General features: G+C 49.0%; 2 protein-coding genes across 4 annotated transcripts; one reads left to right on the top strand and one right to left on the bottom strand.

The window, feature by feature from the left end:
• Window positions 1–31107: 31107 nt before the first annotated feature.
• CMC1 (C-X9-C motif containing 1) lies at window positions 31108–37356 on the top strand. The gene is made up of 4 exons (XM_078881760.1): window positions 31108–31148; window positions 33115–33204; window positions 34443–34533; window positions 35096–37356. Exons 1-4 carry the CDS (start codon window positions 31130–31132, stop codon window positions 35250–35252), a joined length of 357 nt encoding a protein of 118 aa, XP_078737886.1. The 5' UTR covers window positions 31108–31129; the 3' UTR covers window positions 35253–37356.
• A 3895-nt stretch (window positions 37357–41251) lies between these two features.
• On the bottom strand, window positions 41252–67455 carry CASC3 (CASC3 exon junction complex subunit). Of its 3 annotated transcripts, none has more exons than XM_078881655.1 (13): window positions 67279–67455; window positions 63629–63656; window positions 61659–61714; window positions 60736–60924; window positions 57969–58117; window positions 57655–57825; window positions 56479–57416; window positions 56120–56181; window positions 55123–55252; window positions 52668–52772; window positions 49683–49894; window positions 46809–46928; window positions 41252–44975 (listed from the first exon to the last, which is right to left on the bottom strand). In XM_078881655.1, exons 1-13 carry the CDS (start codon window positions 67420–67422, stop codon window positions 44949–44951), a joined length of 2331 nt encoding a protein of 776 aa, XP_078737781.1. In that variant the 5' UTR covers window positions 67423–67455; the 3' UTR covers window positions 41252–44948. The 3 variants fall into 3 exon arrangements, with proteins under 3 accessions (XP_078737781.1, XP_078737779.1, XP_078737780.1); XM_078881653.1 differs by having other exon boundaries at window positions 41252–44983; window positions 67279–67454; XM_078881654.1 differs by having other exon boundaries at window positions 41252–44983; window positions 55135–55252; window positions 67279–67454.
• Window positions 67456–69455: the final 2000 nt, after the last annotated feature.

Below are 69455 nucleotides of genomic sequence, written 5' to 3'. Positions count from 1 at the left end.
GAAACCTAGCCCCATTCGAGATTCGAACCCAGGCGCCGTTCTTGTCATGAAGGGCCCCGTCGACCGCTCTGCCACTCGGCGTGTCGCTGTGCCCGCTTGTAACGCGATGTTAAAGCACTCCGTCTCCATCACCCAGCGCAATAATCGTCGCGGCCATTCACCCTTTCCCGTTCCGATGACGTAAGCGTACGCGCGTGGACGTTGTCAGAACGTAAACGGAAGAAAAAACCTCAAATGAAGTCACTTTGTCGGTACCGAGGCTCCCACAAGGCCATGCGGGAGGGTGTGTGACGCAGTTTGGCGCCAGCTATCGTAGAGTGGCGGCGGTCGTGTCGCTACGGTTCTCTGCGGCGAGTAACGTCTCTACAAAGCAACGGCGCTGCTACTTCTCCCCCCATAAATAAAATGAACGCCGAACCGGTTTGCGCGTTCCGAGATTCGGTAGTGAACGTGACACACGCACACACCCCTGCAACTTGCAGTGCGTCTCGTGTCAGGAAAGGGGTTAAGATCCCACGGGTATAAGCCACGACTCGCCCAACCCGCGCGCCCTTCCACCTTCCACGCCATCCAACTTCAAATTCGTCCCCACAATATCCCCGGGGCATGACGTGTGATGCGTTTGTCACCGAGTGCCGTTTCATTCGAGGCTCTCACAATTGCCACCTCTGTTGCGCGTGCCAGGGGGAGGGGGAATTGTGCCCCCCCCTCCCCGTGATATTGTGCCCCAGCAGCCTGAAGCTCGGGCCCCCTGTCCGTCACGCACTCGGTGTAATAAGGCAACGGCGAGCCGCCTGCTGCTGCTGCTACGTCCTTTAGCTGATCTTCAAACATCAACACGAGCCACCGGAACATCCATTAGCGGGAACGTAATGAATGCAGTCATGTGTTCAGCAGCAATTGTTTTTTTTCCCTCTCTCTCTAATGTTAATTAAATATCGTTTCTGAGAAAAATCCCAAGATCCTGAATCATGTGCATTCAATTAGTTTCATTATGGGGCAGTTTTTTTGTTGTTGTTGATAGGGTCACCGTATTTAATGATTGGCTGACGACACGTGGTTGATTATGATGACCAACGAACGTGAAACGGTGGAAGGAATCGGCAAAAAAATTCATCTCGGGATAAATATCGGCGATGTGACAGCGATGTGCGTGTGGCCAGTGTGCTGAAACAAAAACCCACAATATTGGAGCGACGCAACACTCATTACACGCAAAGTGCTCGCCACGAATGAACCTCGGTGCCTTGCACGATCTCGCCAAGGAGCATAAACCACCATCACGCAAACTCCGCTCATCCTCGCAGCCAATATTGGCTGACCGTCGAACAAAGACGGCCACCAAGTCGCGCGCGTCCAGATGCTCTTCTGCGTCTGTCTGGAACGCTCTTCCATCCGTTATTAGGAAGCCACCGGTGCAATGCAATTCTAAATCATCCACCTTGAACACGAATTTCTTTAGAAGTGCTTGCTGATGTGTTTAGTTTGTTGTCCATCTCCCGCACCCACGAGTAGCGCGGTGGGTCACGTACGGTGTGAAGGAAGTGTAGCCTTAACACACTGCTGGGGCAAGTGCTGTTAGCGAGCAGCACCTGTGAAGGCCGGTATGGCGCATTAAGGCGTGGGCGGCGAGCGCCACGCCCAGCCGCCTTTGTCTTCCCGGTGCTGATGTTTTACACACCACACCAGGTACTCAGACTTTATAGGCATACAAAGGAACATGTCATCGGTGCACGCAGAGACTCTCCCTTCCGATAGCACGAGCCACGTTTGGTTAGGTTTGGGGTTATATTTGTTGTGTGGGTGTAATGTCAATCACAGCTATGCAGAATCCTTACCTGGTCAAAAATAATAAACTTTGTATTTGACCAGGTAAGGCCCACTGAGCTATACAGCTTTTTTTTCAGAAGCGACCTGGCTACAAATGATAGCTCAACGAAGTGGCTCATCATCATGTGGGAATTTATAGCAGCCAAATATACTCCCAATGCGTGATGTCGATTCTAAATGTGGAGGGAAAAACTGGAGGACCCGGAGAAAAATCCACGCGACCATGGGGAGAATCAGAGTGGTCACGTAGGCAAATGCTGAAACACAGAAAAAGAGAATCAATTGTGGCATATTTGCCCACGTGACAACTCGATCCGTATGGCTCTCGTCGGGTGGTGGAGGGTTCTGCATATAACTTGACTGACTTGATAGTAAAACGATCTAAGCCAAAATAAAAACAACTTTGAATGAATCCGTGCACATTCACCTACTATGACATATCAGTCAGAAACATTCTCGCTGTGAAGTTTTCGTGACTGCAAGAATCCATATTTTTTACCGAAAGAACCAAGTCAGAAACATGTCCGTTCTTCTTATTTCGTACGGGCTGCTGATGTAGACGCAGAGCATCGACTACAGTTTCACATTCACGCGGTTAAGTACAGACAACCGCTTCATCAGCGTCGTATTTGTGGATCGTGGCATTGCGTCGTTACACGTCGTACGGTCCTGTGCTGGATGACCGCGGTCGCACCACGACTGGGGACTTGAACACGACCGTTGACGCACAACATTGAAGAGCGGCTCAACGTCTACAAAGACGAGGAAGCGTGCCATAGATGGACGCTGGGAATTATTGCTGAGAGACGGAGACAGAGAGGGGGCGACGCCGGTCAGAGGAACATCGGCAGGGCGAGAAAGAGAGAAGAGACACACAACCACGCTGACTGCTGAGGAGTGCGCGCGGGCTTTGAGCGGCCACGACACGGAGATGATGATAATGATGATGGGCCGACGGTCAGATGAGGAGGCAGCACACGCCAGGGGAGAGGGTCCACTGAGGGAGATGGAGCGATGTGATCGGCTCTCTCGCGTACGAGCGAGACGGATTGTGGTGTTGCCAACCCGTCTGGAACGCTCTTCCTTCCGATATGAGGAAGCCACTGGAGCTCCGCGCTTTGAAAGCAATCACCTTCATTGAACACTCGTTCCTTTAGTGTCTAGTGTATTGCCCTTGCCCCGCACCTCCGATGAGCACGGTTGGCTACGTACGGTGCGAAAGAAGTTCAACATAAACGCATTCCTGCGGAGGGAGCTGGTAGGAACGTTGGGTTGCTCGGTCAATGGCCAGGGTCAACGGCGGCGTGGTGTATTCCGCCAATATGGACGACTGTGAGGGCGGGCACAAGCCGGCGTGAGTAGGTTAAACGTTGAGTTTTATAAGGGCACCACGGGGTGACCAGCCCCTCCCCACCCTCCCCACCCAGCCCCTCCCCACCCTCCCCACCCAGCCCCTCCCCACCCAGCCCCACCCTCCCCACCCAGCCCTTCCCCACCCAGCCCCTCTCTCCCCACCCAGCCCCTCCCTGCACGACGGACACAATAATCCCCTGTGGGCTGGTGTAACCAGGAGGTTCCTATCAGTAAAACACACACTGGCGACCTTCATTCAGCAGTGTATAGGCAATGTCTGTTTGATGATGGTGATGATGATACGGATGGGATCACCGTTAAGTGTAGAATTGTAGCCATTGTTTGCAGAACAGATCAATGACGAGCAATGTGGAGCACACAATGAAAAAGATCCCCCGTACAGCCTTCACAGACTGCTGTGAAGGACGGCACGGTACACGAGGTGGGTAGCCAGCACCACGTCCGGCCGCCTTTGTCTCCTCAGTGTTGATGTTTACACATTGCACCAGATACTAATTTGCAGAGGTGTGGACTCGAGTCATGTGATTTGGACTCGAGTCAGACTCGAGTCATGAATTTGATGACTTGCGGCTCGACTTGGACTTGCATAACAATGACTTTGTCCCACCTCTGCTAATTTGAGGCTGAGGCAACCTAGGGGAGGCCTAAGACCGGTTCAGATCATCGCAACTGGTGTTGGCCGTGAGCGGGAATCGGACTCGGGTGACACACACACTTACGTGTACTGTTTGGTCGTAACTTCACGGTTATTGCGATCATCATCATCATCATCGCACAGAGGTCAATCGAAATCAATCAGTTCCTGTGATTAGATAGCATTTATGGGTAAATATATCTCTGTGTTGTCGTGTCCTCGTAAACACATTCATCTAAAGCAGCTCACGCCTCCCGTGACGTTTGTGTCGCCACCCCCACTCGGAGCCCCTCCCCTTCCCCCGCCCACTGTGAAAACAGACGCCGCTCCTCCATGCAGCAGAAGCAGCAGCGCTGAGGCCTTGACGCAGCCTCTTCCTCCCGATCCTTCTTATATTTTACATTTCATTTTTCTCCATTCATTCCACAGTGGTGAGATGTTAACTTCCTCGCCTGGTATATACGACGTTGTGGGTTTTGTTCCCGACCTTGACCCCTGTATATTTGGAGTTTGCATGTTCTCCCTGTGGCCGTGTGGGTTTTTATCCGATTCCTCTGGGGTTTCCTTCTACATTAGAGACACGTGTTTAGAGTATTTGGCTCCTGTTATACATTCCCATGTGATAAGCTACTTCGTTGAGCTATCATTTGTAGTAGCCAGGTCGCTTCTGAAAGAAAGCTAAATAGCTCAGTGGACCTTACCTGGTACAATAAAAATTGTTTATTTTTAGATTCTACTCCCTTGCCCCTGGATGCGAGCAATCGTCACGTTGGGTTTTATCAACCGTGGCCGTCTTTCATGCAAATTGTACCGCTCACAGTCGTTGAGGAAGCACAGAGACAATGCCGGGATCCAGCACTCCGGCGGTCAGCCGGCACCACCAACAGTTGCCCGAGCTCCGCAGTCCTCTACATGTTAAGATGTTTTCAGACAATAAACGAGTGTTTACGCACGCGCGCGTGCGAGAATATCGGAGCACTTGGAGAAACCCCCCCCCCCCATACGTGTGAGGGGGAAACACTTTATCCCACACAGAAGGGACAGGTGACACGACGTCGCCCGCACTTTGCTGCACCGCCTTCTGGTGTCGAGCCAGGGTACAGCACCTCCTCTGTCACCTCGACTCCCACGGTGAAGGGAGTCTCGCAACATCTGTGTGTGCGGTGATCCAGCAACCCCCTCGCTGTTGCCTCCACATCTCTGAACTTCAGGCAGCAGTCGCGTGCGGTGTAGCCACCAGCACCACCACCAGCACTCGGATAAGCTGTGTGAGTTACATTGAACGTGGTACCCCAATCGTGAACACCTGTACGGTATAGCAGACCCGTCACGGCCATGTCTCAGCGCGAGAAGAGCGCAACATTTATATTTAATTGACAGTGTCGCCACGTTTGACGCGATTCGAAGGTCGATTCGGTCTACTGAGACTCGCTAAAAATGATCAATATTGAGCGTTGAGTTGGGTCCCCTTGAATCGAGGAGGGGACCGTCCCGACCAAGTAGCGGTAAAGGCACGAGCACAAATCTTTCCGCCTTTGGAAGACGAAGCCAGACAATCGTCGTCAGGGCTGGGTGCTGCTGCTGCTACACGGCAACAGACTGCATGGCCCACCGCGAAGCTTCTTCGCGCCTCAGCCAGACGCTCATGTAAAACCAAGGCCGTAATTATAATAAATATGGGGGGGGGACATCCCCCCCAATGTTGACTCCATGGCTACGGCCTTGATGTAAACCCTTCTGTCTACCGACCGCTTCCATATCACGAGAACCGATTTTGACGCAAACCACCATCACCCCGCACGAATTTCTAACCGGGGTTTGCGAATCGCGGGGTGGGGGGGATGAAATCAATATGTTCAATTTCCTAATACACACTATGCAGTGGATATGTCTGTATTTACAAATATACGCACGCATCCATGCAATACCATTAATAGTGTAAACACACCCATGCGACTACATATCCACCAGCACTGTACACAGAATCCCCTCGGCGTGATGATCTATATATACAGGCTGTTGGCGCAAGTGCTGTTAGCGAGCACCTATTAAAGGGTCGTCCATAAATGACGTCACGCGATTTTGGACGCTTTTTGACCCCCTCCCCCTTCGTCACACGACGTCACAAAAAGTCAGACCCCCCCTCAAATATGACGTCACAAAGCTCTGCCCCCCCCCAAATATAAAACATGCTTCAAATCTCTTTAAACTATTGTCATTGTAGTGCGTATTTAATGTGACACTCTGATGTTGTAGGAGAAAACATTTATTAAAACGTCTATTTAATTAATCAGAACGTGATGTCTATATTTATTTAAAGTTGCGCATTTTGATGTGACGTCACATTTCTCAAACCCCCCCCCCCCTCGTCACACATCGTCACAAATGTCTGACCCCCCCCCCTAGGTGCGTGACGTCATTTATGGACGGCCCCTAAGGCCGGAACGGCGCACGGACGGAGTGCTGTGGCCAGAAACACAGCCGGCCGTCTTTGTATCTCTCTACTCCAGTGCCGCTATCCTCACGTAGTCACAGGGAAGTCGCCCTCAGGCGGAGGCTCGGAACAGGTCTAATATCATCTTCTCTGCGTCTTTCGGTAAAGTCACGTTAGATAGGTTAAAATTAATAAAAACAAAATGAACAAGAAACAACGACGTTTCGATCGCAACACACGCGATCGTCATCTATCTGCATGACTGTGAATTCCTGCAGTCACGCAAGCTTCAAGTGAAGGTTTAATATTCCGAGTGTCACCGGCGCTCCGCCGTGGTTGGCTATCGAATTCGGAACCACCCGGTGTGGAGTGCCACTTGAACAAACCAGTGTACATCTACCCCCCCCCTCCCCACTTATATTTGTAGAGAAGAAAAAAAACACCTTTGTGACAAGGACAAAGATCGCCCCTTTTAGCCTTTTAACAGACTGTTGGGGCAAGTGCTGTGAGCGAGCAGCCCCCATGAAGGCCGGCACGGCGCATTTAGGGCGGCATTTGCCTCACCAATGCTGATGTCCAACACGCCGCGCCAGATATACTGTGCTCACTTAGGGCTGAGTCGACCTAGGACTGGTTCAGATATGCGTCACTGACGCTGTTGGCCGTGAGCGGGAATCGAACTCTGGGGTCGCCGGGGTTCGTAGCGCACGGCACGGCACGGCACAGCACGGCACGGCACGCATGGTACGGCACGGTACACACGGCACAGCACGGCACGGCACGCACGATACGCACGATACACACGGCACGGTACGGCACGGTACGCACGGCACGCACGGTACGGCACGGCACGGTACACACAGCACGGCACGGTACGCACGGCACGGTACGCATGGCACGCACGGCACGCACGGTACGGCACAGCACGGTATAGTACGGCACGGTACGGCACGGTATGCACGGCACGGCACGCACGCACACCGGGCCACGTGCGCGATCACCAGTGGATATACACTCCCCAAAGACAAAGACCCCCCGTATAGCCTGTCCCAGACTGTTGGGGCAAGTGCTGTTAGCGAGTAGCGCCCTATGAAGGTCGTCACGGCACACGAGGCGGTGAGTGGTCAGCACCACGCCCGGCCGCCTTTGTCTCCCCCGCGTAACGCACGCCACGCTGGGAGGGGGGGGGGGCACGCTGCGTGTGCGGATCGTGGCGGAGTGCAAGACAGGCGCACGCTCACGGTCTCCGGATCCGCGCTGGCAGGCGCGAGCTCCATGACCCCCACCACCACCACAGCGCGCGCGGCAGAGGCGAGAGCGCTCCGGGGCATCCGCCGCTCGCTGCTTCCAGCACTCCGCCCGCCCTCACGGTCTCCTCTCTGCAGCCCCTGCGAGAGGCAGGCGACAGAGGCAACCTTCCACTTCACTCACTCCGACCGACTCACTCCTCCCCGACATGCAGGCGAAACTCGTGCAACACGTGGTCAGTGTACAGAGACCACTCCCCTGTCATACACACGCGCACACACACACGCGCGCACACCTATGGCACATGTGTAAGTGGCAACGGGCTCACTCACCGAATCCCAGGGCAAGCTCGTGGAACACCGCGCTCCATGCAGGTGACACAAACAAACACCCTCCCCCCGCCTCCCCCTGTATCGTTCACAGGCTGTTTGTCGGTGGTTCGCGCGCTGCTGCGCTACGAATTTGGCGACCCGAGTTCGATTTTCCGCTCACGACCAATAACAGCGCTGACAAGTTGAGCCGGTCCTGGGTCTCCCCCCCACCCCATAAGGTCTACTCAGCCTTAAAATAAGGACCTGCTGCAGTGGGTTAAACATCAACATTTGGAGAGACAAAGGCGGTCCGGCGTGGTATAGTTGCGCTTTCCCGGCCTTCATAGATGGTCGCGAACAGCACTTGCCTCGACAACCTGTTACATGTCATCGGGGGATTTTTGTCTTTGCATCACATTCACACACATACGCGTGTGTGTCACATTCACACACATATGCGTGTGTGTCACATTCACACACACACACGCGTGTGTCACATTCACAGACACATACGCGTGTTTATATCACTCGCAGACACACACGCGTGTGTGTCACACACACAGCCGCGTGTATGTCACAGACACACGCGTGTCACATTCACAGACGCAGACGCGTCCGAATAGCTGGCACAGCACACGAGATGGGGTCGGTGGCTAGCACCACGCCCGGCCGCCTTTGTCTCCCTAGTGGCGATGTTTACACACTGCACTAGGTACTAATTTGGTGCTGAGTCGACCTAGGGGAGGCCCAGAACTGGTTTAGATATTCGTTGCTGAGATAGACACACGCAATGCCCTCCACCACTGCCACCACCACCGCCACCACCAACATCACCGCCACCACCACCACCGCTGCGGCCGCCACCATCACTGCCACCGCCACCACGACCATCGCTAACACCAACCACCACCACCGCCACTACTATCGCCACCACCACCATCACTGCCACCACCACCGCCACCACCACCATCACTGCTACCACCACCACTGCTGTCGCCGCCATCACCACCAAAGCCACCACCACCACCACAGCCATCACTGCCACCACCACCACCACGACCGCTAACACCACCATCACCACCGCTGTCGCCGCCATCACCACCACAGCCACCACCAACGCAGCCATCACTGCCACCACCACCACCGCCACCACCACCGCTAACACCACCATCACCGCTGCCACTGCCACCGCTCTGATTTCCGTTTTCCCCTTGACGCCCCCTATGGAACCCATCATTACAACCCGCACAACTGAAATCTGTTTCCCTGGATATCTTGACAGACCATCACTGGGCTGTCTTCATCCTAAAGGTCCTCTCAAACTATTTCTCCAATCGCCTATAGGACCCCTGAGTTCCACTAACTCTCTCTCATATCCTCAGCAGTGCCTCCGTATTCCTAATTCAACATTCCATTTGCAAAAAACTTCGATAAAAAAAAAATATTTTCGCGTTGCTGCTCCACGTTTTTGGAATCCCCTTGGCCGCTTCATCTACAGCAGCCCCCCCCCTTCAATCCCCCTCTTTACGTCCTAATGAGACCAAAGCACATACGGAGAGCTTCCTTGCGCCTGCAACTGCGTTATTCTTCTGGAGCCTCTTGCTCCCACGTGTTTGCGCCGTCTTACTCGATCCGCGTGTGTTGATGTTACTCTTACCGGAAACTCTTCCTCTCGTGTTGTATTAAACTGTTTTTTTTTATTTGCATGTGTTTCGTTTACTACCGTCAAAAACCTCGTTTGTGAGTTGTGATATATCTCTTAAGAAGCCAGCACTCGTTCTCTGCAATGTTGATGTGTCTGTTGCTGCTGCTGTGCTCAGTCATCATGGATCTCCCGTGTAAAATAGCCGGACAACGAAATAAACTCAAGCTCACCACCGCCACCACTACCGCCACCACTACCAGCGCTACCACCGCTATCACTGCCACCACAACCACCGCCACCACCAGCATGGCCACCACCGCCACCACTACCGCTCCACGTAATGGAAAATGGATCTGATTACGCGCGTGGGACCAGGAGGCGCTCTCCTCCTGCTGCTGCTCCTCCTCCTGCTCCCCCTGCTGCTCCCCGCCTCTCGTGGCGTTAAAACCCTGCGCTCCCACTGTACCGGATTAATACATCAATGACAAAACTCATCACACCCGTCAATGACGACGTGGCCTCAAACAAAACAAAAAACCCATATGCATCATAAACGACGTTCCGGGCAATGCCCTTCTCGTGCTATGAAGGATTGTTGAATATGTTGTGTTGATGGCTTTGGTATCCGTGCGTGTGCACCACCTGTGTTTTTATTAAACGTGCCCCGTTCTTTTTAAATCCTTTATATTAAGTTCGCTTGCTTGCTTGCGTGTTTGCGTGCTTGCTTGCTTGCTTACGACCGTGCAAATCTTTCGCTCGTTTTTTAACACACTTCCCGTGATCCAATCGAGCTGACATTTTCCACACAGACTCTATTTAGGGATTTTTTAATTTTTAATTTAAAATATTTAATTACCAAATGCTTAATGCTGGCAGACAATTATCTGACCCATAGGTGGCAGCCATCTCAAGCCAGAGGACGAGAGGACTCTAGCCGCCACGCATATAAAGGATTTAGAGTGAAAAACTTTGTTTTTACGTGTAAATTTTTTAGTTGAATATTGTTGAGCCGGGGTAAGGACTCAAGAGACCAGGGGTGAGTCTAGTTCCCTGGAGTGACCTGGGCCATTGAACTGCTGTCAGTAGGGAGGTGGTCATTGCTGCCGCTGCTGCTACTTATGCTGCTGTGTGTGTGATGGGAATTTAGTGATTTGCAGTGATACAGTATTCAATTTGGCAAATTTGGAACTGGCAATAATTAGTCAATTTGTTGGCATAAAAATAGCCTAACTTTTGCTGATGACGTCAGGGGATCTTTAACGTCCGCTATGAAGTAGATGGCGCGTAGTATTGTTATTATTGTTGTTATGGTATTACACAGCCGCAACAATAATAATAATAATCAGGTCGGCCACTGGCTTCGAACCGTGACACCTTCGCAACAAGCGACGAACGCGATACCACCCCATCTGCTTCACTGAAATGACCGTGTGCCGCCATCATCAGGTAGTGCCACTTACTCATTTCCAAAACACCTCTCTCACGGAGAGGTGAGGAGTGCAGGAAGAAGGTGGGGGTTATAATGTATGTAGAACTTCTTTCTCTTACATCACACGAGTCTACACCGTGAGTGGAACGCGGTCTGGCATTGTATTCTCTGCAGGGAATGGATTCTTTTCTCCGCTGCAAGTTTCCTTGCACTACTCACCCATTGACATATTTCGTTGCTTCCTCTTAGTATCTTTCACACGACGGTCAATGGCACAGTGTATAATAACAAATAGTATAACATTTATATGCTTAATACAATGTACAAAGTAATATATAGTATCGTAATTGTATAGTCAATATACAGCAGTGTGATATACATTAGGGTGGGTAGAATAATACATAGTGTAATATTACAATGTATAAGGTTTATAGCAATACAGTATGTAATTTAATGTTGGGTTTGTCTATGGCAGTATATAGTACGGTGTAGACTCGTGTGATGTAAGAGAATAAAGTTTAGATGGAAGCATATTATATATTTTTTACGACGTAGAATTGTGATGTATTACTTACTGTTAGTAACTCAGCTTATTGTAGAGTATATTTAGTATACTGATGATACTATGTAATGTATACTTTAGTTGTTTACGTGGTGGTTTTAGTTACTGCAGCTACATACTATTAACACTCCTTCCCTTTATTAATGCTACCCCTATCCCCTTCCTTTGAGGTTGCTAATCCTGCATAATGCACGGGCATAAGTAGTACTAATCACATACCTGCATTTCCCATATCCCTTCCCTTTGATGCTGCTAATCCTGCATAATGCACAGGCATGAGTAGTACTAATCACATACCTGCATTTCCCATATTTATGCTAAATGCCTCTTGATATGCATATTATTTTGTCAAGGCGCCCTTTTTCCCCCTTCCAACCCAGCTTATATATATGCTCCAAGTACGTGTGCTGTTTCATTCAGACGCTGTCGCCTCGACAGACCTGGTTTTCACCTGAGGACGGCTGCTTGCGTTGTGGCCGAAACATCGTGAGAATTGTTTTATTATGTTTAATGTTTTATTATTTTATCATTTCCCTTCTACGTGACTTTACCGAAAGAACCAAGAAGATGAATCCCTGCAGTCACGAAAGCTTTAAATCGAAAAATAAACTGTGTATTAGTAGTAATAGTAGCTAGATGATGAACAGTATAGTAGTACTAGTAGCTAGATGATAAACTATGTAGTAGTAGTGTAAGGACAGTACAGGATTATGAAGGGACAATACGGCTCCCTGTGACCATGGTTACTAATTAACATAACGGGAACAGACACGGTCACTTTAGGGTAATGTGGGATCTAAGTGGTTGCTTGAGGGGAAGCACAGGACCTAACGGTCGTAAATTGTAATAAGGGCAGAGACAGATGGGGCCAGGTGCGGTGAGAGAGGGTTTGGGAATAAGGGTGTGGCCGGCTCGTGAAGGGGATAAGAGCCGGCGCAAATCGGGGCGCTGGACTGCTGTTGTGGGGGGATTGCCATCGCCGTCGTCACCTTGGAGCGGGTCGTCTTCATCATCCTGGAGTGGGTACCTTGTAGTCTTGGAAGGCTAGAGTTATGTTGGCTCAGAATAGATCTATCTAAGTTACCCAAATGTATATAGTCACTAGTGGTTACTCATTAAGTTATCAGTGAGTCAGCGGGCTTAATTCATAATAAATATATATATATAACTGAACAAGATGGTGTCTCAGGGATACATTACAGTGGCGTCAGAAGTGGCTTGTATAATGCCGAAGAAAGGAAAGAGTAGAAACCCACCTGTAGCATCTTCAGAAGAGGAGAAGGAAAATGATTAAGGGATCCCTCCAGCAGCCCCGGGAGCCAGGGTCCCAGTGACGAAACCCGCCAGCGCAGAGAAAACGGCACCGGTGACAGAAGAATGGCAAGAACTGGTGGCGGAGGCGGATCGGCTTCGCTCGACCATCGCTGAGTTAGTGGCGACAATGGGAGCGGCAACTTTGAGGGCTGGCGCAGCTGGGGACGAGCTGCAAAGTCGCAGCAGGGATAGTGGAGCGGCCACCTGTGGTCGAGGTTCCCGCGCTGGGGACCATACGGTCGGGGACGGCCGCCATTTCGCGGGAGGCAACGCGACCGATGGCCACCATTTGGGGTCCTGCACGTGAAGCCCCAGAGGTGGTGTCAACGATGGCAGTGAGGCGTGGTGCCGCCGATCGACCATGAAGATTGCCTTTGATTAAATAATTTACGGCAGTGGTGGGGGATTGGAGTACCTTCACCTGCCGGTTTGGAGCAGCATACCGGTCCATCGGCTGGATGGAGGAGGAGACGTTGAGAGCTTTACCTACGGCTCTCGACGATGATGGCCTCGCAGCGTTCTGGGCCATCCCTGAGGAGAAGAGGGCTTCGCTTCGGGATGCCTACAGGGAGATGTCTGCAGTATATGACCCACCATCGGCCCTGCGTGGTGCCTGCAAGAGTACGAAACCTTGCGAAAATGGACTTGGGTGACTGCGTGGACTGGAAAGTCTTGGAGTGGGGACGAGTGGACCGGCCGACCATCAAAGATTGTCTTGGAGCCGTCGGAAGAAGAAACGGAGTCTACGGGGGAAATGACAGCAGCGGATTGTGGAGGGGACCGGCGGCGAGGAGGGACACCGGGACAGCACCGGGAATCGGCACCTTTGCCATGGGCGCCCAGGCTCGCCTGCTCCGCTGCGGCTAGCTTCAACACTTTGCACGGGGATGCCAAGATTCATGGGGACATCGTGGAGCCCCTTGCATCCACTGCCTCGTCGACAGCCACAGCCCGGTCCAGGCGAGTCGTGATGCACCAGACACCCGACCACTATAAACCACCTCACACATCAGGGTCATCGGGTGTCGTAAAGACCACACTGGGGCACGCAGTGGCGAAGCTGGCGTGCCGAATAGTAGGAGCGGCGGCTGGTTTATCAGGAATAGTCGGATTTTGTGTAAGGTGTGGAATTTTGTGTGTTAGGGGACACGGGTGCCTTGGCTACTTTAGATTTTGAAGTTGTATTTTGTTACAAGGCCCTTTAAAATAAGGGATTGTTGTGGTTCACTTATGGTGATTGCATGTGTAGCGGCGAACGGGGGAGTTGGGGTATCGTAGCCCATTTCAGATTGAGGGGAGATTGAGATATGGAGCCAGTTGGGGTTAAGATGCTGGATGTGGCCTATCTCTTGGGGCACGGGTTTCTGGGCAGGATGCCCCTGTAAATCGTTGCCGACCAGGGTTGTGGTCAGATGCCGTCCGGACCACGAATGTCATGTAAACTCCCCGTATCGGCGAGCAGAGTAATTCGGTTCAGGTTATGTTCAAGGAATCTCTAGAGATCCTGCCTGACACGCAGGTAGTGGTCCCGTTATGTTGCAACAGATGGTTTGACCTGGCAGGCCGGAAGCAGAGGTCCTCCTTGGCCCCTCTGGAGCGGTGGCCCGTGGGCTCACACTGCTCGGGGGTAGTGGTCCCGTTGCGTTGTTGCGGACGGTTTGACCTGGCGGGCTGGAGGCGGAGGTCCTCCTTGGCCTGTCTAGAGCGGGAGGGCCGTGGGCTCCCACTACTCGGGGCGCTAACACTGTTAAGGGGAAAACAGGAACCGTTCTTGTAAGTCCTAATGTTGTGTAGAACTAGCGGTGGTTCAGACGGGAACAGTGTTAGACCGTGTGATGTTAGCGGGGAGCGACGCATTCGGCTCCACCGCGGAGTTGGGTATGGGAGAGGTAAGGCATGCTGTGAAAGCTGACGAAGCATGGAAGGAAGATGTTGCGTGACATGAAACCTAAGTTGTCCAGGGCGCAATGGGTTAAGTGCAATCCCTGTTGAGTGAAGTATGGCCATGGGAGTACACCCCTATTGATGTCCGATGGGGTCCGGCCTCGGGAAGGAAGAGGCCTTCTTTGCAAGTAAACCTACGGGTTATGCAGGATAATGTATCAGAAGTATGCGAGGCAGCTAAGGGGTAGTAAGGGATAGAGCATGGCTAAACTTTTGATGAGTGCCATTGCACACGTTCCCAAAATTGCACCGGCCAGAGAGATGGCCGGTGGAGGTCGAAGAAATTCGATGGCCGTGGTGTGTACGAGAGCGAGTTGAATGTCGCCGCTGGGTTGTCCGCGAGTTGCGCTGAGGACCGTATGTTCATCACCGAAATGGGTTATTCATCCCCAGTGTTTGGGGTCTGGGGTGTCGGAAGGGCCAGGGCGGTTGGCCGGAGTAATCGGACGCCGAAGGAAATGTGTTGTACCACCCGCAGGTTACGAATCCCTGACGTCAGGGGTGCCCCGAAGGCCCGCTACATACGAGGGGCCACCAGCAGAGGACTTGTCATCCTCTCCCGTGAAGGCCTCCGATGATCTCAACCCCCCCCCCCCCCAGGGGCTTGAGTGCGAGCCCTCTTGGCCGGAAAAGGCCACAAATCTGCCCAGGGAGAAGGACCGACGTCGAGAACTGGACATTTCGGTGATGGATCACCTGTGGAATTGTGTTTGAGTTGTGTGTTGAAGGGCGACCGCATGTTCATAATGTCCATTGCTTGTCAGGGGTTGCGTTGCATGCATTGTATAGATTTTGGCGTTGTTGTTGTTCGCATTGTGCTTCTGAGAAGTAGGATCTATTCCTTTTCCTGCTCTTCGGTCCTAAAACATTGGTTACGCATTGCATTGTGTTAAGCGTATCGTTTGGCCTGTAAGAGGTTAATTTGAAATTGTGTTAGCCGGGTTGGCTATGTTTATAAGAGAGGGGGGGGGGGGGGGGGTGTAAGGACAGTACGGGGTGATGAAGGGACAGTACGGCTCCCCGTGACCATGGTTACTAATTAACGTAACGGGAGCAGACAGGGTCACGTGAGGGTAATGTGGGACCTAAGTGGATGCTAATTGCTAATACTGGTAGGAATCTCCTGGTTACACCAGCCCACAGGGGATTATTGTGTCCGTCCGTCGTGCAGGGAGGGGCTGGGTGGGGAGGGAGGGGCTGGGTGGGGAGGGTGAGGAGGGGCTGGGTGGGGAGGGGCTGGGTGGGGAGGGAGGGGCTGGGTGGGGAGGGTTGGGAGGGGCTGGGTGGGGAGGGTGGGGCTGGGAGGGGGGTGGGAGGGGTGTGGCTGGGTGGCGAGGGGCTGGTCACCCCATGGTGCTCATATAAAACTCAACGTTTAACCTACTCACGCCGGCTTGTGCCCGCCCTCATAGTCGACCATATTTACGGAATACACCACGCCGCCGTTGACCCTGGCCATTGACCGAGCAACTCAACGTTCCTACCAGCTCCCTCTGCAGGAATGTGTTAATGATTGATGAGACATGCGTTGACAGGGTCGCGTGAGGGGCAAACCGGGGCGCTGGGCTGCTGTTGTGGGGGGATTGCCGTCGCCGTCGTCACCTTGGAGCGGGTCGTCTTCATCATCCTGGAGTGGGCACCTTGTAGTCTTGGAAAGCTAGAGTTATGTTGTCTCAGAATAGAGCTATCTAAGTTACCCAAGTGTATATAGTCACTCAGGGTTACTCGTTAAGTTATCAGTGAGTTGGCGGACTTTATTCATAATAAATATATATAACTGAACAAGACGGTGTCTCTGAGAGCTACATTACAGTAGTACTAGCTAGATGATAAACTGTGTAGTAGTAGTACTAGTAGCTAGATGATAAACTGTGTAGTAGTACTAGTAGCTAGATGATAAACTGTGTAGTGGTAGTAGCTAGACGATAAACTGTGTACAGTAGTAGTAGTTAGATAATAAACTGTGTAGTGGTAGCTAGATAATAAACTGTGTAGTAGTACTAGAAGCTAAATAATAAACTGTGTAGTAGTACTAGTAGCTAGATAATAAACTGTGTAGTAGTAGTAGTAGCTAGATGATAAACTGTGTATTAGTAGTAGTAGCTAGATGATAAACTGTGTAGTAGTAGTACTAGGAGCTCGATGTTGCAATGTGACGTGTTGGCGTGATTTTGCCGTGCGGTCTCATTGGCCTATTTGGGGCTGGATCCAAAAAATAAATGGGGCCGGTGAGGAAGAATCTTTGGTGCTGCCCGAATATCCTGGGACTCATTGTCAACTGAGAGTGTAAATAACCAAAGAAGCATACGCATAAGAGTCAATTACATATTTTAATTACAAACATTATTTTGCAATTTTCCCACACAAAGCAGCCCGCCGACCCTCGGAATGGACTGGCCCCAATGGGGCATTTGCCCCATGGACTGCTGCACAATGAGGCCAGTCCTGGCCTGGCTTGTGGTTAGCGTGCAATGCTCATGGCCACATGTGCGCATGGCTCCTCCTCGCAGGTCTCTTGCAAGTGAAACTTCTCATCTGGTTAAATACTTAAAGTCTGAACAGTTTCAAGGACAATTAATATGTTATCGACAGCGCGTTTGTTTGCGTGCATGTTTTGCCACAAGCATGATTGCGTGGTTCATGCAGACTTGATGCCTCGTGATAATAGGTACCGTGTCTATTTGGTGTTTGAACATCTTAACACCTCGTGTATTCTTGCCGGAATGGGTAAATCCTCTTCTTTTTCCATCATCTAGATGCTGGCAAAAAAGGGTCCCGTAGATATCGAACTTGTCTGACCACATGATACAGCGCTGAATTAATGTCTAACCCGAGTTAGGTTCCAGCTCACAGCCAACCAACTGGTCCTGGGCCTCCTCTAGGTCGACTCATCCACGAATGAATACCTGGTGCGGTGTGTAAACATTGCCACTGGGGAGACAAAGGCGGCCATGCGTGGTGCTGGCCACCCTTGACCTCGTGTGCCACAGTGCCGGCCTTCACAGTGCTCGCAGGGGCGCAACTATGGGGAGGAGGAGTTATGGGGCAGCATTATGCGACGCATCGGGACCCAGTCGGCCACAAGGGGGGACCCCCGAATCAACAGGTTAACAAGTATAGTGTTTAACATGAAGGCACAAACTCTGGACTGGGAGGCAACACTTTTATTTAACAACTTCCCTAGTGGGTAACACTGAACGTAACTCGGGTTCTATAGTAGGTGATGTGGCTAACTATGTGAGTAGCGAGTTACAGTGACGGAAAAAAGTATTTGATGCCCTGCTAATTTTGTACGTTTGCCCACTGACAAAGAAATGATCAGTCTATAATTTTAATGGTAGGTTTATTTGAACAGTGAGAGACAGAATAACAACAAAATCCACAAAAACGCATGTCAAAAATGTTATTAATTGATTTGCATTTTAATGAGGGAAATAAGTATTTGACCCCCTCTCAATCAGACAGATTTCTGGCTCCCAGGTGTCTTTTATACAGGTAACGAGCTGAGATTAGGAGCACACTCTTAAAGGGAGTGCTCCTAATATCAGCTTGTTACCTGTACAAAAGACACCTGTTCACAGAAGCAATCAATCAGATTCCAAACTCTCCACCATGGCCAAGACCAAAGAGCTCTCCAAGGATGTCAGGGACAAGATTGTAGACCTACACAAGGCTGGAATGGGCTACAAGACCGTCGCCAAGCAGCTTGGTGAGAAGGTGACAACAGTTGGTGCGATTATTCGCAAATGGAAGAAACACAAAAGAACTGTCAATCTCCCTCGGCCTGGGGCTCCATGCAAGATCTCACCTCGTGGAGTTGCAATGATCATGAGAACGGTGAGGAATCAGCCCAGAACTACACGGGAGGATCTTGTCAATGATCTCAAGGCAGCTGGGACCATAGTCACCAAGAAAACAGTTGGTAACACACTACGCCGTGAAGGACTGAAATCCTGCAGCGCCCGCAAGGTCCCCCTGCTCAAGAAAGCACATATACATGCCCGTCTGAAGTTTGCCAATGAACATCTGAATGATTCAGAGGACAACTGGGTGAAAGTGTTGTGGTCAGATGAGACCAAAATTGAGCTCTTTGGCATCAACTCAACTCGCCGTGTTTGGAGGAGGAGGAATGCTGCCTATGACCCCAAGAACACCATCCCCACCGTCAAACATGGAGGTGGAAACATGCTTTGGGGGTGTTTTTCTGCTAAGGGGACAGGACAACTTCACCGCATCAAAGGGACGATGGTCGGGGCCATGTACCGTCAAATCTTTGGTGAGAACCTCCTTTCCTCAGCCAGGGCATTGAAAATGGGTCGTGGATGGGTATTCCAGCACGACAATGACCCAAAACACGCGGCCAAGGCAACAAAGGAGTGGCTCAAGAAGAAGCACATTAAGGTCCTGGAGTGGCCTAGTCAGTCTCCAGACCTTAATCCCATAGAAAATCTGTGGAGGGAGCTGAAGGTTCGAGTTGCCAAACGTCAGCCTCGAAACCTTAATGATTTGGAGATCTGCAAAGAGAAGTGGGACAAAATCCTTCCTGAGATGTGTGCAAACCTGGTGGCCAACTATTGCCAACAAGGGTTTTGCAACCAAGTACTAAGTCAAGTTTTGCAGAGGGATCAAATACTTATTTCCCTCATTAAAATGCAAATCAATTTATAAAATTTTTGACATGCGTTTTTCTGGATTTAGTTGTTGTTATTCTGTTTCTCACTGTTCAAATAAACCTACCATTAAAATTATAGACTGATCATTTCTTTGTCAGTGGGCAAACGTACAAAATCAGCAGGGGATCAAATACTTTTTCCCTCACTGTAACTCGAGACGAAGACCCGGAGATGACGAGACGCGGGACCCAGGCTTGACTCCACAGACGAGCCAAGAACACTCTCGGGACCGCCCCTTTATGCTCCTGGGCGTGGCCTCGCTCCGCCTTTGGCCACGCCCATTTCTAGACCTTTCCCGAAGGATCTCGACCGAGCATCACGTGCCCCACTCAGGCGACCACGTCCTCACTTGCCCTCTCTCAGGCCATCACCGGGACTATGCCCCCTAGGGCTGGCTGACATGCCATACTTACTCCGGTGCTAGAGAGAGGCTCCGGACGCACAGTTGCACCACGGTAACAGTAGCTGGCGCGAACACCCTAGTGGCACCATTTACGCCACTACACAGGTGTAATGCGGGCGTAAGCGACCTTCCGGATGTGACGTCACGGGGGGTGGAGTCATGTGACGTGGGGGGAAGGTTCGGGGCCTTAAGCGGGTAAACCGGAAGGGGAAGGCAGTCGGGGTGTGAGCGGAAAAGAGTGAGGCCACGCGGGCAAGTGTGGAGAGGGGGGGGCGCCGACGGCCATCGGGAGCCAACCCCGAAGATAAGAGGAAGCTGCGGAGTGGTGTGCAGCTGCAGAGGAGACAGCCAGGAGGGCTGCGTGTTAGAGGCAGCGGTGTGGCTGCCAGGAGGAGCTGCGGAGAGAGAGAGAGAGAGGGGGCTGCTTGTTAGAGGCAGCGGTGTGGCTGCCAGGAGGAGCTGCGGAGAGAGAGAGAGAGAGCAAGAAGCTGTGAGAGCTGCGGAGGGAGAAGAGCAGCAGCGAGTACAGCCAAGGGAGGCTGTGTGAGAGAAACAGCAGCGGAGCTGCTGTTGTGGATCGGGCCGACATTGGAGTCAGCACCGTGGAGAAGCTACAGAGTAAAGACAGCCGTGTGGGTGTACAGCACGAACCGAATAATAAAGGACACTGAGCCAGACATCGTGGTCCAGTCGTTTATTACACTGGTGTCGGAAGTGCAACGGCATGTCGAAACAAGTGAGGAAGAAAGTTAATCCGGCGCCTGCATCGGCTTCTTCGTCCGACGACGACGAACTCCCCCCAACCACGGATCCTGTTGGGGTGGTGGAGGAGAGCCCGGCTGAGGCGACCACGGGAACGGGAGTGGAGGATGTTGGCGCGGTGGCGGGTCCGTCGACATCATCAGACGCGGATCAACGATGGCAAGCGATGGCGGTACAACTGGAGGCACTTAAGGACGTCCTGGCGCATCTATGCCATCTCGTCGCGCCAGGGACGATGGATGATGCAAGTGGTGCTCCGCGGGCCGCCACGTTGCCTGTCCTGCCGCCGCCATTGCCCACGCGGCAAGAGGCCGCCATTTTGCGCGCTCCGTGGCGCCAAACCGCCATCTTGGCCACGCCGCGGGCCGACGCCATTTTGAATTTGCCATCACAACCACCACCATTGGAAGACGGCGGGAAGAGGAGTCGGAGTCGCCACCTTACAACGGTTAAAGAATTTTCCGTCGGTGGGGACTGGAGCGCGTTCGCCTGCCGCTTCTTGGCGGCGGTACGCACAGCAAGATGGACCGATGCGGAGGCTTTGGAGGTGTTGCCGACTCTCCTGGACGACGAATCTGTCCGATTCTTCCGTTCCATAACGACCGATAAGAAGGCAACTTTACGTGGTGTTTTTCAAGAAATGGCCGATGCTTATGAGCCACCAGATGATGCGCATCGGCGATTCGCTCAACGACAACGAGCACCAGAGGAGTCGCCCGTGGCGTTCAGGGGTGCGGTGCTGGAGCTGGCCATGGCAGCTTATCCTGAGACGCCACAGGACCTGCTCGAGCCTCTCATATTAGGGAAAATGTTGGAGCTGTCTCGGGATCTAGGGATCCCCATGCCTGTGTGTGGGCATGAGAAGCTAAGTTCCCGGACAGCTGCTAAGTGTCTCGATGCGCAATTCAACCTCCGTCGCTGGAAACAAGTGACGGCGTGGACGGGGGGGCCCGTCAAAGAAGGGGATGCGCTGGGGTGGAACCCTGCGCAGGCCGTCTATGTTCCGGATGACCGGGGCCCTCAACAACTGACGGCCGCCTCCGCTCCATGGACGGGACGCGGCGGGCCGAGACCGCGCGCGGTGCTACCAGAACGGGGCCGTCAGGAGGCGAGGCCTGCACTTCGGCGCAACGAGGCCGAATGTTTCCGCTGCGGGCGTAGGGGCCACTACGCCAGAGACTGCTGGGCCCGCTTCCCGGCTCCGCCGCAGCAGGAGGCCTCGGCACCGGTCAAGTCGGCTAAAGATCCTCCGAAACAGGCATGTCGGCACGCACCAGACACTCGGCAAGGCTTTCCACCTCACCCACCACCTGTGTTGCGCGATCCTATTGTTGTTGTTAAAGAAAGGCCATCGACGGGGCCTTGTCATTCAGTTACGCAGTGGCGCAAATTGGCACGGAGAGTTGTCGCGGCCGCTACGGGTTCGTCCACTGTACCGGGGTCCATACAAGGTGTGGACGTGCGCATTTTGGTCGACTCGGGGGCGTCTGCGACTATTATATCGGATGTCATTTTCCATCTGTTGGGCATTCCGTCGGGGTCTGTTGCTGCTGACTCTCCCCTGCCTGCGTCCATTGATTTTGCTAGAGCGCCTGTCGTACCTGTTCCAGACAGGCCGGCCGTGACATTGCGGGGGACGAGGGGCCCTGCTCGGAGGACGCCTGCCAGGTCTGCGGGACCTTCGAGCCCTGCAGCCCTTCCGACCCAGCTGCGGGCACGGTCACAGGACAAGCCCAAGACTAACTCTTTAGAGACACGGGACGGCGGTGGACTTCCAGCTGCGACAGGGGGATTACCCCCTGTCGTTCCTCGACTTTCATCGCGTTCCCGTTCTGCGAGTGGGCCGCCGACCGTCCGGGACGGGCCGGCGACCCGCACACGTTCCAAATCGCTTACGTTTCGTTGATTGTTGTTGTCTTGTTATTTTCTTCTTACAGTTGTATTTATTGCATGCTTTTTGTACGTTCGATGATGTTAATTGCGTTGTTGTTGTTGTTCTTGCTGTTACATTGTATGCTTAGTGTCCTTTAGGGGGGGAAGCTCGGTTCGCCGCATTACGATTTGCTATTGGTCAGCCGAGGTCGGCTGGGATTTTTCTACGGGGGAGGGTGGTGTAATGCGGGCGTAAGCGACCTTCCGGATGTGACGTCACGGGGGGTGGAGTCATGTGACGTGGGGGGAAGGTTCGGGGCCTTAAGCGGGTAAACCGGAAGGGGAAGGCAGTCGGGGTGTGAGCGGAAAAGAGTGAGGCCACGCGGGCAAGTGTGGAGAGGGGGGGGCGCCGACGGCCATCGGGAGCCAACCCCGAAGATAAGAGGAAGCTGCGGAGTGGTGTGCAGCTGCAGAGGAGACAGCCAGGAGGGCTGCGTGTTAGAGGCAGCGGTGTGGCTGCCAGGAGGAGCTGCGGAGAGAGAGAGAGAGAGGGGGCTGCTTGTTAGAGGCAGCGGTGTGGCTGCCAGGAGGAGCTGCGGAGAGAGAGAGAGAGAGCAAGAAGCTGTGAGAGCTGCGGAGGGAGAAGAGCAGCAGCGAGTACAGCCAAGGGAGGCTGTGTGAGAGAAACAGCAGCGGAGCTGCTGTTGTGGATCGGGCCGACATTGGAGTCAGCACCGTGGAGAAGCTACAGAGTAAAGACAGCCGTGTGGGTGTACAGCACGAACCGAATAATAAAGGACACTGAGCCAGACATCGTGGTCCAGTCGTTTATTACACAAGTAACAAAATCTTGATTTAAAGCTTTCGTGACTCTTCCTGATGACGAACGCTTGTGTTGCGATCGAGACGTCGTAATTTTTTGTTATTTTATTTGAACCTATCTACGTGACTTTAACGAAAGACCCAAATAATAAGTAACAAAATGTAAATTAAAAAAATATTCAAAATAACGTGGGGTCTACCATGGACCAAGCCCGACTAATGCATCTGACTATCGAATCAACAGAGCAGTGTAAAGTTGCGCTGTTGTATCCTAGCCTTCTTCCATCATTGAGATATAATGAATGAAAACACACCAAAAAGCAGCAAACTGCAAAACACCAGGTGTTGTTAAGTAATGAACTGGAGGAGGGCTAGGATGGCAGAATTGCAACCTTGCTTCAAGGAAAGATAAGGCCAAATAAACGGGCACATGTCACCCGTGCAGGCGGCAGAGACAGTGGGAGAGTCAGCCAGACATAGTTAAGGCAAAAAGCCCAACCATCTATGACCTCAGCACATGGGTGAATAATGGGGCAGTGTCAACTCGAAGGCAATGAAAGGAAGCAGAGGCGCCTTTGTCTAAATCACAACCACAGAAAGCCAGGAATCATCACTGATTGTGTGTTTAGGGATTCCGAGCTAATTGGAACACGTGCACACAGGGAGGAGAAATACGCCTTGTTCTCCTGCAGCTGAGGGAGCAAACCCAAAAAGGCCAAGGAATTAAATTATTAAATAAGTGGGTCAGCTCAAGGCTGTGTACACAGGGGGGGGAGCTGATTTAAACAACCCTGCACGTCTGAACGTGAGGGGGCCTTTGACCTGAAATTAAGAATAACACTCCCAGAGCAGAAGGTTGGATGGCCACAGTGAGACGAATAAGAGCGTTGTATATCTCAAGGATGCAGACTCAGCTGAATAACAAGGCTGCGGGGGTCACCAGAAGTTCGCGTTCGCCTAGTTAAGACGAAAAGCTCAATTATTCTGTATTGCTATTAAAGTAACGTTAAAGTCTCAATTTAACAACAGGATAGGCTAAAGTTATTGATATTCACACCCACTCCAATTAAACCAGGCCACAAGTTACGCCTACTGAACCATCACCATCATTAAGTCAATATGAAATGTTATTTCCATCTATACAACTCAACCTGAAGCATATGACAATCAGAACCTTCCTAAGTCAAAATTGAATCGCACCCAGACAGGAGCGAATAGTCGATATAAGGTTGAAGAGGGAAGGAAATTAAGAGCACGGCGAACTGCAAACGTAAGCAAAAAAGCCGGGAACGACACCAGCCCAACAACAGCGAGTCGGGCTTCGACAGGCCATAAAAGTAGAAATAATAACTCCCGGGGTCAGGGGACATCAGGAGAAGCAGGCAGACAAAAACCAGAACTGACTCCAAGGTTCAACCGCCCTCACCTACAAGGAGTGACGGAAATTAATGAGGCCTTGAGTTAACGGCGTCAGCTGGACAGCAACAACAACGGCGAGCAGAGACAGGGTGAGGCAAAGACTGCGAGGCTATGAAATGCAACTTCATGTCAGTAAAGCCCTGACCAACAAGTTAAGTTAAAGACATCACAATACATAATATCGTACATAACATCAATGTTAACGCTATTCACCGTAAACTATATTCCGCTTATATAACCATGCAGACACCAAGGAATACGAATTCCTAGGATCAAGAACTTACCCCTTAACCTAAGATATCGGAAATAAATTAATAATAATAAGCCTATGCATAATAAGGGTCGGAGAGAAAGGGAGATCCCGGCCGTCTTTGTATCCCCGCAGCGCGGGATAAGAGTGTGTATACGCTCGGGGAGGCACCTCCACTTGGGTCAAGCACCACGATGGGAAACGGCAGACCTTAGGTTACATACAGAATCATAACTGTGAAATGGTAAGGGACAAATGTTAAAACTTTTAACCATTTCTTTGTGCATCGGTGAGGGTCGGAGGGAGTGTTGCCCTCCCTCCAGGTCGTGCAACACGGACAGAGACGCCTGTGAGACGATTTGTAACGTCTGTGTTTTGGTTCATGAAGAAGGCCAGACAAGAGATAATATTGCACCCAGACAGAGAGACGACTTCGAGGCAATTTGTAACATCTGATTGTTTGCTCGTGGATTTTATGGAGGGAGTATGACAACGGAATATACCGTGGGTGATGCACACAAGGACAAGGACATACGGACACACACATGGACACACCTACCTACGGACAGATCCTGACACAGCAAAAATCGAAAGAAACCCCGCCTTGTGGGCAGGACCCAAAAGGGATTTTTCGGCATAAAAGAAAGGACCCTGAGCATTGGAAACCAGCTCGACCGGGAGGGTCGACTCAGGAGCGAGCTGCGACCAGCGGGTCGGCTCGACTCATCTTCAGCTCGACCGGGAGGGTCGACTCAGGAGCGAGCTGCGACCAGCGGGTCGGCTCGACTCATCTTCAGTTCGACCGGGAGGGTCGGCTCAGGAGCTCGACCGGGAGGGTCGACTCAGGAGCGAGCTGCGACCAGCGGGTCGGCTCGACTCATCTTCAGCTCGACCGGGAGGGTCGACTCAGGAGCGAGCTGCGACCAGCGGGTCGGCTCGACTCTTCAGCTCGTCTGGGACTCAGCCGAGTTCGATCGGCTCACCGGAGCCGGCTCTCGGGGCTCGACTCAAGCGGCTCCCCATCTCCTCAGCAGGCGGGCAAGACCCGCTTGACAGCTCAACTCGGCCTGCGTGGGTCAACCTCTGCCGAGTCGGAGGTCTCTGCTGCCGCCGGAGGTCGCGGTTTGGCGACGAGGCTCTGTGCTTCCCCTGGTTGACGACCCAACACTGCACGCTGCGAGCGAGCTGTGGGCGCCACCTACCGACCGGGCATCCAAACCAATTCACCACGGTGACAGGGGAGCGACTGATACGTATGACGCGCACCGCCCCCTCACCACACGACCACCAGGCGTCTGTTTGACATAAAGAACCGACTCCGAACACTGACGATTCAAGACAACTCTTACCACTCAAAAATACTCGAACCCATAAGCCATCCGTGGCTGTGAAGGCTTCACAACAAGACCGAGTGATGGCCATCCGTCGTTTAGAAGAGTATTCGTAATTTTTATCTTTAATATTTAGTGGGCTGTACTCTTGATCGCATAAATTCCCAACAGATCCATCAATACGAATTGATTCTTGGCACCTCCTTCCGCCGAGCCACGCTCACGTGGGGAGTGGTGGCCCACCAGATCCTTATCAGGTGATCTGGTCCCCAATTAGTAAACTTGGTACAAGATAACGATCTTCGGGAAAGGAGCACCGTCGCAGGCCCTTACTCCGAGCCATTCTGTTGTCAGATAACCTGCCGATGTATCTGTTGAGATTGGTGCCTTTAAGAATAATAACTGTTTTTGATTGTGTTTTTCATCACCGTATAATCTTCCAAGTATCTTTCAGTCATAATCGCCGCACGTACTCGCATCCTCTACAGAATATTCAACTGTCCCGTGACCCAAGGTGCTAACAACGTGATAAGGGTTGCATATGATCAATAAGGAGTGCGGTACTGCGTGAACAATATTGAGTAATCATTCATTAACGTTAAGGTTTTTCTTAGCATAGTATTTGCATGTTTTAACGACTCTCTCTCACTAACAACCATCGCGTTATGCGGGATACATGTGCCGTTGTCAAAGTGAAATCAGACAATCATTGATGATACTGTATTGATGCCGTGTTGACGTTCCGGGATTGAGAGTTCGCATACTATATCATAGTTGAGGTTGAATTAGTAATAAATTGATTAATACAGAAGTGGTTGTGTGATTCTTTCCTGAAATCTATGCATAAGATCTGCTTCTGCGTTGAGATCTGAACTTGGTGACCTTAATAAACACACTAATACATACTCAGTAAATGTTAAAGCGATAACGGGGTGAACCGGGGACCTAAAATATAAGCGAGAATGAGACGAACCTAGACAACGATGCCGAGTTAATCTAAGTTAATCTTGCATACTTACACCACACCTGCATAACTGCATACGATTAATTGCCTTATTCCGATCGATAACCCACCCTCGTCACCGAGGCGGGGTCTGGTTATCATAACGACTTGCATTATCATAATTACACCCACTCGCATAATTACTACGATTACCTCTCGAATTGGCATAATTAAATGTGCATAATTACATAAATTAACATATTTCCGGATAGTTACACATTTGGCCAAATTTCATTTGATTATTATTATTTTCACTGAATATTCATAACCCACATATACAACATAATAATTTCACCCACGCACGCATACAGCACATCAAAATTTTCATAACCAACATATACAACAGCGCGGTCCACCCCCTTTGTAGTAATCCTGGAGTGGCGGGGCCGCATGTAAGCAAGACGCATTGATAACTTAATTGTGAGTAGCATTGTACCTTTACATATTTTTATTAATACTGTCACTGTGAGACTATGTTCCTCTAAATCCATTAAAATTGGTCGTTGTGCCCCTGGTTGCTCGCTAACAGCACTTGCCCCAAAGAGGCTGTATCGTAGAGAAATCAATGCGCGTCAGTTTGCTCTGAGCCCATGCTCCGTTCCATGAAAGCGCGCGCTGTGGCCGGAGACATGCCAATGGGGTGACCTTGCACAGTCGAGGCCATGAACCGCACCGGTATCGCCACGCTCTGCGCTCGCGATGAAATGCAGCGTGGATCGTGCAAATCTAAATTCCCACCAGAGGCGCGGGAGAGGTGAGCTTATTTGAGCAAAAAAATTAATAAATCACGTTGACCTTTTTTTACTTTGTCAACAGCACTGGTGCTGCCGCCGCTCATCTTTGGTGGCGGCGAGTGTGCTTGTTTGAAGGCAGGTGTCGGGTTTTACAGTGGCCTGTGTGTGTGTATGCACGCCCGTGCGGTGGTCCGGTCACGATTGACGGCGAGCTTTCGCCGTCCTTTTCCGACCGCTAAATGCCAGAGGTCAGCCGTAGCCAGGGCAACAGCGCTCACACGCAATTGCATCTTTCAACGCTGTCACATCTCTCAACCGGTGCTCAGCCCGCAGAATCTGTCAACTGCGCGTACGCGACTCAATTATGGTACTGAACTCCCCCCCCACACTTTTCCAACTAACTTTGCCTTTCTTCATCCAGCACTGTAGGATACACAAATAGAGGTTGCAGAATGTGCAATTTGCTATAATTCACTTCTCAGAAATCATATCGGTCTGCATCGCACTCGTTTTGTCTGTGTCAATCTGGTTTCATTCTTAATTCGGAAGGGAGAGGAGCGGTGGCGCAGTAGTTAGCGCGCAGCACCATGAATCAGGCCACCTCAGTTCGATTCTTGGGCCACGGCTGCTCGCGCGAGTGCCGAGTAACAACACCTGACCTGATCCTTCTCTCCTCTCCTCTTGCACTTCACCAACACACCCTGGCCAACGCGCCGTGGGGAGGAGTAGGCCTTCATCCAGCAGTGGATTGACAGATAGGTGTGCAATGGTAACACTATTATTGTTTGTAAATCGATTCTAAACCTTTTTATCATTCAGAACTGGATGTTCCAATATATATGTCCCTAGGCTCCAGGTCTTAATATTCGTTCCACAGACGCAGGGTAGTAATAGGCTTAGCTTACTCCTGGTCCCTCGAGTTCCTCGTCGCGTTTCACGGATCAATCCTCAACTCCCCACTTCTAATCATGCACTCTCGGTCCATCCATGATTTTAGTTTTTTTTTAATGACGTCCGTAGACATTGACTTGAAGAGTACACTGGCTTCATTTGTGTAAGTGCAATTTCATTCAGTGCTGAGTGTTAAATGCAATCTACTTATGCTCGATAGCTGAGTTTCTTAACAGTTGTATTAGAGTTTGTGTGTGTGCATGTGTTTTAGATTATGGTGAGCGGTAGTGTAGCGGTTAGCGTGCTGCGGTGCGAACCCAGCGACCCGAGTTCGATTTCTGATCACGGCCAACACCAGTAACGATTATCTGAACTAGTCCTGGCCTCCCCAATGTCGACTCAGCCACTGGGCAGACAAATGCGATAGATCAGTAGTGGTGCTGGCCACCCACCCCCTCGTGTGCCTTGTCAGTCTTCATAGGTGCTACTCGCTATAATCGCTTGCCCCAAGTCTGTTGAGGCTAAAGCGGCGGATCTTTGTCCTTCCTTTAGAGTATACGATGTCTCGTGACGACAACTCGTTGTGAAAGGCGCGATCATCATCAGCCATGATCATCACTCCGCTAGCAGTGTAGCCATGCAACTCAAAGCTATGGACTACATCGTCACACCACTTTGGTCTGTCTCTTTCATCGGAGGAGGAGGAATTACACGACACAAACTCTCTCTCTCTCTGCTGAAGCCCTGTCCTCGTGACCAGGAGCAGACCTCGACATTGGTCTTCGACTCCTGAACTAAACTAAACAAAGTTTTATCTTACTAGGTAAGGCCCACTGAGCTATTAGCGTATTTTGTCAGAAGCGACCTGGCTATCACAAATGATGGCTCAACGAAGTGGATATACACGCAGCAGCCAAATACTCTAAGCCAGGGGTGTCCAAACTTTTTGCAAAGAGGGCCACATTTGATAAAGTGAAGATGCCCGGGGGCCAATAGATCCTTTTGACATTGTTTTAACCACAAAAGTTACATGGAAATACACTGTTATAAAAAAAATTCATTGTCACAATTACTTTTATTTTTCAAATGACAATGTAACCAAATATAAGCCACTCAGGCAGACGTGAACAACTCTAAAAACGCAATTCTGCCTTTCATTCAGTCAGGTAACATTGAACAAACTGTATAGAATACCTTAAATTTCCTTGAGTTTTATGATGTATTTATTCTGACAGAGCTAGCGAGCCATAAATAACACATTATAAGACCGAAGCTGCGGGCCGTATGAAATCTGACCGCGGGCCGTGATTGGCCCGCGGGCCGGACTTTGGACATGCCTGCTCTAAGCAATCCCAGAGGCACGCGATTGCACTTTCGTTGTCAATGTCCAAAGTTTACGATCCATGTCAGAGCACAAAACAACCACTCGCGTCGTTGTGCAGAACATGAGTAACAAAACACGGTAGACAAAGAGAACATACGCGCCCTCATATATCTGTCTGGTAACTGGTTATTTCCTCTTCGTGTGGTAACCATGGCTACTTAACTTCCACATGGTAGTCATGGTTATCGCGCCTTCACCTAATAACCATGGTTACCTCGCCTTCACCTGGTAACCATTATTTAACCTTCACCTGGCAATGATGGTGACTTAACGTTCACCCGGTAACAAAGGTGACCTCGCCTTCACCTGGTAATCACGGTTACTTAACCATCACCTGATAACCACGGTTACTTAACCATCACCTGGTAACCACGGTTACTCAACCTTTACCTTGTAACCACGGTTATTTAACAATCACATGGTAACCACGGTTATTTAACAATCACCTGGTAACCTCGGTTACTCAACCTTTATCTGGTAACCACGGTGCCTCTACGATCACCTGGTAACCACGGTTACTTAACCATCACCTGGTAACCACGGTTACTTAACCATCACCTGGTAACCACGGTTACTTAACTATCACCTGGTAACCACGGTTATTCAACCTTTACCTGGTAACCACGGTTACTCAACCATCCCTGGTAACCACGGTTACTCAACCATCACCTGGTAACCACGGTTACTCAACCATCACCTGGTAACCACGATTCCTCAACCATCACCTGGTAACCATGGTTACTCAACCATCACCTGGTAACCACGGTCACCTCACCTGCAGGCCCCGCATCACGCGAGCTCGCGCGTCACTTCCTGCCGACGTCACTTCCTACAGTCACTCCCGTGCAGCAGCAGCAAGCATGGCCGACATCAGTGGTGGTGAGTGACCGCGCGCCTCTGCCGTGCTCCCTCCACTGCTGCTGGTTGTTGTGGTGGTTGTTGTTGTGGCTGGGACTTGGCACGCGGCGGCGGCTGCTGGAGTCTCGGCCGAGGAGGAGTTTGAGAGGGGGGGGGGAATCGTGGCGACGGTAGCAGGTTCGGCTTCGCCCTTGACCTCGGCCATTGCCTGTGAGGAAGTGATGGGTGCCCACGTGTGTCTGTGTGTGTGTACACAGTACATACGGCCCTGTGTGTACACGCGTGTATGTGCGTACATACGGCCCTGTGTGTACACGCGTGTATGTGCGTACATACGGCCCTGTGTGTACACGCGTGTGTGTTTACATACAACCCTGTGTGTACACGCGTGTGTGTGTGTACATAAGGCCCTGTGTGTACACGCGTGTATGTGTGTACATACGGCCCTGTGTGTACACGCGTGTGTGTTTACATACAACCCTGTGTGTACACGCGTGTGTGTGTGTGTACATACGGCCCTGTGTGTGTTTACATACAACCCTGTGTGTACACGCATGTGTGTATGTACATACGACCCTCTATGTATATACGTGTGCACATGACCGTGTTTATATTTGGCCCGTGGGGTGCGGCTGTGTCGTGGTTAGCGCGCTGTACTATAAATCCCGAGTTCGATTCTCGCTCACGGCCAACGCCAGTGTTTACATGTTGCTACTTTGTATGTACGTGTGTTGACACGTGTGTTCACACGTGTGTTTGCACGTGTTTACATGTGTACATTGGACCCTGCGTGTACGCTTTGTGTTATGTCATTTTATAGTTTCACTTGTGTGTGTGCTCACGGCCAACACCAGTAACGATTGTCTAAATCTGGTGTGGGCCTCCCCTAGCTCGACTCAGCCTCAATTGAGTACCTCGTGCGATGTGTAAACATCGCCACTGGGGAGACAAAGGCGGCCGGGCGTGGTGTTGGCCACCCACCCCCTCGTGTCCCGTTCAGGCCTTATAGGTGCTCGCTAACTGCACTTGCTCCAACAGTTTGTTAATGCTACACGGCGGGTCTTTGTTGAGTGAGACCATACTGCCTTTACGTGTAGTGATTAGTACCTGATGGGATCTGAGTTCAGCCCCATAATCTTGGTCATCATTCTTCCTCAAGGGTTGGTAAAATGAGTACAGTGTCACCTTTTCATGAAATTAGTCAAACGCGATGCTACCTTATTGATAATGCAGGCACTGCCATATTAACGTGGAATTTTCACCACTGGCCCAGTAGATGTCCTCAACACCACACACAACAACAATCCTTATTTGAGCTAGTAATGGCACGTACGCCTTTAGTGGTGTCAGGCAAATTGCATGTTGCTACTGCCCAGAAAGTGGACTGACCCAAACACTTAGCATCAGTACCATGTGTGTGTGTGAGATTCATGTGTTCCTCTTATAGTCTCGGTGTAATTCTTAGCACATGCTTCGCCCATGCTTCCCTGCGCATTTTCATATTTTATTCCATTTTCTTTGTCAATGCCAACTTTTTTTGTGATCACTGTCAAAGTGGGTAATATAGCTCTTCCGGTACACACTTATTCAAGTCATGTATGTGTGTATGCTGAACTTCATTCGCACTGTACGTAACCAACCTTACTAATCAGAGGTGCGGGAGAAGGACAATAAAATAAACACAATAAGGAGTTCTAAAGTATCAGTCTGTATGATTTAAAAGTGCATTGCTCCAGTGGCTTCCTTATTTCGGAAGAGAGAATGTTGCTGACGGCCGTAGAAGCGCAACTGAAAGCACGCGATGCGGTGACCCTCTTTGTTCAATGGCTAGCCAAAAGCCGCTGCTGTTGCGAGGATGATGGTTTATTACTCCTAGACGAGATCAGCCAAGGTATCTTGGCTAATTTGTTGCCCAGCGCTTTGTGCACCAGTGTGATCACAGACCGACGGTTACTGGCCGTGTTGAACACCCGTCCCTGGCTTTCAGATCGGCCCCTGCGCCACGTGGAGAAGGACGTTCTCATTCCCAAGAAGATGCGGGAGAAGGGGCAGGTCTTGTGCTCCGAGCACGTGGACGGTACCGCAGTTTCACATATTCCCATATATCATAGTTACCGATTCACGTTCATCCCAAGTTGTCTCTTTCAGATTCTGCTTGCACTGTGAAGGATATTCTCGTTATGGTTCTGCCAACAATACAAGTCCCGTGTATAATGGCACATTGGGCATCGTTATGTCTAAGGTTCATGTCCACTTTATTCAGTCAGAGCCACAAGGGGCAACACAATCCACGCCCCACCCGCCTCCTCCCCCCACCGTCATATTTTTTTTACCAAGGGTAAGGCCCCACTGAGCTATGTAGCTCTTTTGCAGATCTGACCATCACAAATGCTGAAGATTCATTGCAGTAGCCAAATACTATAGACGCATGTTGATTCTAAATGTGGAGGGAAAAACTGGATGACCCGGAGAAAAATCTACGCAGGAGCCTGTGACGTCACCAGATGAAACTGCTAAAAACTCTTGAACAATAAAAAAAAAATTACAGAGTTATATAAGCTCGTTTTCAGAAGAGACCTGGTTACAAATGATAGCTCAACAAAGTGGTTTATCACGTGCAAATGTATAGCAACCAAATATTTTAAACGCGTGGTGTTGACTCTAAATTTGTAGAGAAAAATTGGACCTGAAGAAAAATCCACCCAATCGCTGAGAGAGAGAGAAAACTCTAAATATACAGCAGGCGTCAGGGTTGGGATCGAACCCATGACCTGTATATCAGGCGAGGTCGTTAACATCTCCGAGCCACAGTGGCGCCCTTCCTCTTAACATGGCGAATAGTAGCGCCTCTAGTGGCTGCAGGGGCAGCATGACCCTATGACACATACACATTTAAAAAACGTTAGTTCGTAATTGCGCGGTTTGATTCAAGTATTGTGAAAGCAAAATAAAATGAATTCATGCCTCATTCAATTCCTTAGTTACACGCACACACACACCTCTGCTGGAGGTTTGTTTATTACTCCTAGACCCCCACGCAACACGTGTTCACCGTGTATGTACGAATGTTGGCCTTCTTTTGCACCGTACGTAACTTACTGTGCTAATGGTGCGATGTATGTATGTTGAACTTCATTTGCACCATATGTAGCCAACCGTATGTAGAGCAGCCCATTAGTGTTGCTGTGTGTGTGTGTGTGCGGTTGCTGTGTGTACGTGTGCATTGCTCTGTATGTGTGCGTTGCTGTTTATCTGTATGCGTTGGTGTGTGCGTTGCTGTGAATGTGTGTGGATTGCTGTGTGTGTGTGCGGCAGCTTTCAGCGAGTGCTGCAAGTCCAGCAGCGTGTTCATGGTGTTCAAGTGCCGCAAGGAGAACGCCGCGCTGAAGACGTGTCTCACTGGATAGTAAGTGCCCCCGGCTAGTAAGTCCCACTGGTTTAGTAGGTTCACTGATTAGTACGTCTCACCAGTTAGTACTTCTCACCAGTTAGTAAGTCCCACCGGCCAGTCAGTCTCACCGGGTAGTAGGTCCCACTGTACCTGCTCTGCACCGCTCGACGTTTCGATTTTATTTCCCCCGACACGGTGACATTGAGTAATACGTGGCATTGTTACGTCACGAAACCTTTCGGAATCATCACTCATTTTTTATATTCATGTTTTCTTTCACACGATGGGCTAAGATATTTCTAATGATGATGCTCTGGGATCCTAGCTTAACTCGGCGATGCAGGAACTACACAGATATGGGCATTAGCTCGCGTATGTAACACTGAAACCAGAGATGGGATGTATCTAGGCGAAAATATACAAATGTATAGCTCTGCAATAAATCTATTGTACAACAGCGGTAACTAGTGGCTAAGTCAATTACTGTATCAAATGGACATGTGTAGGAAGGTGTTATCGTGTTATTGTCGTGTCAACGCGCGTGCACGTGTGTGTGTGTGTGTGTCCTTGCCCTCAGCTACACGGACCCGGAGTTCTACGACATGTGCAAGCGCGAGTACCTGCAGGAGAAGGAAGACTTCCAGATAAGGGGGATTCCTTTGAAACTGCGGAAGCAGCAGCAAGCGGCGGCCGCCGCAGCCGAAGCGGATGGGAAGCAAGAAGCGGGACATTGACATCACCCCTCCGCTCGCAGAGAGCGCCCTCCCCCCCCCCGTCTCATGTCTGGCAATTACTTTTAAAAAGGATACATTTGAAAATGGAAATGTGTCACTTCCAAGGATAGAAAAAACTGATTCTGTGGTATCAGCTAACTGAAATGTCTTGAGGGAAAACTATCGATAGCTCTGTAAATGTGCCTTTTGGAATGCCAAGTGTTTTATTTTTCATGATTCACAAGGAGCCACGTTGACCGTGATAGGCGATTCCTAACCACCACGGCCACTCGCCCCCTTAATTGACGAAATGAGTGACGGCGTCGCAAGTGAATTGGACATCCCACGCTCGAATTCATTCTTTCCTGAGGAAGAAATGTCAGTCTTGTCTCAGCAGCAGAAAAGAAATAAAAGTCGTAAAATACGGTATTCATTGCAGAAGGTTTCCAGAGAAATTGATGTTCTAACAAGGCAGATACATGACTGCCATCGTGAAGAAACACCCTGTAACAGACATAAGACGTGCAAAATATGTTCGACCTTTGTGTATTATGAGCATTCGGTTTATACATAAGGGGTTACACGTATGTACAAGTATATATATAAATATGTATTCCTATGTGTGTGGTGATGCACTTTTATACGTTTACGCCCAATAACACTGCATCTAAAACTCGTCCGTGGCATTCGGATAAACTAAAGCACCCGAACTCCACATTGAGAAGTTAGCGGCCTACTTTCTGTCCTGCCACCTACAGGATTCCCATTCCCCCCGCCAGGTGTATTGTATGTACAGTCGATCATCGATTATCCGTCAACTTCGGAGGGGGGGTGAGGGGGTATCGGATCTTTTAAAATGCTGGATAATCTCTAATTATCAATATTAATAAGTATATTTGCACATTCTTGTATGACATGTTTTTTAGGTGTTGTTATATACTTGTGTTTTTAATTTGTTTAATATGTGAAATTGGCATAAATATACAAATATCCTACTTTAAAAAGTTATTGTATTTACTGTACCGTGCTTACCACTCAAATCTCTGCATGGGGTGATGTATATACATGCAGTATTCTCATTGTTTAAGTTGTACGTAGTGTATAATGTACTCTATTTATTTAACAGTGAAATCAAGCGTAGCTACTTTTTTGTCATGCACATGGTGCCGATCAGTGGACTGGTTACAGCCTTTGGATTGGTTTTGCCGGATCAGCCTGGGACCGCCGGATAATGTTGGAAGCTGGATAATCGTGCACCGGATAACCGATGATCAACTGTATTATTAGCTTTGTAAAAGTCCGCATACTCTTTAAAGCTGCTGGATTAAAGGTTCCCTGCCATCAGAAGCAAAAATTAGACCAACATTCCAGGATGTCAACAGATGTGAAAAAGGTACCAGCCTGAGTTGAGACCCGTGCCTAGAAAAGACCGCCACAAAATGAACATCAGACTTGCCCTGCAGGCCGCTCCAACCAAACCAGCTGTGCCTGGTGGATATATTTTTAGCCTCGCATCTTCCCCATGGCCGAATGTGTCTTATCTGCTCAAACCAGCCTGCGTCAGGGAATGCCAGCCAGTCGGTGATCCAGACACGCATTCAATTTGGACTCAACTCCAGGGGCAAGCTGGTCTGTTATCAGACATGGGGGTTGGCATCCCACTGGAAACATTTTTCCAAAAAAAAAAGGAAAACATGTAACAAAAAAGTTAAAACTATTGCAAAGTTATTTTAAAAACCCTCCAAAAAAGTGAGGAGTGGTTAATTAAAGTACCTTACGCTTTAGAATCCATTAGAATTGAATGGATGCTTCGGAATCCCCGAGCAGTTGCCACGTGGCACGCTCTCGTGGCGTGATCACCTGGCGATTTCCTGCACGCCGAGCCGGGTGTCGTCGCTTTGTCGCCACGGCGTTCTTCTCGAGAGAGTTTCCCTCCTTCGGGGTGCTGCTCTGTCCTGAGCCTGTACCTACCGGCCATCGTTCTCTTCTCGCGAGGTTCCACGATGAGTATTGTAGTCTTATATAATGTGCATACGTTTCCAAAGAATTTCATCATCGCGATGCATGGGCAGATAGCCCCGTGAGGTGACCACTGCACGTTTCGTCATTTGTTTCCACTTTCCTGTCCTGTGCCACTGTGCTCAAGTAGTGGCCACATTTCTGGCACCAGTCTTATGTCGTGAAGCCATTCTCTGAAAATTGTTTACCCTTTTTGGCAATAAAACAGGAGGTGTGAAGATGTTCAAAACACCAAATAGAAACCGTCTGCAAGGCATCAAGTCTGCATTAACCACACAGTACTTGTGGTGAACATGCAAGCAATTATGCTCTGATGATATATATGCGTTGTCTTTGAAGCTAATTGGCCTACGCCAGACAGAGCCTTCTTAATGGCCTAGTCTCACCAGTGTCAGACCACCTTCAGGTTCACAGGTTCGCCCTCGCACACTCCCTAGTCTAGCCTTAACACCGATGGCGCCGACCAAGACAGCCAACAACTATCCAGCCGCGCAATATCTAGCGAAGACGACGAGACGAGTCCACTCCCAGAACCAGCAGCCACGAGCTCCCGCTCTCAGCTGCTTTTATGCTCCTTGGCGCCACCTGGCTCCGCCCTGGCCGCACCTCCCTTCTCAAACCCACTAGCAGGTACCAGGGGCTTCCAGATGGGGTCTTCCATGACCCTTGCCCAAATTCCTCCGCCCTGCCGACACACCGTGTCGATGCTCACCGGCATGTGTACTGCTCGTCCACCGCAGTTGCCGTTGCTGGACAACAGGCGGCACTATTGCACTACACGGATAAAAAAAAGCTTCCATGGTAAAGCCATTCTCTGTCATCCTCTCTTTCTGGTTTCTTCGATTTTTCATGATCACACACTTTTAATTTTCCTGTTGTCCATCCTACCTGTGTCCAAATAGTGCCAGCTTCCTCATCACTGCCTGCATCATCAGGTTGTCTTCTCTGTGCAAGTATTTCTTCTACGTTGGTCACTCTTTAGGTCCAGCTTCAAGCATTTCACCATTACCGAATCTGTAATAAGTGGAGTGCAACCGTCAGTTTAATAATGCTCAGTAGTAAGATTGTAAATAGAAAAAGATATCTTTATTTTCTAATTTAACATGCAGAATTCACTCAACTGTACAATATATAGAATCGATCACGTAGAAGTGATTACGGCAAACCTGTTTATTCATTTACCAATTTAAGCCCGCGACTTTTGTCAAATACAAAAAAACATCATTCCTGCGAACAGCTTTGCATTTCACATCTGCCACATTAACAGCCAAGCACAAGCCAACCAATTCAGATCGCCCCCCTCTAGGAGATTCGCAAATCGGCAACGCCACAGCCACTGCCGCTACACCACACCACAGGGGCCACGTGGGGTAGCGTGCGTGCTCACCGAGTGTTTGTGTGTACGACCCACATGCACAGCAGCAAGCTCAACCGCTGTGGAGCAATCACATCGGACGCCTTTCTGAAAGAGCTGTAGGTCTCGCGGTGTTTTTGTGTTTAATTTGATGTCCTTCCCCCACCCTCCCGGCACCTCAGATTAGCACGGTTGACTACGTACGGCGCGAAAGAAGTTCAACATACAGTATATAACAGGTCGTCTCTCATACTTGTCGTCTTTAGGACCCGCACTCTCTAGGCCAGGGGTCGGCAACCTACGGCTCGGGAGCCGCATGCGGCTCTTTACGGGCTGCTTCTTGACGATATGTACGTGTACATAGATGCATTGCGGCTCTTGAAATACTGAATTTTGTACCGAATTGGAAAGAAATGGCTCTTCTTGTTATTTTGGTTGCCGACCCCTGCTCTAGGCTGTCAAGATTCTGTGTTGAGCACCACGTGTGCAGTTCGTTGTAATTGACTTTTCAACTCCGTCACGTTTCCCCCGCAGTGTAACCGGTGCCCAACCACGTTTACATCAACAGACCAAGACCAACATCGAGGGATCAACATCGCCAGCATGAAAGCTGTGTGGGGGGAGGGGGGTTGAGCCCTGATATCGAACAGAGTAATCAATCTTGATTTGACGCTTGATGAATAATCGCAGCAAACAATACGCAGCCTGTTCCTGACCAATCTACTGTTTTCTGTATACGCACCTGTGCACGAAGTGTATCATTATATCTTGACTTAGAGCTTTCGTGACTGCAGGAATTCATATTCTTTGGGTCTTCAGGTGAAAAAAGCTCTTTTTGTCGTCTTTAGGACCCGCTCTTTTTTTACCTGGAGACAATTGCTTGTGTTGCGATCGAAACGTCGTGATACAATTATTTTTATATATTTTTTTCTATCTACGTGGCTTTATCGAAATACCCAAATAATATTTATAATTATAGCTAGCGGCCAGGAAAGAATCCAGTTTCCATTCTCTGCAGGTGCATTCAATTGCCCGTACGAATTTCAGAACGCTCCATAATTGTGACATTTCCCCAATGCACTTTCAATTTACGCCACTGCTGCTTCCCTTCCCAAGACGATACGCCGGGCTCATTCAGCAAAGCGCCCAGCGGGGGGGCTATGGGACCCGTGGTGATGCCACCTCGGGCCCAATTTACCCAACAACGGATGTTTGGGAACTCGTGCGCATAATTTGGGAGGTGGGACCTGGGCCCGAGCCTGCGGACCACAACAACGCCCCGCGCGTCTGTTGGGATAATTTGCAAGCACGGCGTTCCAATTGTGCAGGGCTTTGCGCAGCCTCCCGGAATCCAACATCGATTTGGAAATAATCAACATTTCTGTTCTTGCCGGACAATATACGCACCGGCTCTGGCTCAAGGGAACAAATAAATTGCGATTTTGTAACTTGACAATAGAATTTGCAGTGCACAACACCCTGAATGTCAACCTGTCGCGCCAAGCAACAGATTTGCTGTTTTACACCGGCAACCTTCGCAGGACCGCCCGACCTCGAGACCGCGTCTGCTCAGTGGTTGTCACCCCCTACATTAATTGAGGATCCTATGTGGACATTGCATCCAATAGCAGGTAAGTTGGGCACGCCACAAAGCCCTGCTGCAGTTCGCAACATGTCGGAGGACATCACTCGTCCAGCTCGAGAGACCCACAGCAGCCCAGAGGGCGAGGAGCGTGACTCAGAAATAGCAGCCCTCCTATCCAGAGCCTGGTAGGGAGGGGGCCTTACCGGAATTAATATAAAAACCTGGCACCAAACGAAGGAATGTATTCATATCAATTTACTCCTCTCGCTTCCCCTCTTGCGCACACACGGAATACTGCTTGAGAAAAAACCCGTCGACTTTCCTTACTGAAGAGGGCATCTCTTTTTGTCTTGGTCTAATTGTGGACACGGCGGTTGCTAAAACGTTTCTAGAATAGGGCATCGAAATAAACGCGCGCTAACGCGACTACAGTATTGCCATAGCGATGGAAACTAACGCAGGTAAATGGACCAAGACGGACGATGTCTTAAACATTTCACCATCCACCTTGTACAATGTATACGTATCTAACACACTCATGCATATATACTTGACTGTGCCACCCTCTCGCACTTGCATTGTCATCATTTAGGGGTCTGCGACCTATTGACGCTGAAGCCCCACAACCTGTATGTGTACATGTTTAATGCTTACTATACACACACACTGCTGTCAACGAGGGTCATAAAATCCCAGGCACACTGAAGATGATGTTATTGTTGCCGAGTTCGCATGCGGCCTTCTCGTGCACATAGAAAACACACAGGTTCACAACACACGGAGTTTCCCCTAAAATGAAATTAATTACAGCGAAGGCGTATTAGATATTAATTACGTAAGTGCTCCTACACACGCGGTGAGATTCCTCATCGCGTTAACAAGAGGAACTGCGGTGTTCCGTGACGATATCAACCTAACCACCGAAGCCGTTCAGGCGTTTCTGCACAACGTAGGCTTTTTCTTCTCGTGCCGTCTCAATAACACAGGGGTGTTTATTGAAGTGTAAAATACTTCGCTATTAAAGTGGCAAATCAGCGAAATCGAATCAGCAGCTGTTCACTAGAATTGGGGGGGGGGGGACCATACAATTCTGTTTTTAGAGGAAAGTTGAAACCTTAAAAAAGTCTGATGCCTACACCACTGGGCCCATTTCACACGCACCGACGGCTTAACGCCATGTCAACTTTTCCACGTGAACGCCAATGTCATTGTTCGAAGCATATATATAAAACGTTCCTTAGCGCAGTAAATTGCGCAAACGATTTAGACCGCGAGACTGGCGAAATGTTAACTACCTCGCCTGGTATGCAGGAGGTCGAGGGTTCAATCCCGACCCTGACGCCTGTTGTATATTTGGAGTCTGCGCGTCTTTCCCCGTGGTCGCGTGGATTTTTTTCCAGCTCCTCCGGTTTTTCCCTCCACATTTCGAATCAACATCACCACACGTTTAGAGTGTTTGGCTGCTGTAACTTTCCACGTCATGACAAGCCACTTTGTTGGGCTATACATTTGTGATAGCCAGGTCACATCTGAAAAAGGGACAGCTCAGTGGGCCTTTACCTGGTAATATGAAATAGTAAAATAAAATGAATAGGGTGCCAATATATTTTAATATTATACTTAATATAATATCAACAAAGAGCCTCCATCATATAAGTGGTGAAGTCGACTGTCAGGAAGGGACGGAGGTGAACTCAAGAGACGTGGACAAGTCTCCTTTTACGCACGGCAGTTACCGCGGCACAAACCGTAGCGACGAATACCTTCGCGCGTGCACGGAAAAGCGACGACGAAACGCTTGTGCGTGCGATAAGCCAAATTGAAGTGTGACACATGCGGTGAAGTGAGCCCAAGTGCTGCACGGAAACAACGTTACGTTGTAAGACCTAGTTATTACACAAGCGTGGGACGGGGGTTGTGAACAGCGGTAATACTGCAACAAGCCTACAGGCGCTTTTATCTTGTCGAGGCTGCACGAGCATACCGCGCACGCACGTTTACCGACATGGTTCGATGGAAACGCCGACTTGAAAAGCACAACGATGAAAAAAACCCAACAGTGGGAACGCGGACGCCCCTCAAAGGGTGATTTGCTTGAACACGTGAGCCACTGAAATCCCTGCGTCTACCGTCGGGGCCGCTGGGCCCCAGCACGCAAAAGGGGGGAGAGCGCAAACGTAATAAAAAAACTTAAATAACCCCCCATAAAATGCCATCCACACAAACCGAAAGGCGGCGCTCTGTACACACACACGAGACCACAACCGAGAAACTACGTTCGGTAATGAAGTCGTTGCTGAGGAGAACGTCATTCTCGAGTACTCCACAACTCATGCACAGTACGGAGGCCAAGTCAGAGTCCGGTATGTGAGCGCTGTGGACAGAGCGCAGAGCAGCAGAGCCATCCCCGATAGTGTCATTGTGAAATTTACCCAATGTCCTCGAGGGACGATTCATGCTTGTGGAGAAACCAGTGTTCAGCAGCGCAAGACGCACACACTTTTTGATATGCAACATATACACACATACAGTTAAGGCATACCATTACAATTTATATATATTGCATAAACAAAAACAACGTTCCTTGCAGTAACATATGACAATTTTTTTTTACTTTTTATTTTTTCAGGTAGAAAATAAACAATTACACTTTGCCTTTTTCAATTATTCAATACTAACGGTTGTCAGTAGAATTAGGCGGTAACAATAAAATCAAGGGTCATTAGATAAGCAACCAACAATGGTGGACCAGTGAAAGGATGATTTCTTGACAAAGTTTAGACCTGCACCGAGGGCAGTGGTGTATAAGCCTCAAGTTTCAACAGATGCAACTTTCCCAAAATAAAAAAAAATTGCCGCCATCTTCAAATCGGGCACAAACACCGTGTGTTTAAACGCCGCAACTTTTGTCGATTTGTTCTGTGAAAAACAAGTTGCAAACGCGACTGCCGATTACAATCAGCGCGAGCATTGGAAGGCGCGAGAGCCCCCACCCCCAACACCGTGGGCTTCCCCCCCCCCCTGGTTTGGCTGCTCGGTCCCGAGCGCTCATACGACCCCAGGGAGAGATCCAGGAACTGGTGCCTGCTTCGGGTCTTGTTCACCAATCATGAAGGGGAGTAATATTTACCCTTATCAAGACGGATTACTCTGGAATTCTTATTAACACCCATGCCGTCAAAACATTCAGCCTTGCATTGTTTTCTCATTCCCATGATGAATTTTGACGTCGTCCAGCCAACTGCAGCTCAGTTGATGTCATAGAACGACATTTTTAAAGATTCTGAAATGCCACAAAAAACTATTTGCGAGTAATGCGGACGAATAAAAACACAAATTTGGCTCAGCAACATGAATGCGGGGTAGTTTCACCGTTTGACTTGAGATTCACCTTGGGAAATGTTTTCACTTGAATATTTTAAACTGCTGACCAGTGAAGTGACGTGGGACACGCTTCCTGAAGTCGACCACTTCGAACAAGCGTTTACCCGCATTAATTAATAATTCGTGTAATATGCAATGCATGTATGTGTGTATGAAAGTGTCCAATGTAGGTAGGCAATACTAAAACAATGTTATGTTGAGTATCTGTGTTTGTCATGTTTAATAATATTAACCTAAAGCGAAGATGAAGCGGTACAACCTTCCTGGGCATAGGTCGACGTTGTGAAACACTCCGATATGGAAGTGAAAACTGTCGATTTAAATTTGCAACATAGTTGCTAATAACCGGGTCAGTCACAGCCCATATCTGTGACCATTAATGCAGCAGCAACTCGGGGAAGAAGGCCTAACGGCAGACACCACCACCCTGCCTGCCCTTCTTTCCTGGATGACCCAGCTCAAGGAGATCACTTGAAAATGTTAAAGAATATAGAAGAGCATGGCAAAGTGCCTGCTCAGGACTTTTGTGAGAAAAATGTATAAAGCATTTTTGAGAAATAAAAAATGAGAAAATACACGTGAAGCAACTCAGACGAGAGACTTGCCACGTTCACTTTTTAGCTTTCAGATTACGACAACCCCGTGACTCGATCCATCGCATCAGAGCACGAGTGAAAACGAATTGGGACGAATGTTGTTCGACACGGCCCCACGCGACAAAGTACATCTGCGTCGTAACCGCCGACCAACAACGCAAAAACCAATAAGCCAGAATAAAGCTAATCCCAAGTAAGTTGCACCGTTTATAACTTCACTTTAAGTAATCAAAGGTTTGTGTGCATGTCCGCATGTCGAGTGCGTATGCAAGCACCACGTACACTGGTAGCGCGCGTGTGCTCATGTACGTGCGGGTGAATATACGTGTGCGAGTAAATATACGTGCATGCATGCGTGCACGACTGCACATACGCTTTGTGTACCAGACAAAAAGGGCCAGCCGCTCGTCAAAGTTTGTGGGCATTCTCCGGCACAGCTCTTGACAGCAACCCGGCGCACCCCCCCCCTGCCCCGCAGGCGCCAGCGATGGATGGGACCCCTCACGTCGACACTCGCGCACGCACCGTGGGGCGACTTCTGCCGTCGAGGCACCACAGCCACTCCTCACCGCCCCGCTCCAATCCCCAGTCCCCCTCCCCCACTCGCTCCCTCGCTCGCTCCTCCCATCGCCGAGCCCGGGTCTCGGATGCAGCTTGCGTGCTCCAACCGCCACCGCCGCCACCGTCGCCACCATCACTGCCGTCACCTCAGTTGCGCCGCGAGGGCTCCGTGAGACTGGGCACCGCCAGCCTCTCCCACCATGGAGCAAGTTCACACGTTACTCCTTTCTTTCAGCCTGTCCTTCCTGCTCACCTAAACAAGTGGCGATGGGGGGATGGGGGGGGATTGGGAGAGGCAACAAAGCACACGAGGGGGCAACAATGTGGTTGGATTTTGCAGAGCGCTGCGCGACGTGCGAATGAGAGCCAGGTGAAAAAGCTTGGGCTGCGAACGATCGACACTCGCCTCATCTACCTCAGCAGCCCAATATACGCAACCAATTTTGTTGTTGTCGTTTTGTTTCATCGTCAAAGTGGTCACTGTGCTCAGTGGGCTTACAATGGGAGAGAGAAAAAAAAATCTCGAGATTTCTATGGCGGGGAACGGATTGCCCAAAGATGCAACCACCTTTGACTTCCCATCACGTATCACGTGTGGTGGGGGCCTCACCAAGCGCTGCTCGTACAAGACCCGGAGGAAATCTGGCAAAAGGAGGCATCGAAGGAGCTCCGGTTTATTTTCCATGCCAAAGCCTTGTGAACTCCGAATGACTGTTACGAAACAAAGCCAGGGTTGGAATACTCGTCATATTTGAGGTGTAATACATAGAGCAGAGCATCCATTTGACCTGCAATATAAACCTAGCCTGAGATCCCACATTTTTAATTCGTCTAAATTTAGTGCGGATATGTGTAAGTGACGCATGTGTAATAACAGCCATAGAGGGTTCACGTGGGGATTGGCTTGCCGGTCCTGCTTGTAGCCAATAAGGGTTGAGATAGGGACCATGGCCCAGGAGTGATCACGGCATGTCATCAGGAGTGATTGGCCTAGCCCAGGGGTCGGCAACCTACGGCTCCGGAGCCGCATGCGGCTCTTTACGGGCTGCTTCTTGACGATATGTACGTATGTACAGTATGTACTCAGATGCATTGCGGCTCTTGAAATACTGAATTTTGTACCGAATTGGAAAGAAATGGCTCTTCTTGTTATTTTGGTTGCCGACCCCTGGCCTAGCCATTCGGGGCCCCAGCTAATGGGGAGCCGGATGAGGGGCGTGGTCCCGGGATTGACAGGGAACCATCGAGAATGGTCGAAGCTGTCCATGAACGATTGGCTGGGGGGACCACGTGACGAAGGGATTAAGAGAGAGTGAGAGAGAACGATCGAGAGCAGACTGGAGACTGACAAGAACAGGGTCACGCGCGGACGGGAGCTCGGGGTGCCACGTGCGCGGTGGGGACTTAGTGCGAAGTCTGTCCTCTCTCCGTTGTCTGCCAGCAACGGAGAGTGAGTGAGTAAAGTGTATTGTGGAGTGGAAATAAAAATGACTGATTCCGAAGCCGTCTCAAGAAGGATTATTACACATGTAACGTTGAGGGCCCCTTTGTAAAGCCATCGCTGGGGCGAAGACCTCCCCATGGCATGTGGACATGGAAGGAATTCGGCAATACATCACCACACACCGCACACAATCGTCACTTGCTTCCTCCTCTCCTTGGCCAATCTTATTTTCGCTGCTTTGCACGGATCACCCCGCATCCGGAATGGATACCCGAGGGTCTGAGCAGGACAGGGCTCCACCCCGTACGAAGTGTGTGGAGAGCGCCACAGTGGCGAGATGTTATTTCCCTCGCCCGGTATGCAGGAGGTCGTGGGTTCGATGCAGACCCTGACGACGCCTGTATATTTTGAGTTTGCGCGTCTGTCTCCGTGGTCGTGTGAATTTCTTTCCGGGTCCTCTGGGTTTTCCCCTTCACATTTGGAATCAACGTGCGCTTACGAGCATTTGGCCCCTATAAATTTCCACACGTGATGAGCCACTTCGTCGAGCTATCCTTTGTGGCCAGGTGGCTGCTGAAAAACAGCTCAGTGGGCCTTACTTGGGTACAATAAAAAAGATTAGAATCGTTTTTACCTCAGGCGGGGGCTTCACAGAGACGGGCTGGGAGGGTCGGCGAGGCGGCGACGGCTTGGGCTGCGCCTGCTGCTGCGCCGTATTGTAGTACGTCACTCCGCCATAAACCTGAGATTGCGCCTTCAAACCCAACAGCGGGAGTGGGCGCGCGAGCGGAAAGGGGGCGCACGTTAAAGACAGCCCTCCTCTTCCTACCTTCACGCTCGACGACAAAACCACTCGCCCGCCATTCGCAACGCGCACACCCAGCACAACGGACGCCCCGGCGCGCACACGTACAAAGGAGGCAGCGGGCAGGGCGGAATGGGAAGGGACCAAGCAAGGGAAGGGGAAAATAAAGATATTGAGGGCAGATCACGAAAGCAAGGTTGATAATTAATTTCTCAGAGACTTGAAAGCAGAGAGAGCGAGAGAGGAAAGCGAAGAAGATACCCCACGTGGTCGTGGGCGGGTCACGTGGGACTCAAATCCAACTGTCGTTCCTTTAATTTCAGTAAAAGTTAAATATTTGCACGGCAAGGCCTCGCTTAACGCGTGTTCACACAACGCGTCTGTGCTAGAACACGGATCTTCTCTTACAGAACGCTTTCCACACAACGCGGAACATGCCCAGTTATAAGGCGGTTGCCGAGCGGTCGACGACAAACTAGTTTCTTGTGCTGCTTGCGGCCAAGCGGTATGGGAATTCTGGGTACACACGCGGAGTGATACGGTACACGGTGGCATACCCTCATCTCACTTGTTTGGCCTGCAATGGGATGACTGCAGGCTGATTTTATAGTTCAAATGTGATTCAAATTTGGGCTGCTTTTAGTTCTTTGGTTTAACATGCAGGCTTTCGCGACCCAACAGGTAATGGGTACCCATTGTAATTTATATTAATTCATTAATCCCCCCACTTCGCACGTGAAGGGCTCACAAGTGAAGTCATCACATCTATCCCTCTATTTAAGGAACGAAAAAAGAGGATTTCTCCACAAATCTGGCTGTCCGCGTGATGATGCTAGTTGTAATAACGGGCGAACCGTCACTCAGATTGTAAATATTGTGGCTTTGCTCTCCAACACACCGTTGTGCTGTACTAGTAACGAATTGGCATGTTCTGTTTACGTGACAAACCTTACGAATCGGCTGTTGGGTGGTGGCGGGTTTAACAAAACATTTATATTTACGCGATCTAACCCAAAAAAACCTATATTATGCATTTTATTTATTCATAATGTATATACAGCAATTCCTTGCTTAACACATTCTCGCTTAACACATTCTCGCTTAACGCATTCTCGCTTAACACGGCACTTTTAATGAACGCATCTACTGCGTTAAAATGAGTTACTGTAATTAGCGTGTTAAAGGAAAGTGTCAAGTTATTTGCATTGTTCTTTTCTCTCTTCTTTAGTTCCCTCCCATCGTCTTGAAGAGAACATGGTGGTGGAATTAGATCCCTTCATTTGCACACCACAACGAGAAGACTCTGGCATTCAATTCCTGTCTTGCGCGCCTTTCTGATTTAAAATGTTCCCCCCTCTGTTCTCTAACTGGGTATTTGCCAAACGGTCCCAATGTCAAAAAATAACCTGAAAGTTACTTAATTGGGATTACACACACCGTAACATCCATCTCCTACTGCCATAAACTTGGCAGGACCCTCATGTAAACATTGTCTTGGGATTCAGTAAGGTTTTCCTGGACAAACAATCTCAGTATGCGGTATTCTCTCGTTATTCACAAACTTATCCATGATTTTGGCTATCCACGAATCGACACGGCTGCTGCATCGAGAGAGAAAGTGATGAGATAAAGTGATGAGAGAATGTGATGAGAGATAAAGGTAAGTTAATTTATAAACTGATTTAATACTTTAATACTCTCCAACCATTATATATACGGAGTGGTAGCTCTTGTAATCTCTCATTTACTTGATACAGCTGTCGTGGCTGTGACGGTTCCACCTGAAGACGGAAGCTTGTGTTGCCTCCGAAACGTCGTGATTTTTATTTTATTTTACTTTTATTAATTTTAATGTTTTACCTATGTGACTTTACCGAAAAAACCTAAGAATATTATCATAACCAATTAAAAAGTGTTGGTGTTATTATAATTGTTATGTATTTACTATTTTCTTAAAAAGGTTTATCCACAAAATTTGCTATTCACGAGCATCTCTGGAACAAATCCCTCGTAAAAGACGAGGGATTACTGTATTCAATAATTCCACTTCCCAGTCTTGCACCAGCTTCATCAATTCCTTTACCCTTCGCTCTTTCCGTTCAACATCATTCCTCACCGCGACAAGCCGGCACACTGCCACTGTCGGTAAACTTTCCGGATCCATTCTACACACGAGCCCAAACCGCGTACTAGCGGTGTTTAAACACCCGGACAGCCGCATCGATGACAACAATGTGTACGTGAACTTATTTTGCACTGTACGTAGCCAACGGTGCTCATCAGAGGTACAGGGCAACGACAACAAATTAAACACAAAAAGCAGTTCTCATGAAATGAGCTTTCAATCTAAATGATGATTTTAAAGTGCATAGCTCCAGTGGCTTCCTAATATCAGAAGAGCATTCCAGACGGTCGCAAAAGCTTATCTGAAAGCGCGATGCGGTGACCCGACTTTGTTCGATGGCTAGCCAAAACCCACAGCTGCTGCGAGGATGACCGGAGTTTACATGATGACAGTTTATGCTCTTTGACGAGATCAGCAAGGTATCGCGATTCATTTGTGTATTGAGCACTTTGTGTGTGTGTGTTGTCGCTCAAATTAATTTATTTTCACCACAATTTACGCACAACGCTGTTGCGGCGCCGATAGTTATCTCAAGATTTATTTTCCGATATCCTTCCACCGTTTCGACAACCTCTCACCTGCGGTGGAGGGAAGATGTGTGCGGGCGGCGGCGGAGGCGGCGGTATGGGGGCAGGCGTGTAGGTGTAGCCGGGGTTGGGCAACGCCGCCCCCGGGTACATGATGTTGCTGGGGAAGTAACCGAGCATCTGGGCCGGCGGCGGTGGCTGGCCCGTCGCCATGGAGACGGGCGGCGCGTACATGTGGGTGGGCGACTGGTGCGGGTGCAGCCCTGAAAGCAGCGTGCGCACGGCCGAGCATGGACGACTTATTTTACACGACACTCTCTCTCCGCGGCAGAGGGACATTTTGTTGGCGGGGCGATCACCACGGACGCCATCGAAAAACGTGGGGCTCAGAGGGTAATTGTAAGGCATGCAGCGGTATAACCCTCTCCCGTTTCGAGACAACTGCAAGTTGCAGGGTGTGAGTGTCCCTTTCAACGCTGAACCTCGGAACGCGTGAGCGGTTCTGCATTAATTTAAGTTAGAGGAGACGAAGTAGCATCGTTGTTTTAAAGATGTCGTACTTACTGCAGAGAAACGTAGAGACATGACCACCGTACTCTATAATAGCTGGCGCCAAAGTGTGCAACACGCCCTCCTGCATGGCATTGTGGGAACCTCGGTACCGATAACATATTTTTATTTTAGTTTTTCTTCAGATTCGGAACAACGAAAGGGTTAACACAGATTCTCAATTAAAATGTCTTACTTATTAAAGATCAATAACTACGCTCACAATACACGCATCAAATCGTGATCATTGATTGTTTATAATTTACGCAGATTGGAAATTAACGCTAATATTAAATCCAGGCCAATTAACAACGCAATAAAAAACCAAGAATCAATTCCAATCAGATTGCAATAAAAGTAAAACATGTATCTTTGAATGAAATCACAACCTCCAATTGTGACAATTCGTGACATTCCTGGGGTGACGAGTTACATGCCCAGTGACCGCAGAGCAACCAATATGAGACCAAACGCAAGAAGCCCAACCGAGGATCACGATTGGATTTTTGCCTCCAGGCCTTTTTTGTGTGGGTTGTAAATTTGAGCTCACAGCACTGTACATCTTTACAAAAGGAGGTTACCCAGAGGTCAAATGAACACAGTCGCCAATGGAAACAATGTTCAGATCACTCGTTCAATCTTCACACTCTCCAGGGCACATTTCATCCCCACCATCTCCCTAAGCACCAAGGTCTAATGAGTGATTATATTATTGTCATGCTCGTTACCAAGGAAAGCAGTGCAGACTCTTTTTGAGGAGGGTCATGCGACATTTTTCACAGTCTGGGAGTAAATGTTGCTGTGTGTAATTGAGTGATTTGCAGGTGATTTTATTACAATTGGGATGGTTTGGATACTATTGGTTACATATATGGAGGAAGCCCGTACACAGAATAGGAGGGAGAGGGAGAACATCCAAGCTAAACACAAAAAAGATGCCCGAGTCGGGAATTGAGCCCAGGCCCTTCTTGCTTTTGGAGGCACAAGCGTCACCGCTCCGCCACACCGTGTCACGCGAGTAAGGAGCGCCTTTCCGAGTTGGGAGTCGAGTCGGCGTTCAGATAATTATTGGTCCAGATGCAGTTGTAAAAACAACGCTGGGTTGTTGTTGCTGTTGTAGTAATATTTGAAACTCTGCGGTTGGCTCACGAAGTATTTTCCCAAATTTGGGTACTGAGGCAGTACCACCGAGGTTGTACGTACGCATCTAATGCCTTGCAGGAAGAGTGGTTGGGGGGGGGAGGTTCCCGCATGGTTCTGGAGTGGGTGGGGGGGGGTTCTAGCACGGTTCTGGAGTGGGTGGGGGGGTTCCAGCACAGTACCCAACAGCGATTGGTTAACCGGCTTCCCCCCGTCCAGACAGTGTTGCACGAGTGTGTACTGCATTTTATTTGTTTTGCTTTTGCAGTTTCGGTGTCCCCACGTCGCTCGTGCAAATAAAACGATCTAGGTCTCTTGAAATTATCACACCTGGGTTCAATTAATAAATGCGAAGGTACATAGACCCCCGGTGATTTCTAGAGTTGGCGTCTTAACGATTCCCCTCCGCGGCAATTGAGTCCTCGTTCAACTCAAGAATCCATTAGTTTATTTTCTCATTTTGCATCGTGTCTGGGTTCCCCCCCCCTCATTCATATATGGTCATTATCTCCATGAGCCCTAAATATAACGCGAAGAACGACAGATTGCTGCACCTCATTTGTCTCGCCTAATTTGTATTCTTTGGTTCTTTTGGTGAAGTCATGTAGATAGAAAAATAAATAATAGATCACGACGATTCGATCGCTACACAAGCAATCGTCTTCAGGTGAAACAATACAGCAGGCGGACTGCTGAGGCAGGAAGAAATGTAGCGAGAGAGCTACTGAAGCCAAAGGTTATAAAGGTTTGAGGTGGGTACAACCCAAAGGTAAGTGGGCGGGGCTAGAGATGGAATTTGCAAGCCAATGTAAGATCACAGAGCAAGGCGTACCTCGGTTAATCCGAGGGGGGGAGGGACGGGAGGGGCTGCCGTAACAGACGAGAGGGTGGGGTAAACTTCAAAGAGGGAACAAGGTGAGAGAAAGAAAAATAGAAGAAAAAGCTTCAAATCAAGATTAATTTGTATTGTCACCATCCTATGTTCCATCTTGTTTGCTCTGCCTCATTCACATCATTAGACTGTAATGTTTCTTTTCTTCGCATACTTCTTAACCAATTTTCAGACGTGCAATTTGACACAATTGCAGTGAGCAACATAATGAATAAAAATGCAAGATTTTCTCAGATGCTTATGACCCCCCTTCCATCTTGCATAATACATGCATGTTGAACTTCTTTCGCACCATACGTAGCAAGGCATGCTTAACTGAACGTCTGGGCATGCAATTAATTTAGGCGCTATACAATTCCAAGTTACATCATAAAATCTGCACTGCATCCTCACATGTGTAGTTTATAACAGGCGGAGGGGGAGAGGGTGGAGGGTGGTATGCACCACGGGCTCACCAGGGTGTGGGAGGTTCAGGTCGGGCTGCACCATCATTCCCTGGGGAGGGATGGCAGCCGGGCTGTCCCCACCGTGCCCATACAGCGGAGCCTGGTATGCCGTGTCTGCACACAGAAAACCGGGCCATCGCGCCACACACTTTTTAATTTCCAGCCACATTCACTCTCGAGTGCTGGTTACGCTGACGCAATATGTGCGCGTTTATGTAACTTTGTTGTACGTATGTACAATTTATTTTTCACCGGTGCGTAGCCAACCGTGCTAATCGGAGGTGCGGGGAAAGGACAAACTAAACACAGAAAGCAGTTCTAACGAAATTCGTTTCCAACCTAGATGATTTAAAATTGCATACCTAATATCAGAAGAGCATTCTAGATGGCCGCAGAGGCGCATCTGAAAGCGTGCGATGCGGTGACCATCTTTGTTTGATCGCTAGCCAAAAGCCGCTTCTGTGAGGACGACCGCAGTTTGCGTGATGGTTTATGCTCCTTAATGAGATCAGCAAGTTATCATGGTTCAATTGTGGTAAGCACTTTGTGTGCAATGAGTGCGACCTTATGACATATTCGTTCGGCAACCGGAAGCAAATGCAGCTCAATGAGCTCGACTGCGTTTTTACAAGGCATTAAAGTATCCACACCGCAATATTGAAAGCGTTTCTAGAATTGTTGGGTTTGAGGCATCCGCAGAGCTTCACATTTTAAATGTAATGACGCATCAATTCCTCCATTAAACATTGCAACTTGTGCTCGCAATAAGTTAATTGAATCTTAAGCGCAAGACTTGATTATTATGGAGTGGGCAAAGGGCTCTTAGTGACTCCTGCAAACAATAGAGGCGCTACATGCAACAACAATGTAACTTTTTAAAATCTTGAATCGAACCGTAACCCTAAATCATGACCATTCATGGAATTGTGAGCGCGATTGTTACATCAGTGACAACTTATAAGACACCGCACTGGAGCTGATATAACCTACCAGAGCTGGAACATGCAATTGTTTATGTGAATGCAAGGATGATTAAATCATACATGACAGGGAGGTCAACTGGTGACTCGGGGAAATAATGGTTGCATCACCTCAGGCTATAATGGTGAATTAATTCAATAACTATAACATTGTAGTGAATGCAGAACCTGTGGCCACAGAGGTTCATCATCATCATGTGCCATGGTCTATCCACTGCTTAATGGAGGTCCCCCAATGTCATCACCATCCTTCTCACGGTCTTTTGAAGCTACAATGAGTTGAGGTCCTGCGCATGGTCTGATCTCATTGCTCCACATCCATGCCGGTTATTCTCTCAGGGGAGTTCAATCGTTTGGCTTATGGCCGTTGCGTGAACCAATAACATATAAGCACTACATAACGCAAATAGAAAACAGTCAACCCTTGCATGCCCGATGCAATGTGTGTATCATAGGCTTTAGAATCAATACTTTTTTTTAATACCAGCAAAGGCCCACTGAGCTATGTAGCTCGTTTTCAGAAGTGACCTGGCCACAAATGATAGTTCAACCAAGTGGCTTATCGTGTGGAAATTTATAGCAGCCAAATAATAAAAATGCATGTTTCTAAGTGTGGAGGAGAAAACCAGAATACCCGAAGAAAAATTCAAGTGGCCACGGGGAGAGAGAACATGCAAACTCCAAATATACAGGCGTCCGAGTTGTGATCAAACCTACGACCTCCTGTATACCAGGTATGGTAGTTAACATCTTGCCACCGCGGCACCCCCGGTTATAGGGGCGGGTGTCTGGCATTCTGCTCGAGAGGGATGCGTTCCCAAACTTCAGATTAAACTCAAAAGTCAACAACAAATCGGACCTAGATATGACATTTCGGGCCATCTGAAAAGAAACATTCGTGACGGTTGAGAGGTTTAACTATACTGTAGTTGATTAATCGATGCATCGTTGCGTGCTCAGTGTGAGCACATCAAGGCAATCCAGATGATCATCAACAACACTGCCTGCACAATGCATATCCGTACGCGTTTGTGCGTACACGTGCGTGCCTGTCTGCATGGGGAACGGCAGTGCAGCAGTTAGCGCACTGCGCAACGAACCCGGCGACCAAAGTTCGATTGCCAATACCAGCAACGGTTATCTGAACCGGTCATGGGCCTCTCCGAGGTTGACTCAGCCTCAAATGAGTACCTGTTGCGGTATGTAAACATCCCCACTGGGGAGAATGGTGGCCAGGTATGGTGCTGGACACCCACGACTTCCTGGAACATGCTGGCCTACATAGGTGCTCGCTAACAGCACTTGCCCCAACAGTCTGTTACGGCTACACGGGGATCTTTGTCTGTATCTACATGTGTGCGTGCACAGTTGTGTGCATCCATGTGTGTGCGCGTGCGTTTCCGTGCACGGTTGTGTGTATCTATGCATGTGCGCGCATGGTTGTGCGTATCTACGTGCGTATCTACGTGCGTGCGAGTGCGTACGAGTGAGCTCACTTGGATCGTAGTAGGAGCCCTCGATGAGCGGAATGTGCATGGGGGGGGTGGGGTGCGGCTCAGGAACCGGCCGACTGCGCTGAGACGAGTAGCGCTTTGCCCGGCCGGCCTGGCCGCCCTGCCGGGGAGGGGGGAGGAGTGAGCAGCAGCAGAAGCGCGATGACGACATAGCTCAGCATGCACCTCTCTCTCTCTCGAGAGAGAGAGAGACCATCTTGCCGCACTCGGGGCTGACGCGACCTCACGGCGACAATGCTTTCCAACATCCCCCACACCACATTCGCAGCTGTCGCGGATGTCATCCAAAGCATTGACACGAGGCATGGGCAACGACGCACACGCGTGGCCAATGCCTACACGGTTCATTGATCAGAACTGCTTTGATCTGCGCAGGTGGTCACACATCATGTGGTTCTCATGGTAACGAAACTTCTCCTCGAGACTGCTCACACAAGTCACGGGGTATTTATTTAAGCTTTATTTAGTCAGGCAAGCATGGCATGCGTATTTAATATTTAAATTTAAAAAGGTTAACATATAAAATGAATTTATTTAAGACTTTTTTTGTGGGTTTAACAACAAATTAATATTTACGTGATTGAACCCCAAAAAAATACTACCTCTATTATGGATATTTGTCGTGAGTTCGGATTTGAATGACTTCACATGGTCATGCGGTCGGATAAAGTGTGGAGTTTTTTTAAGCTTCGTGACCATTTCAAGCGAAACGTTACGAATCACGTTTTTTTATTCGTTAAGAATGTTTTTTTGATTAATTTTCTATCTACGTGGCTTTACCGAAAGATCTAAAGAATATGAATTCCTGCAGTCACGAAAGCATTAAGTCAAAAAGAATGTTTTTGTTTAACATTGCGTTCAACGACGCGGCCACTAGTGGCTGCAGGATTCACGCGAACCCATTACAGTTTTGCGAGTATACCAAGTTGGAACACGTGGTGATGGGTAGAAAGCTTGCACTGCTTACCAGATCCTCGATTCGGTTGAACGGTGGAGGCACTGAATTGACAGGGAGATGCGTGGCACCACCTGAGTGAAACACGCGCCCATTGTTATACGTACGTCTCACCATGAAATAACTGCCCAGGTTTCTCTAAGAAAGTTGACTAATGTGAAATTACGCCAAACAATTTCAAACATTTGTGGGGGGATACCCGTGACTCCTAGAATCACATTAAACCAATAAAAATGTTTTAGTTTTGCTATTCGTAATTCACGGACAAGAGGGGTATGGGGCGAAACCAGCGTAACATGCCTGCGCCGTTTCGACGGCGCGCGGGTGAGCCCGCGGCCGGATCCCCCCACTGACGTTATGCGTCACACTACCTCTGTGCTCGCGCTGCGTGGGAAGGTAGTGCGGCTGTGCCCCGGGGTTCCAGGCCTGGCCGAGGCTGATCTGCGCCATGCCGTGCTCCAGACGACCCACGGGCGAAGGCTCCAACACAGGCACGTCCCACAATGGCTGCGGCAGCAGCGCGGCGATCGGTCTCGTGCGTTCACCGAGCGGCTTTAGGGGTGGCGCCAGCGGTTGCTGATGCTGAAGCTGCTGCGGATTGTGCTGATGCGGTAGCGCGGTGGCCGTCTGCGTCTCGGGCAGCGCAACGAGGGGGACTGTGCTCGGTGCCAGCGCCGCAAGCGGCACCGGCGAGACAGGGTCCGTCGTGGACGCCTGTCCCGGCAGCTCTGTGGGTTTGTTGCGCAAGCGGCGCACGCGCGAGTACGACTTCCGCTCCGGCGCCTTGTCCTGCGCCAGGTCCACCGCGAACGGCGCGTCCCCGGTTCCCGGCGCCACGGTCGCTGCGGCGGCAGCAGCAAGAGCGCCCCTCGCTCCTACCTCCGCCTCCGTGCCCGAGGACAAAATCTCCGCCTGCTTCTCGCCCTCCTCCTCCGTGTTCCCGTTGTGCTGCTGGTGCCGCTGCTGGTGACGCTGCGGGGACGACCGAGTGCCGTCCCGCGCCGCCGGCGTCCCCGGGGGCTGATCCCTGCTCGAGTCTCCCTGTGTGTAAGCGCGGGCGCGCGGCTCCACGTAGGCGCGTGGCTCCGTGTAGGCGCGCTGCTCCACGTAGGCACGGGGCCTGCCGGGCAGTGCTGCGGGACCGGCGGTGGTTGGGCCCGGCCTCCGCGGCGCCGGCCTCCGCTCTGTGTCCCTGTCCTCGTCGCGCAGACGTGTCGGCCGCTCGATAGGCTCCCGCTTAGGGGCCTGGTAAGGCCCGCGGTTCACGGGGGGACTCTCCCGGCTCCATCGATCGCTGGGGCTGCGGTATCTGCGTGGCACAAACATGCGACAGTCGTCAGCATCGCTCGCGGTGGCACGCTGAGTGAGCCATTGAGGGGCGCCATGGCCGTGGCGATCGGAGGTCAGCGCTCTGAACTGCCTCTGCTGAGATCCTGGGTTCGAATAAAGTGTCAAGGGTTTATGGTCTTCGTCTGAACGCATACGACTTCAAAAACCTCGTCGCATCAAATTTTGCAAGATGGGGGTCGTGCCCGAGGGGGTCGTACCTGGGCCGGCGGAGAGGCCGGGCGTCATCGGCATGAGCGCCCGAGCGGATGTCGTAGCCGTACAGCGCCACGAGCTCCTCGCGCGACTTGGGTGCCTGCTCGTCCTCGCGGAAGCGATCGTGCTCCCAGCGGCCCGCGTCCCGCCACAGCTTGCGGTTGTGCACCTTGGCCCTGCGCCGCCGCCGCCGTCAATTGAACACGTTAGATAAGAGCACGGCAACGGGGGACTCTCGTTTTGCGACGGGAAGGGCACGTAAGGTTCCCCGGGGTGGCTCAAGGGGGAGGCCCCCACTAGATCACCACACGGCACTCACCGGGCATCCTCCTTGTTGTTGCCTCCTCGAATGTCGTGTTCGAAGAAGAGCCCTTTCCGCGGCACAAACGCCGGGTTCTTTTGGTCTTCCTCCTCCTCGTCCCGCTTGGAATTCTTGCCGCCTGCGCCGGTGGGCGGGGCGTCATCCTCCTGTAATTAACACCGCGGGCGAGGGAGGAGCATTAAACGAGCAGCTATGTTAATGTGAGAGATTAGAATGTTAATGGCAGATCACAAAGCCGCCACCTCTAGGTCGGGGCGCGAAGGTGGCTGTGTAAGTTTGAGAAATTGAACCCGTTAATGTAAAATTGGAGAGCCGAAAATAACAGCTAACATCGGAAGGTGGCAGGATGAGAACATCACAGCCAGTTATGACTTAAACTGGTTGATAACGTCCTTCCAATGATTGCTCAATTTATAACCATTCTCTCGGTTGAAATTATGTCTGTGTCTGTATATGTGGATGGTTTAATGAACAAATCTTTGTTGATAGCTAGTGGGTTTGCAAAGTACCTTCGTCTTAGAGAAATCAATTTTGCGTGAGCCCACCACATTAAAACAATGATCAGCCACGGCCGAGGTATTGGTTCTACCGTGTTTCAGATCTGCCTTATGTTCACGAACACGGTCGGAGACATGTCACTTAGTTTTCCCAATGTAACTACTGCCGCAGACACAGCTTAATTTGTAGACGCCGGGATATTGCATGTCAGGGATCACATCCTTTACAGATGGGATCAGATCAGAAATATTATGTACTGTGTTAAATCGAACCTGGATGTTTGTTTGCTCATAATTTTGAAAATATTTTTGGTGACCCCTGCAATGTATGGCAAGGTGATGGTTTTGATTGGGTCCTCAGATGGTTCTTTTCTAACGGTTGGGGTGACAGCTTTACAGATTGTGTAGTCTGAATATACATTCATCTTGAGGGCTTGGTGTACGTGTTCCAGTTCAATGACTAGGTGATGATGGTCGGAAATACATCGAGCTCGATGGTGTAGAGTTTTGATGAGGCAATTCTTTTGGGATGGATGGTGGTGGGAGTCAGGTTTTAGATAGGAATCCGTATGGGTGGCTTTCTTGTAGACAGTGTCCCATTGAGCCATCTGGTCTCTCTTTCAAATTCACCATGGAGGTGGAAAAGGATAGGAAGCTAACATACTTAGATGTTTTAATCTAAAAGAGACCAGATGGCTCAATGGGACACTCTTGCCTTTAGAAGCTAACCCCCTTTCCCTGATGACGACCGCTTGAGTTGCGATCGAAACATCGTAGTTTTTTGTTATTTTCTTTGAACCTATCTATGTGACTTTACCGAAATACCCAAAGAATATAAAGGCCCCAGAGCACAATGTCACGGCAAGCTTTGCGGGCGGGGGCGTTTATCAAAAAACCGAGCCGTTACCCGACAAAACCGAGCCGTTACCAGAGGGATTAATAATCGCGCCTGTAGGCAGCACCACGGCCCGAACCAACGAGGAAGGTTGGTTGGGGCCGTGTGCGCACGGCAGAGAAGGGTAAGCAAAAAAAAGAGGACTCTTGACAGCACGAGGCCGATTCAAAGCGGCCTCCCTCGGTGTCAGCTTGGCGAATGCTGCAGGTTAAGGTTGTACACTTCACTCACAAATGGAAATGGCTTTTTTGCTTCTGCACAAATATATATTATGGTCACGAATGTGTATGCACGGTCTTTGGATGTTCACAACGAGAACGTGTCCAACTTCAAGTTGTTAATGAGCTTCTGCAATCCTCTCTTCCTGACACTTCTAAACTGTGGTCCTGATGCTATGTTATAATCTCATAATTTATCACACTCAGCAATGTCACAATGACATTGCAGAATGAATTCACACTGCAGCTTAACAGAACAGTGGCTCATTGGCTAAAACATCTTAAGAGTAATATTTTTCCCTTATACCGCTTCAGGACACGAAAATAAAGGGAGAGTTTATGCAAGTCGATTTATACGACAAGCACGTATTACGGGCTCTTCAGAAAGTGACTGACAGAATTGACCCTTCTCAAAATACAAAAAACTAATACAAAAAACTGTTTATTTCTCTACTTTTGTAACAAACGATTGTAACAAAGATCTGTCCTGTACGAAATCTGTACCATCGCAAGATGGTAGTGCACGATGAATATGATTGATGATGCGGGAAATAAACGATGATGAAAGCGACAGTAAGTGGTAGATGATGATGAGCGAGTGCGATGAGTGGGTAGGGACGTTGGGAAGAGTGACAGAGGTAGAGATGGGGAAGGGAGAGGATATGGAAGTTGGGGAAAGTGAGGGATAACAAGTGAATGTTTTAAGGGAATAATGATGAATAGTGAACGAGGCTTATTGTTTGACATAGAAGCAGATTGTTCCAGAATAAGGGGGCCAGAAGCAAGAAAGAATGTAATGGCGATTGGGCACAGGGAGGAGTGGAACAGAGACAGCTGGGATTGTGAACAGAAAGGGTGAGAAGGAACGGAATGAGGGAAGCGAGACACGTTGTACGTATGTTGGACTTCTCTCGCACTGTACGTAGTCAACCGTGCGAATTTGGAGGTGCGGGGGACGGTCAAACTAAACACAAAAAAGGAGTTCCAAAGATTTTAAAGTGCATAGCTGCAGCGAGCTTCCTAATATCGTGATATCTCTCTGTGGCGAGACCACAGAGAGATTTGTAAAAATAAAACCTATCTGTCGGTGGAGACAAGAGGAGCCACTGGTGAGGGGGGTTGGGGGGGGGGGGCGACGACATGACGCTGCTTACCTGGGCCTCCTGCGAGGCGTGCGAAGGTTTGCGCACTCGGTGCGGCCGCTCCGGCCGCTTGTCCGCGGGGGTGCTCACTATCTTCTCTCCGGCCACGACGCCAGTGACAGCGCGGGGCACAGAGGAGCCCTCTTCAGCTGCTTCGTCGTCTGTCACGGAGCACGAGCCCTCCTCCTCTTCCTTTTCATCCTGTAGCACAGACCATGGCCACCACCATTGTCATCGCCGTTAGCAACATTCCTGGCAGCTGAGGGGGAAGGGGGATATGTTATGTGCCGTGACGCATTTTCTCCCAATTTAAATGTTAACCTTTTACAGGGTTTAAAGTAGCTTCCAAATCACATGGGCGCCACGGTCGAAAGATGTTAACAACCTCGCCTGCTATGCATGAGGTTCGTGGGTTTGATCCCGACCCTGATGCCTGTATATTGAGTTTGTGTGTCTTTCTCTTCCCATGGTCGTGTGGATTTTTCTCCAGGTCCTCCGGTTTTTACCTCCACATTTAGAATCAACATGCGTTTAGAGTAATTGGCTGCTATAAGTTTCCTCATAAGCCACATTGTTGAGCTTGGGAGTCTTGTACCATTTCGTGCCAGTGTGTGACGTCATAACCCATATCCGGTTGCACGTGAAGAGATAAATGACGTGAATTATTGCTATTCTTTTTGCCATTCAGGACAGTGAAGGTGTCCCCGCTCAGAGAGAATGGCGAGTTGCTTTTCATTGTAACTCGTTCAAAACAGACCGAGACCCAGTCTCTTCCTGAGCGACATTACCCTTACATATGACGGCACTGGCGGTAAACATTATTGAGGGCTACCACGGAGAAGTACCTTTGTGGGCTTAATGGCGTGAAAGGGTGTTTTATTCATAGTTTCCCAAGAGTCAAAGCGCATCACTGAAATGCTTTGCTCGAGTCTCACCTCCGAGTAGTGCGAGTAGTTGTCATCCGCGCTCTCGTACCCAGAAAGCACTACACCTAGAAAAACACAAAACGCGATTAGCTCCACAAAAAAGGGGTGGTACCGACAGAGGCATTTAAGCAGAACGCCACTTGCCCTAAAGCAAAGATGATGACTACGCGGACCTAATCCTGTGGTGATTTAGAGACGCTATCCAGCAACATGCTACGACGTCTAATTAACAACCCCGCCATCTGCTTCGGCCAGTCAGCCTACACTTTTTCCATTGAACCACAGCAGGTGCTGCAAAGCAAATACCATTTCAACCAATCGCTTTCTCCCATGGGATTGCCGGGTCAAACTGGCCAGCTATGAAAGAACAGCTGAGAGAAGAGGAAAAACACATACATTTAGTTTATTTGGCCACATGACACCATTCCCCTTGCAGCCCGTGGATATTTATGGTAGCTTAAGTGACAACAGGTTATGTCAAAATTTTAAAAATGCATCCCTAGTGGACCTATCGCACGAAAGTTATTGTCTCCAAGACACGAATACGAACTCGACGAAGGGAATTTCACGGACTAGCAATGTTAAGAGGCAAAACGTACACTGGCGGTTTGCAGTCTGGCTCTAATTGTGGCTCAATTGAATAGGCCAACAAATGTTCACTGCCTATGACCAAAACCGATTTGTAGTGCTCATTTTCAACAAACACAAATATATCTGCATGCTATAACAATGCCCTTAACTTAAGTTAAATAATTAGTGTCATTGAGGATAATATAAATAACAGCACTGATACAATAATTACTTTTTTTATCCAGAACCACACCGAGTCGTACGACTCTTTTTCAGGAGGGTTGTTACTTTAAAGATGTTTTCAGCCAATCAATGATGAGTTGTGTTTATCCAAGTGGGAGGGAACCGGAGCACAAGGAGAAAACCCACGTACACGCGAGGGGGCAACGCTCTATCCCCGTACAGACAGAAATGGACGGCGATTAGTTCACTTGCTGTACTGCCTTCGACTGGCGTGCCAGGGTATGGTACCGCCTCGAAAAGTTAATTTCCGGTGTTAATTTCTCTCACCTTATGAAAAAAAACGATTGACATTGACAAGACTGCCTCTTTGTATAGACACTGCGCCTATCCTTGGAATATTAATATATTTATTCAAGAAGATATCTTGGTTACATTTTTATCATACAAAAAAATGGTAATTTTTTGTATAGGCCCTTCAGTTTTCATAAGCCCTAGGCACAGTAGGCACTGTTCCTAGGGCCTACAAAAGGCACTGGTGCCTATGGGATTACACGGCCCTGCTCCTCAATCATTGCAGCTGCCTCAACAGCTTTTTGTAAAATCAGTTCAAGCAAACCCTAGACTGGCACTGTGCCTCGGACCTACGAAAACTCACGGGCCTATAAAAGGCACTGTGCCTATTGGATAATACGGCCCTGCTCAACCCTCACTGCTGCCTCCACAAGGCAGTACTACAGGCCACGTGTAGTGTAACCACAACACAATAAACCTCCTTCATCTGTATTTCCCCAAAAACAAAAGTATATTTTTACACAACTCATCGGGCCTCCATCGCCTTCTGGGAGTGCATAAATTCAGCAGCATTGAGAATGAGTTCAAGAAAACCCTAGACTGGTTTCGACATTAAGTTTATCATCAGCAGAATCAGTTTTGCTTGCTTGAATGGATTCCGGTGATATTCCAGACACAAACATAAGCAGACAATTACTTTAAAGGCTGTTAAATAAAGCTAATACAACATATGCAAAGTTTAAGCAACTATTATGGTGGCAAATGTAAATAAGAATCTCGTCTTTTTTCAGGTCTCTGCACAAAGATAGATCCCATGGCTAAAGTTTCCTCCATCCCATCTCATCCAGCTACCCAAATCCTTACCACACAGCACCACACTCCACGCTGTGGCTCTTGTTAGAGCCATGAATGAGTTACAACAAAAAACAACTCACCATCTCTCTCAGGGACACCTTCACTTTCCTAAAAGGCAACAAAAACAGCAGCAATTAGTGACATTTATGTCTCTTCATATGAAAATGGACATGCGCTATGTCATACACTGCCACATCGTATGATGTAATTGGTCATCTTATTAAAAAAATTTCATTACTGATGAACAGTTAAAAGATATAAAATGCAGGTTCAACTGCTTGTATTTGTCAGCAAGGAAATGGTGTTTAGTAATTGCATGACAGTGTATATATAGACATCAATCGATATGAATTAAGTGCACAATACATGCGTCAAATTACATGTGCAGGAGCTCACGCTTTAATTTGTATGTGTGTGTATGCATGTGTTGAACTTCTTTCGCACCGTATCGTTTGCATGCAACGGTTTCACGTGACACCTCCAGAGGAGGTCGAACCGTGACCGTGCATCGCGACATTTGAATCAAACGTGGGGGGCGGGGGTGTGAATTATGAAACCCCTTAGTGCATTTAGCACAAACGGTTTTTAACATGTCGGGCGAACATTAATTTTTTTAAACTGAAAACCATACATAGTGACGAGACCGTTACTGTTTAGCACCTCTGATTAGCACGGTTGGTTATGTACTGTGCGAAATAAGTAAAACATACATACACCGCACCTCCGATTAGCACGGTTGGCTACATGGTGCAAAATAAGTTCCACATACATACACCACACCTCCGGTTGGCTACGTACGGTGCGAAAAAAGTTCACCAGACATACATACTGTGCAAACAATATCAAATGCATCTCGTTACCAGAAAGTTCAATAAACGATGCCAGTTGTAATTTATTATCCACATAATTGCAGAGCTCGTATTGCAAAAAATATTGATATATATAGAACACTTATATATATTCCACATTGCATTTAACAATGGGGTTAACCTTGCAGCTAGAGTTGTAATATTAGTTACAGCTAGAGTTGTAATATTAATTATGGATTTAATGCAGGGTGAATATCAGATTTTTACTATGCGCTTCCAGCAGGTAAAGACAACTTACACTGATTTGAAGCTGACCATGATTCAAGTTGGCCAGACTAATAAGCAGTCAAACGTGGGTGAAGATGGGTCCCTGCGTAATCGCTCAGTTCCTTCATGCATCTCTCACTTCATAAATTTGAAGGAATGGAATGTAGGAAGTCCTTTGCAAATGTATTTCAAACAAATATCATCACAAGGGAAAACATCACTGTGTGTAGAAAACGTTGATATCTATGGGATTTTTGTTTGGATGTTTTGCCACAAGTATGTATGGCTAATGCAGACTTGATGCCTTGAAATAGGTATCTATTTGGTATTTGAACATCTAAATGCCTCCTGTTTTATTGTCAGAAAGGGTAAAGCCTATTCTTATTTTTTAATCAAATCGTCAATAAATAAAAGGGCTTAAACTCAAAATATGTTTTATTTTTATTTTACCAGGTAAGGCACACTGAGCTTTATAGCTCTCTTAGAAACATGTGTTCATGTTTCTAAGTGTGGAGGGAAAAACCGGAGGACTTGGAGAAAAATCCATGTGACCAGGGGGAAAACATGCAAACTCCAAATACACAGGCTTCAGGGTCTGGATCGAACCCACAACCTCTTTCATACTAGGTGAGCTATTTAACATCTCGCTCCACCGTACATACAAGTAATGATTCAGCCACACACTCCACTAAGATCTCCACCGATCATGCCTTACTCGGCATACCGCACTCCAGGTTTCGACCCTGGGATGTCCGCATGGTACTCCGACTTTTGGGAGTACACTGCCTTTGGGAGGTCAGGAACTCAACGCAGTTGATGGAGACTTCTAAGTTTCTCACTTAAGACCCCACCACCTGTTTAACACGGCCTCTCTCCAGTTCTCTATCTTGTCTCCTTAGTCTTAATTCTGAGATACATTGTTTATTCCTTCAAAATTTACATTCTTTTTATTACAAAAAACTTTTATGGTTGTACCACTTCAGTTCCTCAAGCTACCAGCATATGAAGATAAATGTCAGACATCACGCGAAAAAACACACACGGTGCGACTCAAAAACACAACAGATGGCTATATAGCACTATCTTGAAAAGCACTCTCTCATTTATCTAATGTACTTCATGGTTATTCAATTTACAAATGACAACTGGCCAATGAAAAAACCACGGAAAGTCCCTGGACATGAATGCGGCAAATGACGCCTATCAAGGTCTTACAATTCAATAAAACGTAATCTCAAAGTCAAAATGTATCAGGTATTAAGGGAGAGTGTGGGAGTTTCAGAAGCAACAGCAGCTAATAATCAGAAACGTCTAGAAGGAAGAAAGTCCAAAAACATATGGCCTGTGACATCACCAGCCAACAACAAACAAGCAGAGGCATCGACCCGCTTCCTCCCTCTGGTTTTATTTTCTAGAAGCTTCTGTTCAACTGTGCTGGGTTTTGTTCAGTGCAGTCACAGCCAAGTCGTTCAGCGATACATTTACATTCATAGACGGTTCAGGAAGTGTTGATATATGTGGGCACGAATGATTGTGAATGTGGTAACTGAACAATAAAAATGTAAAAGGCTTAGGGTTCATTGATGGATGACACCAGGCAATATAAAAAGCAAACGCTGTATAAAATGCAAAAAACATCCACAACATGTCACAACGGGGAATCGGTCACTATTTTCAGAAAACTATATTTTTGGCCACATCCAAGATGCAAAAACCAACGTCTCATTTCCATAAGAATGTGGTGACCAGGTGAACGGACTATTTTCATTATCTTTATTCTTTATTTCTGTAAGGTTTTGCTTAACCCATAATAGATATTTTTTGGGTTAGATCGTGTAAATATAAATGTGTCATTAAACCCGCCACCACCCGACACAGCCAATGAGTAAGATTTGTCACGTAAACAAAACGTGGCAATTCGTTACTAGTTCAGCACACCGGTGTGCTTGATAGTAAACCCACAACATTTACAAACCGAGTACCGTGACGTTTCGCCGGTAATTACAACCAGTCGCATCAGGCGACAGGCGCAGTTGTGGAGAAACCCGACCTGTTTCAGTCTTAAAGTATTGCTAAAGTCTGCTGTGAAGTAGACAACTATTGTGTACCAGTTTCACAGGGCACGAATCCTAAAAAAAGACTCAACATTACAGGGCAGCTACAACGTTGACTGTATAATGGACATTCGGTCCGAACTTGACCAGTGCCACTCGCAGACCTCCCTTGCAAATGCAGACAATGCCAATGAAAAGTATTGTCATGCGAAGTCGTAAATAGTATCAATGTGAGTGGCAATGGTATTACTTACATTATCAATGTGTTAGAATGGTCTCAATGCGAGCATAGTTGTAGTATCAGTTAGAATGGTCTCGGCGTGAGTAAAGTTGTAGTATTTGTTAGAATGGTCTCAGTGCGAGTACAGTATCAATAATGTAGTCTCTGTGAGAGTACACTAGTAAGTACTACTACCACTATCAACGCGAGTGCGTAAGTAAGAGCAATAGTAATAATTAAGGGCGCGCTAAGTTAATCGAACGATCGCAGTCGCAGTTACAGAATTTAGCGGCAGCGTGGAGCGAGGCGCTGAGAAGGCCGCAGGCGCCTCTCGCGCCGCGCCCCGCGCGCCTCACCCCCACCCCCCGAGCCACCCTTACGCATTCGGACTCCGCGGCCCGCGCGGGGATGGCGGCCGCCTTCTCGGGCCCGCGTCCCGGGGAGAGGTCGCTCTCCTCCTCGTCCTCCTCCTCCTCCTCATCGCTGTCCTGAGAGGCGCCAGTCCGCCGTCGCCTGTCCGCCATCACGCCTTGGTGGGGGGGGTGACGTCATGTCGCCGCAGAGCGTGACGTCATCGGCATGTAAAGGAAAGGGGAGGGGTTAACGAGGGGTGGACGTCCCCAAGCGAGACGGATGACGCTTCGTACGAGGGTTAAACATCGATCGGGAGAGTCACGTCATCCGAATTGGAATGTTCGAGGCGGTTCTGAAGGATCAGAATCAGAATGTATTTGTATGCACGTATGTTGTATGTAGTTGTATGTATTTACACTATGAGATCTCTTTTACCAGTGGCAAAATATGATAGTAGGTTTTTACCCTTTTAACTGGTACAAAACTGACACCTTTATTCAAGGCATCATGTTTGCAATGACCACAACACAAGTAGTCAAAAAAGCAAACAAAAAGAAGCAACTCTGATAAGGATGATAATATGCACTGTCCTTGAAGTTGATTGGCCCACACCCAAGACGGCTTTCTTTAGAGCCTAGTCCCCATTGGTGTAGGGCCAGATGACACCAGAAGGCGTACAACTCAAACACAGTGCAATATCAGAGTATTGAGAGCTCGGGGTAAGCATTTACACTATGAGATCTCTTTTACCAGTGGCAAAATATGATAGTAGGTTTTTACCCTTTTAACTGGTACAAAACTGACACCTTTATTCAAGGCATCATGTTTGCAATGACCACAACACAAGTAGTCAAAAAAGCAAACAAAAAGAAGCAACTCTGATAAGGATGATAATATGCACTGTCCTTGAAGTTGATTGGCCCACACCCGAGACGGCTTTCTTTAGAGCCTAGTCCCCATTGGTGTAGGGCCAGATGACACCAGAAGGCGTACAACTCAAACACAGTGCAATATCAGAGTATTGAGAGCTCGGGGTAAGCATTTACACTATGAGATCTCTTTTACCAGTGGCAAAATATGATAGTAGGTTTTTACCCTTTTAACTGGTACAAAATTTTTGCCACTGGTAAAAGAGATCTCATAGTGTAAATGCTTACCCCGAGCTCTCAATACTCTGATATTGCACTGTGTTTGAGTTGTACGCCTTCTGGTGTCATCTGGCCCTACACCAATGGGGACTAGGCTCTAAAGAAAGCCGTCTCGGGTGTGGGCCAATCAACTTCAAGGACAGTGCATATTATCATCCTTATCAGAGTTGCTTCTTTTTGTTTGCTTTTTTGACTACTTGTGTTGTGGCCATTGCAAACATGATGCCTTGAATAAAGGTGTCAGTTTTGTACCAGTTAAAAGGGTAAAACCCTACTATCATAGTTGTATGTAGGTTGAACTTCTTGCGCACCGTGTGCAGCCAACCGTGCAAATCGGAGGTGTGGGTGAAGGACAACTGAGCACAAAAAGCGGTTCTAATGAAGCGAGTTTGTCAATCTAGATTCTAGATGATGATTTACAAAGGGGCCGTCCATAAATGATATCACGCGAATTTGGACGATTTTTCACTCCCACCCCACTTCGTCACACGGCGTCACAAAAAGTCAGACCCCCCCTCAAATATGACGTCACAAAGCTCTGCCCCCCCCCTCAAAAAAATTAAACAAATCGATTTAAACTATTGTCGTTGTAGTGCGTATTTAATGTGGCACTGCACTCTGATGGTGTAGGAAAAAACATTTATCAAAAGTCTATTTAATTAAGTAGAACGTGTTGTTTATGTATTCAAAGTTGCGCATTTTTATGTGACGTCACATTTCTCACCACCCCCCCCGATCGTCACACATCGTCACAAATGTCTGACCCCCCCCCTAGGTGCGTGACGTCATTTATGGACGGCTCCAAAGTGCATATGTAGCTCCAGCGGCTTCGTAATATCGGAAGAGCGGTGTCCAGACGGCCACAGAAGCGCGTCTGAATGCGCGCGATGCCAGTGACCGTCTTTGTTCGATGGCCGGCCAAAGTCTGCGCCGCTGCTGCTGCGAGGAATCCGACGAGCTATGTCCAGTAGGTTGCTGGTCAGAATGTTGCAACAATAAAAAAATACGATAGCAGTGCAAAGTATTGGTAAGGTAAACAAATCGCGTCGAAAAAA

Source organism: Lampetra fluviatilis, chromosome 62 (assembly GCF_964198595.1).
Source record: "Lampetra fluviatilis chromosome 62, kcLamFluv1.1, whole genome shotgun sequence".
NCBI classification, from domain to species: Eukaryota; Metazoa; Chordata; class Hyperoartia; order Petromyzontiformes; family Petromyzontidae; genus Lampetra; species Lampetra fluviatilis.
This window is presented reverse-complemented; position numbering and strand designations above follow the sequence as displayed.

Coding starts and splice junctions, on each gene's coding strand:
- CMC1 (XM_078881760.1), top strand. Junction 33,205..34,442: donor GTGCTCCGAGCACGTGGACG/GTACCGCAGTTT, acceptor TGTGTGCGGCAG/CTTTCAGCGAGTGCTGCAAG. Junction 34,534..35,095: donor AAGACGTGTCTCACTGGATA/GTAAGTGCCCCC, acceptor CCTTGCCCTCAG/CTACACGGACCCGGAGTTCT.
- CASC3 (XM_078881653.1), bottom strand. CDS start 67,422: ATGGCGGACAGGCGACGGCGGACTGGCGCCTCTCAGGACAGCGATGAG. Junction 49,895..52,667: donor CCTGAACCTCCCACACCCTG/GTGAGCCCGTGG, acceptor CGCTGCTTTCAG/GGCTGCACCCGCACCAGTCG. Junction 44,984..46,808: donor CTGTGAAGCCCCCGCCTGAG/GTAAAAACGATT, acceptor CCACTTGTTTAG/GTGAGCAGGAAGGACAGGCT.